Below are 72089 nucleotides of genomic sequence, written 5' to 3' on the forward strand. Positions count from 1 at the left end.
TTAGTATGATATTAAGGGTTTATGGTTTATGGTTAGGGTTTAGTAAGATATTAAGGGTTTAGTGTTTAGGTTATAGGATTAGGTATAATAATATATTATGCGATATGTGTATCGATTTGTAAAATATTAAGTGCTTTCTAATGTCGATTTGTTAGATATTTGTAGCATGTAATTGAAACCTGTGCGTGAGGAATTTACATTTTAGATACATGAGGTGGTCATTTGTGTGTTCAAATCATTGCTCATTTAGCGATTTCTATGAAAATAGATTCAAAGCGATGTACCTGTAATTAAATAGCTGTCACGTGAATCACTATCGTCAACAAGTATAAATCGCTATTGCATCAAACGTATAAATCATTCGTGCTTTAAACATACAAATCGTTGCTTCAAACGTACAAATCGATGTAGAAATCACACCCTTCAGAAGTACATATCGTTGTAACATTTGGGCTTTAACAATAAACATCATTGTACGATTTAGCAAACTTGATTTCAAATCTTGGTAACTTTATAAATCATAAATCGCTACTGCATTAAATGTATAAATCATTGTTGTTATAAATGTGTAAATCATAAATCATAACTCATAAATTGCCACAATGATTTGCCTTTGTTACGAAAATATGTGCCATTCATTTATAAAAAAAACATATACGATAAGTCGTTTCTTTTATTGACACGGTAAATAACAACTCGATACATAGTATAGTGCGATGCAACTGACGATCATGACAGATAACATGAAGAATGATGTGCATGTAGATTTAATTTTACATGGTTGGCAGGAAGAAATCCTTTTGCCTTATAAGTGCGCGTAGTTTTCATTCTCCTCCTCCTTCTTCCTTTGCTTTTCCTTCTCTTCGCCATCCTTCTTCTTCTTCTTCATCTTTAGTTCTTCATCGTCTTTCTTCGTTTTTTTTTCATATTCAATATCTGATGGATCAGGTTCCGCATAATAAATATCCAACAATTTGTTTATGTCTTTTTCATTCTCAATGTTCATTATATTTTGGTACTTTACATAACCCTCATATATATCAGATTGACTGATGATTTTTCCAAGAGTCATCCCCTCCAACGACGAAGGCTTTCTTGACTTAGAAATTGTAGTCATTGCTAACCTGCTGTAAACACCCCAAATTTTCACCCTCATCCAGTGTTTGTCTATTTCATAAGTCATTACAGATCATTGCATGTCATTGCATGTATTCTGCATAGCATTGCATGTCATTGCATAGCATTGCATGTCATTGCATCTCATTTTCGAGATCCAGCACTCCTATTTCAAAACAATCAATCCAGATTTGAATTTTAAAGCTTTATTTCAAAATCAATTTCAAAACCTGGGTTTTTATTCAATACTCTGTCATTTTCCAACCCCAGGACTTTATATTTCGAAATATTTTCTCAAGGAAACAATCTGAATTCATTTTAAATTCAAATTTTAATCGATTTCAAGTCACAGATGAGACCCATTGAGGTGGTGTCACTTCTAAATTCCTCTATTCATCAAATTTCTCAAAATTTTGAAAGTTTCAGTCCGATCAGGACTCTGTCTCAGAGTCCTGATCCGGTCAGGAGTCTGTTTTGAGGTCAGTTTTACTTCCATTTCAGTCTTTTTCGATTAATTTCAAAATTTAGGTAATTTTACAGAGTCCAGTTAGTTCAGGACTCTATTTTAGAGTTCGGTCGAGTTAGGAGTCTAACCCTGACTGTGTTTTCTGACTTATTTCATCGTTTCTTGATAAAATCTTTCAAAAATCTTTCATTTAGCTTTCTAAAATTTAAAATCTCAGAGTCCTAAGAGTTCAGGACTCTGACTCGGAGTTCCAGTTCGCTTGAGACCCTATTTTCAAAGATCTTGAATTTCAAATACTGATTTTAACCCCTTTTCAAAGCCATTTTCAGTGTTTATTTCAAAAATGTTCAAAATTCGATGTGGGCCCACTCAGTTGGCACCATATCCAGAGGAATTCTAACTCAGTTAGGACCTTATGCCATTTCGAAAATCCTAATTTTAAGTTTACTTTTGAAAATCTTTTGAAAACTCCTTCAATTTCAAGTTTTAAAATCGCTTTTTGAAAAACTCAAGTAGGGCCCACTCGGGGTGGCGCCATATTCGAGTAAGTCAGGGCTAGACTAGGGTTAGTTGATGTCTTGGTTAGTGTTAGAGGTTTAGAAGAGTCAAAACCATTTTGAAAAACTCATTTTTAAAGTTAGTTTTTAAAACTAGTGTTTTTAAAGGTTTTTAAAGGTGTTTTAAAAAGCCAAATGTAGAAAATTCCAAGTGGCATTACATTTGGGGATTTTTTAGGAAAGTCTAGGGGTTAATTAGGCATTAGTTTAGATAATTTAGGATAGGGGTAGTTAGGTCTTTTCACCAAAAAATCGCCCCCCCCCCTTTAGAGTCCAAAATTTTCAAAATTGTCAATTTTTAAACCTAATTTTTTTATTATAAATAGAGGCATAAGGGGGGTCGATTTTTCCAATCTCTCTCTTATTGGATTCTTGGAGCTTCTCTCTCCTCTCCAGCCCTTCCTCCATTGCTGCAACTCCAAGGTATGAACTTCTTCACTTTTCTTATTTTATTTAATGCTTTTTAATGCTTTAAACCTAGATTTAGGCTTGGACACCCCTCCTTATGGAAGATCAACCATGGTTTCACCTCAAGAACCATCAAGAACCAGCAAGAACAATCCAAGAAGGTGATCTAACCCTGTTTTGGATAATTTACAGAGATTTTAATCCATTAGAATTGATTTTAACATGATTCTTTGCATTATTAACCAATAAAATATATGATTTACCCTTTTTAATGGGTTAAATCTATGTTTTAAAGGTGATATCAAATTCCAGCCATTGATTCCCTGTTTTTAATTTATTTTCATGGTTTATTCATGTTTGTTTTACGTTCTATAGCATAGAAATAAGTTTTTTTTACTGTTTATGGTTTATTTTATTTATTTACATTAGTTAATGCATGGTTTTTCAAGTTTCTTAAATTTCTGTGTGTTCTAGGTTTAGAACAGTAAAGATGATGTTATTTCTGATTGAAGCACTCATTGTTTATTTCTGATTTTTTTATATGTGATGCATGCATGAGTTATTGAGTTACTGTAGAAAAATCAGAGGTTTTTAATCTCGGGAACCCTGTCAAAAAAATCAGACATCAAATCGGAGTTTTAAAGCTTTAAAATCGTGGTTAAAATCAAGAAGGTAACTTGCTGTTATGATATTTCTCTCATCTTATATCCGATTTTAGATCTGTAAAGTGCTATGGATTCACATTGAGTAGATCTGTCTGCTGTGAAATTTCCGGATTTTTTGATTACTGTTTAGTATTTTTCCCTTTTTATAGAATCTGTTTTTAAATTTAAAACTCGTTAGGGTTTACCAAAACCCTAATCAGACTTGTGTTAGTCATAAATCCCAAACCACAGATCCGATTTTAGATCTGTAAAAAGTGAGTATTGTTATTTTTCTGTCTACTGTTCACCACTAAAATTTCAAAGATTTTTGTTTATAATTGCTATTTATGTCTGTTTTTTCAATCTGGAATAGCTGTTTTAATCCCTGTTAAGAGTGATATATTTTAGCTCAGATTGCCGGAAGGGTTTCTCCCTAACCGAAGATAATTTTTCCGATCTGTAAATTGAAAAATCTCTGTTTTTCTTCCTAGTTAATCTCTGTAAAATTTCATAAATTTCCATGGAGATTTGACCCCTGGTTCAGGTCTTGGACTGAGGCTGGTTGGTGAATTAGGTCAAAAATAGCATATTTTTAGGGTTTAATGCAATTTTCGGATTAATTTAATGTCAAAAAATTATTTTTATAATTCCAATTCGATATTAGGGTTATAACAAGTGCAGGTACCAATTTTTATGGATTTTGGAATCCATTTGATGGCTGAATTGAGCAAATTGCAAAACCGGGTTCCTGAAAGATCCAAAAACACTGCTAAAATCACAGTTTTTGTGATATTGTTGGATTTTCGTGCATAGGCATATATTTTTAGGGTTTAATCATGTTCATAATCATATTAGGATGCTTTAGGTTTAATTTTGTGCTCATTTGATTTCATTTAGTGCATAAAACCTAAATGTTTACCAAAATCTCTTTCTAAAAACCCTGATTTCAAGGCCATAGTCTTGCTATCGGGGGCAATTTGGTAATTTGACCTAAATTTCGAAATCCCTAACCCTAATTTTCATATTTTTAAGCATGTCACATCATATTTAGCTTAGTTTATTACATTTAAATTTCAAAACTTGCATTTTATCAAAATATCTTTCTAAAAACCCTAATTTCAAGGCCATAGTCTTGTTATTAGGGGTATTTTGGTCATTTTGACCCCAATTTCGAAATTTCATATCTTATCTTCCTTATTTATTCAATTTTATTTCATACTTTATCATTTTGATTTAAGGGAATCATGGCAAAAAGGCTTATATCTAGCAAAATCCAACAATTTCCTGATATTGTTGGATAAATCTAGAAAAGCCAACATATTTTCATTAACCAAGTTTTCTAGTTTTGCAGGTACATTGAAGAATTTATGTATTTAAATTTCAATAGTGATGTAAATTGTAATTAAACTTTGGAATAAGAATTTACATTTCCTGCTTAGCTTAGGTTGCATTGCATATAGCTTATTTTTATAATTTTAATATGTGATGGATGATGATTCATGCATATTTTTACAAATTCACCATGGTCTACACGAATGGCACATGCACTAGCTTCTATGAAGTTTATAAACTTGGTGGAATTTGTATTTATGGCCATAGTCAGAATACGAATGATACTTAGATTTATGATCTTCACATTAGCCACATTCAGCCTACACTCTTAGGCTAACTTCAAAATGCACTGCATTTCTCAAAAATACAAAAGATATTTCTCAAATCCTCAAATCCATATTCATTCATTTCATGCATTTTCCAATTCCAATTCAAATTCCAATTCAAAGAAGTTCATTTTCTTAAAATCTCCTAAGTCTTATAGCAAAATCGATTTTCATAAAACCTCTAGATTCTTCAGAAATCGATTTTTACTTTTCTCAGAAGAACATTTCAAATCCCAATTTACGATTTTCCATGTGATATCTATTCTAAGTATTTCAGTTATTCAAAGCAAACATCATGTTTTCAAATGTGCATTTTCAGAAAATTCATAGCACATGCCTGATTCTATGTGCATTTAGAAATTAGAATATGATTTAGACAAGTTGAATAGAGTAGAGCATAAGATTGATCCTTGGTTCAATTACCCATGTTAAAGGTGGCAGGAACGGTTGAACCTCGTACCGACAGGCGAGTCCCATTCTACGGAATTTTCCCGCATTTTAAAACGGAGGCGAGTTATTTTCAAAAATCTTTTTCAAAGGTCAGTTTGATTTGCAAAAGTAAAATTTTGCGATGATAACACCTGCATAACATATAAATTTAACCGCATCAATGTATGTTACAACCGCCTCCCCAAATATATATTATTACAAATTATCACATTCGTTACACAATCACCAACATTACAAGTCATCGTAATGTTTGGCTTCATAAGTAAACATCGTAGTACGATTTAGCAAACTTAAGTACAAATCATGGTAACTTCATAAATCATAAATACACATGACTACTGCTTCAAACGTATAAATTGTTGCTGCATCGAACATACAAATCGCTCCTTCAAACGTACAAATCGTTGTAAAAATTGAACCCTTCATAAGTACATATCATTGTAAATCATAAATTGCGACTGCATTAAATGTATAAATCGTTGCTGCTTTAAATGTATAAATCATGAATCATAAATTGGCTAAATCGCTACTGCTTGAAACGTATAAATCGTTGCTGCATCAAACAAATCGCTATTGCATTAAATGTATAAATCATTGTTAAATTCAAACTTAGAAATCGTTGTAGAAATTTAGCCTTCATAAGTACATATCGTTGTAATGTTTTACTTTCATAAGAACAAACTGTGCTAACAATTTTTTGACGCCCAGAAGGTGGATAGGTACAAGTCGATTTGTTTTAGTATGAAAATAGGTGTTATTTAACATGAATAGTATAACCAGTTGTAAGATTTAGCATTCAAATTTACATAACGAAACCTTACACAAAACTCACCGAAATGACACAAGTTTTGTTAATCTGACAATGGAGGAGAAACACCTAGAAAGTAGATGCATTCGATGGTGGCAACAGTACTCCGACTACGATCTGACGATAGTAGATGATGAAAAAAGGTGCTCCGGTGGCAGTAGACAACGAAAAGGGATGCTCTGGCTACAGCAAACGATGACAAAGGGTGATCTCGCGGCAGCAGACGACGTCAAAGACTGCATCATCAAAGGGAGCTCCTGTTACAACAGATGGTGCATCATCAAAGGGTGAGACAGAACGTTTAGGGCGACATTACGAGGAGCTTCTGTTAAAGCAGAGGAGTTTACTCCTTAAGGTGGAAATGATGATGATTTGAACCATTTCTCTCTTCTGACGGGAGGACATGTTTGTCCTTTATTCAAAATGTCGTTTCATGACACTCATGACGGGAAAGAGTACTTAAGTCTTTGCAACGGAACTCTGATACTAAGTGATGTTGACACATACGGAAACGAGGCCCACGTGCTTACATACCAGAGAGAAAAAAAGAAAAGAAAGAAGCATGGGAATGGTGGTTATGGACGGTTCCACGGTGCGCGACATTGTGGAGAACGAAGAGGCGTTCAGGAAGGGCGTTGAGGAGGCGTTCGATAAGCTGGACGCGAACGGTGACGGCGTGCTGTCGCGGACGGAGCTACGCAAGGCCTTCGAGTCGCTGAGGGTGATCGAGACCCACTTCGGCATCGACGTGCAGACGCCGCCCGAGGAGCTGGCCGCCCTCTACAACTCCATCTTCGACAAGTTCGACTACGACCGCAGCGGCACCGTCGACCGCAAGGAGTTCCACGACGAGATGAGGCTCATCATGCTAGCCCTCGCCGACGGCCTCGGCAGATCCCCCATCCAGATGGCCATAGACGATGCCGACAGCCTCCTCCAGAAGGCCGTCGGTCTCGAGACCTCCAAGAACGGTGCCTCTCCATAGCTTTCACTCGGCAACGCCTCGCTAGTCTCTGTATTTTTCCTACAAAACAATCCACCAAGTGTTTGGGTCTAGAAATGATGCTTTGCTTGATTTAACGTGTTTCCCAATCGGAATTCTGCCCGTGTTTATGGGTTTGCTGGTTCATTCGGTTGCCATCTAGGACCCTATTATCCAATCGATATGGTTGCTGTTTCTCTGAAACTGTATTCTGGTTCATTGGATGAATCTTTAGTTCAGGAATTTGATTGAATTACGGGCAGTCGAAGATTGAACAAGGTATCCAAAAGATCATGAGGCATGTTTCGGAGGTGGTGTTTGAGATGAACTCATGGAAATGGATGTGGAAAAGAATCGAGTGGAATTATCTTGTTTAGGAGCTTTTCAAAAGGAAAAACCCATCCCAAGAAAGACGTGGAATTTTATACAAAACACGAAGTTGGATGGAATTGTATGGTGGGGATTCCCGTCCTATTTTCATGATTTCGCCAGGACCTTTTTCCCAAACAACAGATGTGGAATCGGGAAGCCTTGATTCCTCACAACTACTTCAATTTCCTCCAATTCGTCTACTATTCCTCCTCAGACCATCGCAGATGATTCACCAACTGTGAAATAGAAACTATAGACCAGCATGAATTAGGTATAAAAGGGATTTGATTCACCTGAAACCTCATTGCAAATGAATGTTCTGAAGTGTAGAGGCTGGAACGCGATCAAACAAGTCAAGAACAAGAATATCAACATTAAGGAAAGAAGTCTAATCGAAGGAGCAATGGACCAAATAGAAGCAGTCAATGTGTAAAGAGTGGGGAAGGAAACAATCAAAGTGCTACTTACCTCCCTTAAAATAAAGAGATTGATTCAAGATAGCATTTATTTTCATACAAAATATTAGGGGGCTCTGCGGCATCCTTCGCATTAAATAAAATGTCAAAAACTCCCTCAGAGACATGAAAAAACAGGGGTTTTCTATCAAAACTGGAGGATATGCAGGTTCTTAGATCTTGGAAAAGTTCATTTTTTCTACATTGAACAACTTTTTCAATAGGCTCTTTGCATTAAATACAACAATGTTTTACAGTTAACATATCTCCAAGGAGGGAACACATGAAACCGTTCAACCCGAGGAAGAAATTTATGAGGGAAGGAATAGCCAGATGCTCCATTTGAATATTCGTCCAATCATGTAAATTAGATAGAATAGACCATGAGAGAACATAAAGAATGGGTCCCTGCTATTTAGTTATTTGGGCTGAGTTCTCAATGTCAGTTGTTGAAGACGATGCTCTGCGCAACGATTGAGGAAATTTTGGAGGAAGAATCACAACAGGCCGGTTGCCAGTCATCTTTTCATAAGACATTCCCAAGGCATATCCTAATGCCCTGGCAACTGGAACTGCAACAGCATTCCCCACTTGGATATACCTGGAGAAACGCATCGAAGTTAAGAGAATATCAATTATACACACACAATAATAGATCAACAGCAACAATGAAACATATGACCAATCATAAACCAAAGCAAAAGTAATTACCAAGTGCTACAAGAACGAGAACAAGAATATTAGTTGCATTAGTAGCAGCATTTTATTTATCATAAGGGCCATTTGTTTCATGCCCTTTCCTACATAAGAGGCTCTCTTTCTTAAGGGCACAATTGGAACAGAGAAAGATGTAGGAAAAGTGATGCAAAATGAAAAATAAGTACCGATTTTCTAATCCTTTCAAATGAGAGATACTTTCTCTAAAAATTATACTTTTTGATGAGAAACATTCCTTCATGGGGTGATGGAGGAATGTTTCCTACCAAAAAAATTATTTTTACACTCCCCACTATCCATCTCACCACCACCACCACCCTCCTCCTCTCTCATTTTCTTATATTTTCTCTCTTTTTCGTATGTTCCACAAACAAGCAAAAAACTTTCTTTTAAGAACTCATAAAAAACTCATAGGCAAAACATTTTTTTCCTATGAAAGTTTTTCTCTCTTCTAAACGTGACCCAAGGGTGATGTAACAATCATCTCCACAAGAAATATGTTGTGGAACCTATATAATAAATGCAAAAGAATATCATTCCTATCAAAATGGTTCCAGACCTCCCCGTGGGAAGCAATTTTCCCTCCTGGGCATCCCTTTCAAGGGAAAGTGGCTTCCCTTGGGTGATGTGTAACAAAGGCCCCCATAAGCTTCTAAAGGAAAAGTGATGAGATATCTAAGTTGTGCCAAGGATTGTTGTCTCTTCTACCGGCAACATGTAACAAATACGAGCACCTAAAACATATATTGATCGAAATGAGTGTATCGGTTAGTGCTTTGTTTGTTTAACAGATGGGGATGACCTCGATCTTTCTTGTAAGTTTCTTTTCATATGCAAATGAAATCATATAAAACCACCAGTTAATGTTCGTTTCACAGTCTGAGAAACTGGAGAATAAACACCGAGTCGATTGAAAGTTGATCCTTAACCATTTCTTCTTTTCAACCCTTCCCACCAAGGCGAAAATAAGTGGTGCAAAAATGCTTCTCAGAGGACGTGCAATTCATTCTTCTAAAGAACAAACAATAAGAAATTGAATTCTAAGGACCAAAAACTATTCATCAACTATATTCAACACTAGTTGCCGATTTTTGTTCTCATTGCCATATATATTATCTTCAACAGAAATTAGACTTATTTACTAAGCCTCGTTCAACTTTATGCTGGCGCACTCTTCTCTGCAAATTCAGATTTCTCTTGCAACATCTAAGGTCTGAAAAAGATCGACGAGAATTGTTACTTACGTATATGTATACATGTTATATCACTAGCAGAATGGTTGTAATTTTACTATTTGAGGATAAAATAAGGGTTGCTATTTTAATATTTAAGGACATTCACTATTTCTTATACTAATTTGGCCCTCTCTAATCCAGGGTTCCTAAAGGGGCATGTATGTAATTTTTCTTATTCTTTTGTGATGGATTTATATGTCGTAGCCATCACGCTGTGTTGTATTCCATCTCAACTACTGCACTGAAAATTTATGTCGTACCCATCACGCTGTTGTATTCCATCTCGACTACACTGAAAATTCTGTGCCCTTCTAAACTCTCTATCTCGACTTGGTTTTATATGAGCATTTAAAATTCTCTCTTCCGACTTTGATTTTATATGAGCATTTATAATTCACTGTCACACCAAAGTAAATTAAAATTCTAAAAGAATGAAACACCAAAACAAACAGATTGTTATATCAAACTTATACTCATGGCTACTTTTAAGGTTGTCAAGCCGATACTCACCCATGTTGATTTTGATAGCACATGGATTCAAGATTTTAATGCAATGGATTTGATTAAGTGATCAGGTCAAACCCACAATATCAGAGCAGCACAAGGACCCAAGTCTGGTATAGAAATTTTAAAACGGTCCCCATTCCTGAACCTCGATGATCTGGAAATTTTTTGATGTAAAACATATAAAAACAAGGGCTTTACTATGTAACCGCACCTCAACGTCAAACCCGTGTCCAAACGCACCAGGATCCAGCCAAGGCCAGACCATTGATAGCCCTAACTATTTATAGAAGATGGGATTTACCTTTCTTTAATTGGCCCACAAAGCTTGTAGTAATCTGGAAATCCTTGCAATCTTGCATTCTCCCGTACTGACAATACTCTGTCTTGCTCTGGGTGCAAGATGGCCTAACAAAACATAAAATGCTTAAGGGACCAGAATGGATGTCCATAAGGCCATACTCAAACTAAAAGTATGAAAAGGAAAACCTGGTTGTGGGGTTCGGCTCTTGTTACCACAGTTGGAACAGTTTCATCCCACCACAGCCGTGCAAACGGTCTGCATCACAAGAAGTTGATGAGAGAAAATTCTTTGCACAAATATATTGCAACAATTATTTGAAGCTTACTTTGTAGACCGGCCTTTTACGAATGACATGGCATAATCTGGTACCTGTAGCAAGACAGTCGTTTCAAAGAAGAAATTTATTGGACGAGAAACTGCAAAAGTAGGAAAGGATATACCAATGGTTTTCCAGAAGGTAGGAACACTCTTTCGACGTTAGGATCCCACAGAACAATATTGTCGGGACCGACCAATACACCGGGAAGGTCTCTAAAGTTGGCACCCTGGAAAGTACAGAACACAGAAAATGAATGATCTTGAGAAAACAGTACATCATGCGCATGCTTCTTTCTACGGGTCCGCACCTTTCTCCTGGGAATCTCCTTCACGCGGAGATAATCATCCATATTTAGCTGAAGAGGTCGATGATCAAAGAGCATTCCCTTTGCGGGCATTCTTTTCCCAGTTGGTGTGCATCCGGTCAAATCTTTGAATGCCAAAATCAATAATAACAAGTCAAATGCATGCCTGTGAATATCCAAAATCAACAACAGTATTTTCAAATCTGTTCCTGCCAATACCAAACTGTTAACAGTTTACGTCATGCTGAAACTCAAGCATGTTTCTTGAAAACAGGCAACTATTCAGACTAAGCAATGCATCTTTTGGTCAATAGTCCAATCATGCAAATATCGAAAAGCTTTTCCTTTTAAAAAATTATAGAAAACTAGCATGATATTGCCAACCAGGAAATCCAATATCTTCCAAAACATGAGCAAGACAACAAATTTCAATTTATACACCAAATATTATTATTTGAAACAAGGACGCACCCTGTCTGCTCATCCTTATGTATCGTTGGAACTCTGTCTTTGGAGCTTTTCCATATGGCATTTCATCACGGGCTTCATCGTTACAAACCTGAATATTCCCAGATTAGATATATGAGCATCACTTGTATGGCCCACAAGGGCTGCACTCATCTGGTAGGGGGGACTTGTGAATGTCACCAAGTTGATGAGACGTCACAATTTTGAAACCGGGTGGCATCCCTTGCTGCAAAGTCTAAGCTGTGTGTACTCCCCGGTGGGCAGGGAGGACCTCTAGGGTTTTACCCACCGGAGGCCATCCAATGTGTGGTCGGTGATTGGGGGAATGTAATAAGAAATCAGTCATCTTAGGTGAAAAACAGAAACTTACCGCAGGCAAGTCAGAGATGGAGTCTCCAAGAAGAAGTGCCTTCTCCAATTTCCGAGGTTGATCTTCATCATATGCAACAACATTTTGCTAGAGATGTATTGCAATGACATTAACATGTTGGTGAGATTCTTACCAACAAAATTTGAAATCCAAGAGACTCTAAGATATATGGAGTATTAACTATGTAAAGCTCATAATACAAGCGCACGTGCATTACTGCATGCGCAAGGACACTGCTTGAGAGTGCTTGTTCATGTGTGCAATATTAAGTGGGCTCTTCGAGTTGAGTTGTATAAGTGTGTCATCATTGAAATATGCTTATTGAAACACCAGAAAAACAAATGGTCATGGGCCAGACATCGTATGGCCCATTATTCGGCAATCGAGGTGTTAGGGCTCAACTATTGCTTGCACAACTGTGAGAGCTTAATTCTATAAGAGAATTGAGTGAAGATGGAAACCTCAACAGATAACCAGGTGAGAAGCCCATAGACACACCAACACAAGGAAAAGCAAATTGGCACAGAAAGGTATCCACAAGTGCGCATACAAACAGTAACACATCTAGAGGAACGATATGACTCATGAGTGACAAAAAGTAGGAGACACTTGACATAGTAACAAAACTCCGCTATGCGCAATCATTATTTTAATATTTTTCAATAGTATCACAATAAAACACTTTTTTATATATTGTAATTTTGCTTAAAAAGTTCAAAAAATTTGTGCCGCCATATCCCATTTTTTAAAAAGAAAACTGAAACTCTTGTGGAACTAAAGTCGCATGACTGGTTTTTTTTTTATAGAATGATAATTCATTGATTCGACGATGAAAAACTCAGTCACGCAGATGATGAGAAATCATCCGGTTGATAAGCAGAAACAGAGTACATTGAAAGAGCGATGCAACCCACAGAAACAAAGTACAGAGAGAATTTAACATTGCACCAGAAACCTAGCATCACATAAAGAACAGAAAAATGTCTACTGCAACACAGTCCAACTGTGGCCCAGATAAACACGTGTCTGCTGCCAATCCAGGCGATCGACTCGGCAGGCCATTTCATGCATGACATGTTCGTAACCTCACCTCGCAGCATGTGGCATAGGTACTGGTACTGGCGCTTCTGAGTAGGAGTGTCAATGAATGGCCCGATCCTGAGCCATACTGATCTTATAATGTCAGGGCTTGGTTACAAAGAAAGGGGTCTGATTAACTATTCGGGTTGGACGCATCTGGTCTGACCCAAGTTATGATTAAGATCCACAACTTTTCCATGTAAAAAACTTAAAATTATTATTTTACCTGGTATTGACCAGTTCTGGTTTATGTAATTCTTATCAGATCCGAGTATGTTTCTTCATATGAAACTTTCGGTCAAACCTGAGTCCGAATCTGATACCCTGCATCACTTAGTCCCATTTAGCAGAGGTCTGGCCCGTTGAAACCCCTACTTCAGAGTGCTGCTACACACATAATGCATAGGTTATGTTGTATTTCTACATGAATATCTTTTTACTTTTTATACATGTTCTTTATATATTACTGGAGCCCTCGATTTGTGGCAACCAACTGCAAGCACCCAACACATATGCGACAGAGTTTAAAGGTCTACTTAAGAGGACAATATGTTGAGTTAATAAACATTGTCTTATATTTTTACATCAGCCAACGAATTAATGCCACACAATTACCACATCAGGACTTCGCACTTCCAAATTCAGCCAGATCAGTTTAATGCAAGTGTAGAATAACTGGACATACCTATTTGTTCTGTGCACAAGTGAAAATAGCATGGAAGATTTATCCTACCAGATGTTAATAGCCAATGAGGCAATCCTTTCCTAAACTTGTTTCCCAAGCAAGGTATGGGAAGTATGAATATTAGGCACAACAGCTTAAAGAAGACTAAAGCAAAAGCTAAAAAGAATCCATATATATATATATAGAGAGACACATACACACAGAGAGAGAGACTTGTGACAACGGTTTCATCCAAGTCAAACGCGTGCTTGAAAAAGTTTCATGAATTGATATATGTGCATGAGCGCGCGCGCGCACTCGCTGTCCATATTTAGGATGATCAAACAATCATACCTCGAATTCATTAGGAACAATTCCTCTAACGACCACATCATGGGTTGGTAGCGGGTAAGGAGGTAGCATCTGCAAAAGTACATTAAATAAAATTGAGAAGATGATTACAATTTGGTATCCCTTTGAAAATTAGAACAAATGCACTTGCCTCATTTGGATGAGCGCCCCATAAGAAAACACGCATACGAAATTGAGGAAGACCATAACAACCCGCAGCCATCATGCCAAGCCTTGCTTGGTAACCCGTAGAAACTAATCGAGCCAATGCATATCTTCCAAGAAAACCACCAGCAAACTTCATGATGTCCACAACATTCTCCATCAAAACATATTTCGGTTTCAGGCACTCCACAATATCCATGAAGACAACCATCTGGTGATTCTTCTCATCCTCTAATGGTGCTTTTGCATTTCTAAAACGATTGAATCCACTAATTCCTTGGCACGGTGGCCCTCCACAAATGACATCAACGTCACCCTAAAATGTAAGGAGTCGTAAAGAAAACATCAAAGAAATGGATTTGCCAGGTCTAGTCCAACAAGGGATTCAAAGATTTGAGATGGAAGCAACAAAAAAGCCATATAACCATGAAGAACGGAGGGTAAAGTAACGTCATCTTAATAAAGCTGATATATTAGAATACTTACTGGGAGAGGCAAGATGCTCTCTTTATACCCATTTGTTACAAAGTCTTTTATGCGCTCTTGACAATTACTGCATAACAAAACCAACTAGACGGTTCAACTAAATGGAAATGAAATGAATGAAACAACTACATGAAAAGTTTCATATATATGAATACCTTAGACCTTCAACGGATTCCCAAGTATCATCACTGGGACCATATCCTCTCCAACGTACCTGCGCATCCAGTAAAATTTTTTAGGAAACAAAGTAATTCACCTATAATGATATAATTATTACCGTTGCCTATGACACTAACTTTTCCAATCTACCTAATCAAATATTAGCATCATTATTTAGATTATAAGTTCACCAAAACTTCAGTATATTGGTTCAAATTAACAATCGGCGTATCATGTAAGCAAGAGTTAATAACTTCAGAAATTTGATTATCGGCTTGAACTCTGATCTTTTGAATGAGAGTTTCGTCCTCTGCCAAAGGGAATCTTTTAAAGCTGATTGAGTACATATAAAACAAGATTTCTTTTTGACATAATAAACAAGAGCTTCTGGCCAGCATTCAGTCAAGGAACTACAACTGTTATTTTCAGGTAAATGTGGTGGATAAGCTCATATTCTGGTGGTTCCAGGGTGAACGAATGCCAATGAGAAATTTGATCTGGAAAACCTGGTTGATGTTATTTATAATGTACTTCCCACTTGTAGGACTCATAAACAAGGCAACTGAGCTGATCTTGCCTTGTTCAAGATTAGCTTTTCCTCCATGACACATAATCGTAGCCCCATTATAAGCTCCAGTGAGTCGTGAGACAGCTCAGGGAGAGCAGAAATCAAGTCAGGACTCCTTTGAAAAATTATATCATTTAAAGAGGGGAAACGTAAAGGACTGAGCTCCCAATCAACACTTTCACGAGAAGCCCTGTAGCTTTAATTGCATATGATATGACAACCCAAAACTTATGATCATTAAGAATAATATAAGAAATATTCTTAGCATCAAATTTCTTATAGTAATTAGATAATCTAAAATTTGAAGGAAAGAACATTGAGTTCAACTCTTTTTTTATAACATCCAATACTATGAAGCGTGAGATATATTGTGGCAAAACGAATAACCGCCAGACGTAAAACTTTTTTATTCTTTGTAAACTTTCTCATCAAATTTAACATTAATACATGACTATAGATATAGTTTGTAATTTATTTATTTTTTTGCCTTTTTCACTGTATCTTTAAAAATTGATGTTTTTTCAATATCTTTTAACATCAGATTCAAGCAATGTGCCACATATGGTATTCAAAAACACATTTTTTCTACTGTTAACATATTCTCAGTTGCCACACAATTTGATGCATTATCTATAATGAATTGCACTATATTTCCTTCACCAACTTATTTAAACAACTTACACAAATTTGCAACAATTTTTTTCATCTCACAAATATCAACAAACTTCAAAAATATTGTCTCAGATGAGTTGTTTACAAGAAAATTAATTAAGGTGCTTCATTTTCCATCTATTCAACCATCTACCATAATGCTGCAACCAACTTTTGGTCATTCCTAATTGAGATCTTTTAAAATTTCATGAATACAATCTACTTCATCCTTCAAAATCCATGTTATGATCTCTTGGTAAGAAGGTAGTTTGAACCCTCATCCATAATTTGCAATAACTTCTACCACTCGACTAAAATATGGATTGTTGCAAAGATTATATGATAGGACATTGGAATAAAAAAAATATGTCAATGGCACGAAATATGTTTTTTTCTCTCATTCCTTTTGAAAGCATTGTTTATTATAGTTTGTTGTGCTTCTTTGTTCAAATAGAGGTTCATGGGACCAACTATGCTTGTTTTTGCAACACTACATGATTTACTGGCTTCTTTGTTCATATTATTATATGTTAATGATCCAAAATAAAAACTCCTTTCAATTTTGAACTTGTTTTTTTCCTCTTATTTTTGAACACTTAGATGATTCTGGAAAAACCTTTTCACATCAGGTGAAACCAATTTTCACAAGCTTACACCATGTTTTATACGAGCTAAGTGATGTTTCAACCTGTAGATGCCTCATGTAGTCTTTTTTATGACATTAATTACAAATTACATGTCCTACGAGTTTGGGATCTTTAGTGGAATTTGAAACTTTAGGTCCATGATCTCATCCTATATCTCTTTCCATTGTTCACTTGCAAAAATGCATACAAAAAAATATATATTAACAAAAAAAATTACAAAAAATCAGAATTAAAAAAAAAATCAAATAATGCTTTATATAAATCCAATGAATTCATATTCATATTCATATTCATATTTAATAAGAATCAACATATATTGCACATGAATTCCATTAAACATCCACCAGGAATTGCAAGTTAAAACAAATTATATAACTAAGAAACCGATTATATAACTGAGAAATTCATTATATAATTAAAAAACTAATTAAAACTTGGAAACAAATTATATAGCTGTGAAAAAAACAAAGAATCAACAAATTTACAATGAAGGGAGAAGAACATGTTTCTCTTTCTTCAAGAGTCCAAGGAAAGGAAAGAACATTGGTTTTGTGACCTACTACATGAACAACTTCAATTGTTAAAATGTATCAATGTATAAAATTTAATCAACAACAAGTTATCAGTGAACCATTTATGCACCTTTTTTAAATAGAAACAAAATTCATTGATGAGAAAATCAAATAATAATGAGATTCTAACATTCAAGTCTAAATTTGAGGACATTTCCAAGTGTTCCCAGTAAATACCCTCTATGGAAGAATCGCTTGCCACTAATTCTTTGAAAACAACAATGACATATGTCTCTTTCTAACCACATTCTCAGCCACCAGTACCTTCTATATCACTTTCAATGCGTCAAACCACCATAACCTCATTTGCAATCATTACTTATAGGCAAGTTGAAAGAAGAAAATCACCTAAGCACTTAAACATTCTTTATCAAATCAACCCATCACTTACAAAGACCATTAAAATGTAACAAGTGTAAGAAATAAAATCATGAAAGAAAAAAAAGAAACGAAAACCATCCCAACATAGAGAGGATTCTGATGAAAAATGAACCTTCTATTTAGTCAACACATAAAATTGATTAAATAGAAACAAAATAGACAAGAAAAAACGTGTAAAGTATATAAAAGATGAGAAGAAAGATTACCTTATAGACAATGGCAAGCAAAAGAGGAAAAATGTGAAACTTCTTCTTCTTCTTCTGCCTTTCTTTCGAGATAAGGAGACTAGAGATACGAGAGAGCTAAGAGAGACGAGAGAAAAGAAAGCCCTCAACCCTAATTAGGGTCAGGGACAAAACTAATTTAGCCCAAAATTTTAGTCAAATGGGGGGGGGGGGGGGGGTTGACACCCATTTGACCAAAACAAAAAAATGGCCACGCCTTAGGGCATTTACTCTTTTCTAGTGCCTCAAGGCACCAAGGCCCTTGCCTTTAGGCGAGGCTCATTTTTAACAACATTGAGTCCCATAAAGGGGAAAAAGCATTAAGTAATCTTAGACATTCATATCCCCTTGATGGCTTTAACCATTTTCTTGCAAGAAGTGTTGTCTTGCAAGATCCTTTTGAGTATGTATGTCTTTCATAAATAACCAAGTCTCATTTGACTTTCTAAATTTAGCAATATTAGAACATGTTTTAATATCAACATTATTCATTAATCATGCAAGAATCTTCACATGGTTTCGCTCTCAATCTTCTACTTTAGATTGATAGTCATAGATGTTATGTCACATGGGTGCGGGTGCGGCAAATAAATATATATATATATATATATATATATATATATATATATATATATATATATATATATATATTGAGAATAGGTGGTTTAAGTTTAAATCTTCTTAGATTGGAGGTTATTTGCAATTTTTATTTAATATTGGACTTAGATGTAATTTATTCTTTTGGCCTCTCTCTATTTAACATAGAGAGCAGCCCTAATGTGGATTAACGAGTTTTCTTGTGCAGCCGTCTCTCTCTCTCTCACTCTCTCTCTCTACCTAGGGTTCAATGTATCTAATCTTTCCTTCAACATGGTATCAGAGCCACCGATCGTGGGAGCGTGATCGTCGATCGTGATCAATCTTCGAATGATCTACACCATCAAAAAAAATTTATATCTTCAAGTCAGGTCAGCTGTTCTTATTCTGTGTAAGATCTGATAACAGATCTGGGATTGATGACCCAGATCTGTCATCAGATCTAAGGGAGCAGATGTTTTGTTCCTGCCGTGATTTTCTATTGTTTGGGAGAAGCCTTGCCGTGATTTCCTGCTGTGCAAACCCTTGAGCCCGTGAGTTCCACCTGCCATGATTTTGGGGTTTGGTAGCTGATAACAGATTTTAGGTGTTGCTATCTGTGATCGAGATGTGTTGCTGTCGTGATTTTTTTATCGTGTCCCTTGTTAGATGTCGTGAGATCTTGAAGAAATGAGCTTCCTTTTTGCTGTCGTGATTTACAGTATCTGTCAATATGGTTTCAGCAGCATCTGTCGTGATTTCAGCATCTGTCATGAAATTTTTTTTCATGCTGTAGTGATTTGTTTTCTTTTGCTGTGAAAGAGTTTCAATTGTGCTCATGTCGTGGAAACAGCAAGCGTGTTTCTCTGCTGTGTTCAAAAATATCTTGTTTATGTGAGTTTTTTTTTTACTGTTGTGGGATTCTGTGTCGAATATTGATGCTGGTCGTCGGTTCTAGCTGATGCGTGATTGTCACACATGCTATTTTATGTGCTGCTAGAAGCCTGTCAAAAATTTTTATCTCTGGTGTGGCTATTGGGTTTATAAAACCTGCTATTCAAGTGGGTAAATCTGATTTTTTTTATGGCTGAAATAGAATTAAATATTCAATATGGGTGAAACTTCGAAATGTGATTCCAAAATTAAACATATTGGAGAGTATAAGGCTTTTGCCAATCCCTTCTCGTATGGCTCTTCTGTAAGGTTGAATGAAACTAACTATGCCAGGTGGTCCAGAACTTTTATGATGTCGGTGTCTGGACATCGTAGAAAACATATTTTGTTGGAAGACGAACCCAATGAAAAGATTGGAAAATACGTTACTTGGGATGAAGATAATGACATAATTATGTCATGGATCATGAATAGTGTCGAAACCCATATTGCAGATGGTTTAATTTACTATAATACAGCCAAACAGATGTGGGACAATCTTCAAGATATGTATTCACAAGAGACTAATGTGAGTCGAATCCTGCAAGTCGAATAGGAGATATATAATTTACAGCAGGGAGATCAGACCTTGGCCCAATATTATGCATCTGTCAAAGCTGTGTTTGAAAGACTCAATGCTCACAGGCCTCTTTGTTGCTCGAAGCAAAAAGATCATCAAGAACAAACTATGGTTGCTCGGTTTCTTACAAGTCTCTCCTCAAAATTTTCTGTTGCAAAAGTTCAAATGTTGACTGGATCAGATGTACCTACTCTTGTTGAGGCATACAATCGTCTGAGTACACTTGCGATCTCTCTTCCACAATCTCAGCCTGTGACTCAGTCATCTGCTCTTGTTGTCTCATCTGGTTTCGGGCGTGGAAATATTCAGAATATCAGAGGACGAGGTCGTGGACGAGGTATGGGAGGCAGAGGAAAACTTCAATGTATATTCTGTGGAAAATCTGGACATTTAGAAGATCGTTGTTGGGATAAGCATGGTCGGCCAACCTCTTCTTCATCAAAGTCTTATGCTATTAAAGCAAATGTTACTACTCTCGAGGCAACACATGTACAGGATAATATCTTTGCAAGTGACAATAGTATCACCCACAGTCGTGCTGAATATGATAAACTGATAGCTCTTCGCCCCTTGAGTTCAACCCCTCCAGTAGCTGGTGTTGCCTACTCAACAGGAAATCATCTTCATCCGACTGACAGTAAGTGGATTATTGACTCTGGTGCATCCAGACACCTGTGTGGAAATACACTTGTTTTTTTCAGATCTAAAGGATATTACTGTTCATCGAGGAGTGTCATTAGCTTATTGGAATTCCTCCCCGATTGTTGGTCAGGGAAATATTTCTATATCATCCTTATTACAGTTGCAAAATGTTCTTCATGCTCCAAAATTTCCTCAAAGTTTACTCTCTGTTAGTTGTCTTATAAAAGAACAAAACTGTAGAGTAATATTTGATCCCATGGGTTGTCATTTTCAGGATTTGCTGACGGGGAAGAAGATTGGTGGAGGCTATGAAGAAAATGGAGTTTAATACATACATCATCCAATGGGTAATGTTCATGCTGCAGTGGAACATTCATTCAGTAATGTTCAGTGGCATCGTCGTCTTGGTCATCCTTCATTGTCAAAGCTTCGTTCGGTCTTTCCTCAGATTCCTTCCACCACATCATTTCAGTGTGAAGCATAGCAGTTGGGCAAGCATCATAGAAGTTCGTTCCCTTCGAGTCAGTCCAGTAATAAAGTCTTTGAACTTCTTCATGCAGATGTATGGGGTCCTAGTAAGATTCCTACTAGGACTCAGTGTCGATACTATCTAGTTATTGTTGATGACTTCTCTAAGTTGTCTTGGGTGTTTTTAATAAAAGATTGATCTGAAGTTCCAAGTATTATCAAATCTTTAATTCTTGAAATAAAAACTCAGTTTGAATCTATTGTCAAGATTGTTCACACTGATAATGCTCTTGAGTTTAAATCAAAAGTTCTGTTACAATTTTACCAAGATCATGGCATTCAACCTCAAACTTCATGTGCCTATTCATCTCAACAAAATGGGGTGGTTGAGCGAAAACATAGGCACTTGCTTGAGGTTGCCCAGACCATTATGATTCAATCTAATGTTCCTGCATTATACTGGGGTGATGCGATTACCACTGCTTGTTATCTGATCAACTGCATGCCTTCTTCTTCCGTGGGTGATCAAATTCCATTACATATCCTAAAACCCAATACCCCACTCTTCTCTTTCTCGCCCAAAATATTTGGATGTGTTTGTTTTGTACACAAACACCGTGATAAATTAGCTGCTCAAGCTACAAAATGCATATTTATTGGTTATCCCAAAAATCAAAAGGGATATCGATGTTATGATCCTATTTCTCGCCGAGAGTATGTCAGTGCGGATGTATCTTTCTTGGAATCCACTCCATATTACTCTAGTACTGGTTCCCCGCTGAAGGTTGATCCAGCTGAGTCTTTTTTGTTACCTATACCTCATTTTCCTTTGAAATTCGTGCCCTCATTACCGAACCAAATTTCATCCTCTTCTAGATTTCATAATCCTCTATTGGTATATGTGCGTAGAGCTCCACCTCCGCAAGTGCCTTCATCTTCTTCTTCCCCTGACGTAAGTTCTACTGACAATAGTGATCTTAATGATGATGATAACAGGCCTATTGCTCTACAAAAGGGGACACGACAATGTACCTTATATCCCATATCTCATTTTGTCTCCCATGCCAGAATTGGACATCAGATGAAGTCTTTTATTTCAGCCTTATCTGCTGAAACTATTCCTCTGAACTATCAGCATGCAGAGCTTGATAATCGCTGGAAGCTGGCTATGCAAGAAGAAATGGATGCTTTAGTATCTCAGCATACATGGGATCTAGTTGATTCCCCAGCAGATGCTGACATTGTTGGATGTAAATGGGTATATACAATAAAGTACAAATCTGATGGTTCTATTGAAAAGTACAAGGCCAGATTAGTAGCAAAAGGGTATACTCAAACATATGGTATTGATTTCTTTGAAACCTTTTCTCCTGTTGCACGGATGGGTACCATTCATCTTGTTCTCTCAGTAGTTGTTCAGCATGGTTGGAGCTTGTACCAATTAGATGTGAAAAATGCATTTCTATATGGGGATCTATCTGAGACCGTTTACATGCAACAACCTCTAGGATTCGAGGTTGAGGGGGAGTATCAAAAGGTGTGTAGATTCAGAAAGGTGATTTATGGCTTGAAACAAAGTCCTCGTGCATGGTTTCAAAAGTTGTTTGAAGTGATGTCACGCTTTGGCTTTAATAGGTCAGCAGCAGATCATACACTATTTATCAAGAAAACTAGCCCTCGTATAGTTGTTATGGTGGTATATGTGGATGACATCATTCTTACAGGAGATGATATGAAAGCTATTGAAGCCACAAAGGCTCATCTTCAAAAACATTTTGTTACAAAAGACCTTGGTTCACTCAGGTATTTTCTGGGTATAGAAGTTGCCAGGAGCCGTGAAGGGATGGTTTTGTCTCAACGGAAGTATGTTCTTGACTTGTTAAAGGAAACGGGAATGTTGGGAGCTAAACCAGCAAATATTCCCATGGACCATAAAGTTCAGTTGTTTGAAGAAGGGTCAAAACCAGCTGATAGCAAAAGCTATCGCTCCCTAGTAGGGAAGCTACTGTATATAACTGTGACCAGGCCGGATATTGCTTTAGTAGTAAGCAAAGTTAGCCAGTTTATGGACAAACCAACTGAGGTACACTGGAATGCAGCTATTATGATTCTCAAATATCTAAAATCTTCTCCTGGAAAAGGGTTATTGTTCAGGAAAGGTGGAACTCTGGAGATAGTGGCCTATTATGATGCTGACTATGCAGGATCTGTAGTGGATAGAAAATCTATCACAGGATTCTGTGTGTTTCTGGGAGACAACTGGATTTCTTGGAGAAGAAACAAAATGTGGTTTCTAGGTCAAGTGTAGAATCAGAATATCGGGCTATGGCTCAAACAGTTGCTGAATTGATGTGGGTCCGTACTGTTCTTCATGATCTTCAGGTGAAGGTTTCCTCTCCTATGACCATGATGTGTGATAACAAGGCTGCAACATATACAACGAACAATCATGTCTTTCATGAGAGAACAAAGCACATTGAGGTTGATTGCCACTATGTAAGAGATATGGTTCAAGCTGGACATATCACTACCAAATATCTAAAGTCGGAAGATCAAGTTGCAGATATGTTTACAAAACCCCTTGCTAGACCAAATTTCTCAAAATGTTGTGACAAGCTGAGCATGATTGATATTTATGCTCCAGATTGAGGGGGAGTGTTGAGAATAGGTGGTTTAAGTTTAAATCTTCTTAGTTTGGAAGTTATTTGCAATTTTTATTTAATATTGGACTTAGATGTAATTTATTCTTTTGGCCTCTCTCTATTTAACATAGAGAGCAGCCCTAATGTGGATTAACGAGTTTTTTTGTGCAAGTCTCTCTCTCTCTCTCTACCTAGGGTTCGGTGTATCTAATCTTTCCTTCAACAATATATATATAATTTTTAAGTTTTATCAATTAAAAAAATATGTTTTAATGAGCCATTTGCAGTTTCACAGTCTGAATTAGTTCATACTTACACATGCATGGCTTAATATTTGAGACAAGCATATGACTATTGGCAGGATTCCGAAATTGAAAATATCAGTGCAGGAAGGAGAGTTGTTTCGACTCCCCACCTGAGCCAACACATACTGAACATCCGAAAGCCCACATATCGACAAGGAAACCAACAACGACAGAACGTTGCAGTGTGGCTTGCCAAACCGCATGTCCAAGCCCTCTGGCAAGATGCACAAGGAACCTTGCAGTTGAGCCGTTAGCACCGAGTAGGGACACAATTCTGTTGCGTCAAAGGGCAAGCAAACACAGAGACCCAAAAAAGCACAAGTTGTGCGCACAGAGACCCTGACATTCTAAGAGGGAGAGAGGGAAGACAGAGAGGAGAGGAGGAGAGCAAAGGGAGTCAGAGAGGAGTGGAGGAGAGCAAAGGGAGTCGAGAGCATAACTGGAGCGGTCGGCGGCAGCATTGGCGTCGACGAAGAGCAGACAGAGTCAAAGAGGAGATGAATGGAGGATTAGGGCAAAAATTGCCCTAATCCCCTCCGCAGCCCATTTCATCAGGCAAAAAAAAAATTAAAAAATTTGGACCAAAATGACCCTAGGTGCGTTGACCACACCAAGGGTTGGGTTGATCGCACCGGGTGCCGCACCCGCATGCGCACCCACGGCGCATCGACACGGGTGCAGCACCTGGTTGGTCGAATCCATGTGACAAAGCATAGATGGCTTTAACATTATCATCTATTTAAAGAGTTTTTTTATCTCCATCAAGTTTGTTGGGTTTTAGTTGTGACTCGAGAATAGTGCCCATCACATAACTACAAAGTTTTTTTATTCTTTGAAATTGTTTTTCATGGCAAAGGCCCACATCATGTAGTTTGTACCATTAAGTTTGAAGAAGAGATTTATCTTAGAATCTTTCTCTCTATTTTAAGATAAAAAAGAAGAGAAAAAGAATAGACAAAGAGAGAAGAAGAAAACAAAAGCACATCCACCACAATCTTCACAAGCATACGATCCTTGATCACCACAAACAACTTGATCTAAGGTCCTTCGACACTAATACCATGTAATGAAAAAGGCGGAAAGAAAAAATACAATGTGCACAAGCACAAATATAAATCTTCCAAAAGAACGATACAAAGGCACTACAAAACCACAAAGTACATACATGTCTTAAAAGAACCAAAATACAAACAAAGATTTTAAAATATAACTATTATTGGATAACAAATGCTTAGGATAAGAATATCACAGGGAAACCCCATATATATATATATATATATATATATATATATATATATATATATATATATATATATATATATATATATAGGCCTTGTGGAAAGTGTACGGCTATATTTATAGTCGTTGGAAGCTATCCCAAAAAGATAGCCCTTACACGGATACAAAATAAATAACAAAAAAATACAGTGTGACCGCTATATATGAATACATTTTAACAACTTCATGTTAGAAGAATCGTTATTGTCTTTCCTTACTTGATGTAAAAGGTACTATATGTCTTTTAAACATGGGTTTTCTTGTAAATTGGTTGTGGCCCTTATATAATGAATAAGAAACGGAATATGGCACGATTAGGCCCTCTCTCTCTCTCTCATCTTGCACACATGTTCACCCCTCTATCACAGCACATGGATGAGGACCATATACCATAATCTTAAAATTGTATCAGAGCAGGAAAGTAAAACGCTAACCTGGGTGTCAAAGGAGCATTCAGCTGCAACTAACGTCACCACCCAAAGTAGTGACTGCAAAGCAAGAGAGCTCAATGATGTTTGGGTCTGGTAGCATCTTGGGAGGGATGAGCTCGAAGGATTTTACAAAAAAGAATCAGGTCAGCTGTAGTTGTATTAGATGAATATTTGAGTTTTTAAATTCTTAACTGTTGTCAGCCCTCTAGTGTTTTCTTCTGGTGCAAAGGAGATGGCCAATATCTATGGTTAAGATGGGGCGTGTAAAGTTATGCTAAAAAGTGAGAGCAGATGCATTATTACCTGCTAGTGGTGTTTGCCCTAATTTTGGGCTATCTAAGTTTTGTATGCTGAAGTTTTGGTGTGGCATAGGACTGGCATCAACCCTACAATGGGACTGATTGTGAGTAACAGCATATATTAGGTATCCAAAGTTCATTGGCTGCTATTAAGGTACTGCTTCTGTCGTGATGGCTGATTCTTGGGAGAAAGGTAATGCGTGTGTGGAGAAAGAAGATACTAATAGCATGAATATGGTAATACCAAGCTCATATGAGGGATTTCAGATTAGTAATCTGAAATTTGATGGAAAAAATTATGTAAAGTAGCCTCAGTCTGTTGGACTTGTTATTTTAGCTATAGGAAAGTGGGAATATATCAATGATGATATAAAGAAACCAAAGGAGAACGTTTCTATGTACTCAAGTTGGAGGAAGGAAAATGCTTTAGCGATCTCTTTCATTCTTCAATCCATGTCTCCCAAAATTGCAAAGACATTCATGTATTTAAACACGGCAAAGGAAGTATGGGAAACAATAGTCGAGGCTTACTCAAAGAAAAAAAAGCATTGCAAAGGAGTATTAAATTCTTGATAAAATAAGGAGATGTCAAGGTAATCGAGCTATTAATGAGTATTACGCAGAATTAAAGGGTTTATGGGATGAGCTTTAATAGTTCACTGAATAGAATGTCAAACATGTACAAAGAGAAGGAAAGAAGAAGAAAAAAGAAAAAAAAATTATTTGTTGTGGGGCACCACTCCAGAATATGAGAATGTGAAATCTAACAATCTTAGTAGAGAAGACCCTCATTGGGAACTACTTACTCTCTACTCTTTAGGGAGGAAGATAGAAGAATGATCGAGAAAGGAAATGACATTAGTGTGGAGAGGTCAGCTCTTATGGGAGGTACTCATACTCAAGGAGCTACATATGAAAGAGGTTGAAGGAGAGACATGGCTCCTCGTGGTAGAAGAAGTGGATACGGAGGAGTAGATGAAAAGGACAAGCTAAGGTGCTCTCATTGCAGAAAGACCCATCACACCAAAGAAAATTGTTGGGGCTTAGTTGGGAGACCTAGCTTCAATAGAAACAAGACATTCTATACTTCCAACTCAAAGTAAAAGCAAGAGAAGGGAGATGGAGAATCATGGGCCAGCTTAAAGAAGAGGATAGAAGAGCTTGAAGCTAAAGTTGAAGAGAAGCCCACCTCCTCTTCAGTGAAAACAATTGATCATCGTTCACATACCACTAAGGGTAATCCTTATTTGTCTCATACATTATCTAGGGGATGTATTATTGATCCAAGGGCCACGGATCATATGGTAGGAAGAAGAGAGGTTTTCTCTAAATGCATCCCTTCAAGTTCCGATGACCCTGCTGGGCTTGAAGATGGATCTTTAACACCTATTCTTGGAAAAAGAAGTGTTAAAAACAGTGTTGTTCCCTCTATCATTTGTACATGTACCAAGCTTCCCCGTAAATTTACTTTGTTTAAGCCCTTTGACTAGAAGCCTGAATTGCTCCATAAACGTCTTTCCTAATTATTGTGTACTACAGGACCTGGAGACGGGGATGACCTTTGGGCATGGTAGTGAGAAGAGAGGACTCTATGTTTTGGATGGACTATTAGCTATGATGTCTACTAATAGTGCTATTTTGTATCTAGTTCATAGTATCTTGAACAGCTTTCTTTACTGTAATGACTTAATTGCAAATGAACAGCAAAGTAGCAATCCAAAATGTTGTTACTTTTGCAAGCTAATCAATTAAAACTAGAGATTATATGCAATTTCACATTTCACAAATCAAAGAACCATTTTCTCACATATGTATGAATTTGCAAGACAAATAAAAAACCATTGCATAGGAATGAATGAGGCATTTGCATATTGCTTCAAAAGTTATGTCACATGGATACTCCATTTTGGCTCCCACTTTGTAGCTCTTGTACACTAGTCATATTGAAAACTTCACAAAATGGTCATATCCCCATATCCACAGCCGTACTATTGTGACAGAAAAAATGAAGTATTGCAAGATCACCAGCAAAAGACAGAAGCCTTTGAAAAACATACATGTTTGCCAGCAATTATGCATTCTTGCACTCCTTGCTCAACTAATTTCCTTTCCAAACCCAAGGATAGTGCGGTGGCACAAAAGTACCGAGCACCCATCTAAATAGAGCTACAATTACAAGCAAACTATAAAACCTCTCAATGGCAAAGTGTAACAAAATTTGGAAGGAATGTTGTAAATCAAAGATCTATTATGTCACAAAAAAAAAACTTACCTTAAACTTAAGTCCATGTTTTCCACTTTCAGTAGGATCTCCATAGCAAATACCAACAAGTTTTGCTACCTCAAACTCGCCTGGGGAAAGTTTTTCATCAATCTCAACATCTTCCAAATCTTCGATCTCATTTATGACTGAGGCAGTCATTTGCGACTTGGTAGTCCCCAACAAATGGTACTGGTCACAAAGCTTTTCCCATTCCTTAATCAGCATCAAGAAATCTTTTGCTGACTCATTCCTCACCTGAAATAAGACTATAAGTACAGATACACACACTACGCATGCTCATGCACAAAAACATAAACAAAGCACCAAAAAGGTTATAAAAATATAAATGAGAATTATTCATAGAAAATAGTAAACAGCAACTTATTACCTTAATACTTAATACCAAACAATGCCACAGATACTGGTGTTGGTAGGTGGGCTATGGCTTGCATGACATTTGTTTTCCAAAAGAATGAGGCAAGGGTTGTGTATATAGTAGATGCATATGCATAACTGAATACTGCAAATAGAGACCTCCACTAAAATATAAAGACTCAAGTATACAAAATAATCATGAAAACATACAAGAGATCTTATACAGTATACAAAGTGTCTGTGTAAGGCAGCACCTAGAAACATCCTGAGGTACCAGCATTGACGTATGTCCACTATGCATTTTGAAGAACCCATATTTCACAGATATTAATTTTGACCAGCAACCATAAACTAGATTTTTGTCTTCATAACTTGAATGAAAGAAAAACCCTTTTTTAATGATAATATTTAAAGTGGCTATACTAAAAATACATAATATCTATAATACTTCCATTTTGTCTATATACTTTGCTTTTAAATATTAAGATGAACTGGAAAAGACCTATATCTCTGTGTGTATGTGATTATATGCACTCAAGATTGTTGATATAAAGCAGTAAAGCATGAATATCATCTTAAGTGCAAACTCTTGTCTCACGAATTCTTCAGCCTCCTATAATGCTCCAACAACCAGAAAAACTAATGAAAGAAGAAGAGATAATGCCAGAGCGGAGTTTGATACACTATACTACACCAGACATAAGAAAAAAGGGCAGAAGGAGAAGGAAAAGAAGTAGAAGAGAAATGAGAGGGGTTACTTTACTCACTATGCCCCCATTCCATATATTTAATTGGCTTTTACAATTTAGTACAAAATGTGGATAGATATGTCCCTCTTAAAAAGGTGTCATATACAAGTATCAAGACCAAAAAAGTCAAACAATCAAAAAGACCAGTTTCCCACATATGGACATCAAGGAGAACCACCTTCAACATCTTGAATAACAGTTCTAATTTCTAAATCATTAAGGACATAGTGATGACAGTGTCTAACACAAGTCTGACTTTGGCCATGAAGTATCAAAGTGTGTCTGAATGAAGTGTCCCATGAACATAGGATCCACAGATTAAATGAAGTGTCCATGTGACAGAGATAAAGACCTATAAATTTTTATGTGAATTTTTCATTTGTTTAACTCTATTTTGTACATATCAAAGCAAATGCAAAAGTGATACTTTGTTTGTAATAAAAAATGGTATAGCGAGGGAAAAGAAAGAACAAAAACACAAACACGGATATTTGCTTGTTAGCTTTAAAAGAGAACTACCATCGAGCCTACAGGTTGAGAGATTTATAACAAAATATTGATATTTCAAAAAAAAATACCCAACTTATCAACAAGCACCACCAACCAAAAGATCATTCAAAATATATCCACTAAAGACGAATGGAGTCTGAAATATAAAATTTTATATTCAGTGTTAAAAACCAATTGAAAGAGATTTAGACTCATTTTCAAATGGAAAAAGCATAACAAGGACTTTCTCAAGGAATATGAAGATAAGTGGCATTTCTCAAGATCTTCAAGCAAAAGAAATATAGATTATTTTCAGTAATATGCAGGATAGAGTATAAAAGAGAAAGGTGGGAAGGAAGAAAATGATTATAGGGAAAAGAATAATTATTCCAATTTTGCATTGGTAATTACTGAGAATGGTTATTACATTGAGAAAATAGTTTTCAATATAATGTTCTTGTTGAAATTTCATTGTGTTCCCAAGGTTGTTTGATGGCTTATGCTTTATTTACAATGTTATATGGTGTTACATACTTGCTTTATTCAATATTTTATTTTTAGAATGACTTAATCTTAGACCCTTGCAGTATTATGATAAGCTTTTTATAACAATAGTTTCATTATTGATGTTATGTATTATTTGTTAGTTGTAACATATCCATTCTATTCGGTTTTTTCATAATTAGACTTATTTGGTAATGTAGTTATTGTGTAAATGTGTTTCTCCCCCATCTCCCACCCCATTCCCCTAGTGATCAATTGAAATGAAAAACTCAACAAAGACATTCCCCTTTTGAGCTTTCTATTTCAATTTTGAAAGCGTTCTTTTTCTTATAACACAATATACTTGAATTTTAGACCAATTCAGTATGCCCTACAATATGTTGTTTACAACAAAATATAAATAAAGAGTTCCCACTTAGCATTACAATGGCTAACTTGAAAGGTTTGAGAACTATCACTTAAGTTGGAGAGAGAGGGATTTCCCTATTGCAAAAACAAAAGGAAAAAGTCCAAAAGAATAAAATGAGGCTTTCGCCTCTAATAGCCATGCCAAACAAAGACGCATGCCTCAAGATCAGATGTTGGCTCAAGAGTATGCACCTAGAAGGGGATTCGAGCCACCCTTATTTCTTAAGGCAGTGAATGTGCAAGTCACATTGTGATGCATGCTTCAAGCTTTAAACTGTAGTTTCCAACAACAAAGCAAGAAACCTTTTATCATGTCAAATGCCACAAGTGTAAATACAAGCATACCCGTGTCTCTGGATGATTTAATTGAAGGCTTTCACAAGCATATTCATTAAGATCTAGTGCCCACCTCTACAAGAAAAATCAAATAAACTAATTTAGTTAATAAAAAAGTTAAATAAGGTACCAAACAAAACCACACTTCAACATTTACATGAAAACACTAAATTACCGTGACAAGGTTCATGCCAGATAGTCGAGCTCCAAGACAAAGTCCAGTTGACATTCCTCCACAACCAGAATATAAGTCTAACAAAGCTAGCTCAGACTTTGCAGTCATGGAATCAACTGATGCTTCATCAGAATTCGACTTAGCTTCAACATTAGCAGAATCCTCACAAGATATTGTTGAACATGAGCCACTGTTCAAACCTGAATTCTCTGGAAAGAAAATAATGCAAACATTGGATGTGAAAATAGCATACCCAATATGATGTATCATGCACATCTTAAGACAAAATGGCAATAAAATTGAACCTTAAGAATTATAGAAAAGAAGAAAGCAAATTAAGTTTTGCAAGGATGAGATCTTTACCAGGTAATATTTTTGAAAATGTAGAATATGGTAAGGAATAAGACATATCATAATAAAAGTCACATTGAGGACTCTTCCACTCTTGAAAATCCACCTGTGAACAGTTTTAGGAAAAAGGAAAAACCAAGGCTAATGGATTACTAAAAGACCAACAAAATAACAAAAAAGAACTGAAAACAAAGATGTGAGGGCAGCAAATGCAAACAAATTCAGAAGGTGCTACTTTTTCCATTACTTCTAATTAATAAACTCACATTTGGGGCCACTTGTACAATTTTGACTTTGGATACAATGCAGTCAAGCAAATTTTCATCTTTGATTTCAGAAAAGAAAACTCTTTTCTTATCAATAAGATTTGTGTGGTCTTTTATAACCTGAAAAAAGAGAAACACAAAAAGTTTAGGCATACAAGTAAGATAAACAAAAGAGAATATATCAGAACCCTAGAACTGTAAATAGTCTCACGGTATCCTGAGCTCTATAAAACCATTGGGCAGTGAAATATTGATCCCCGTCCATTGCTTCAAAGAACTCAATTATTCTTCCAATAAAGTCAAGCTCATTATCGTATCCCTGTGAAGAAAAATAGATAAGCAACATGATTTTTGTCAATAAAAAAGATTTCTGGCACTAATTGGATATTCGCTTCAACCTCAAAATGACAGATAGATCAATGAATGATAGATGAAGAAAACAAGTTCACTTTAGAAATGTTGATTGCCCAAGAAGAAGACAAAACAGAGGCAAAACAAATAATAATGAAACAATTACTAGCTTAGAACATTAAACATAGCTCTATGTTACCTAGACAGTTATGTCACATACATGCGGGTGTGGATGTGGCACTTTAAAAAAACTTGGGTGTGGGGGTGCAGAGAGGGTATATGTATAATTTTTAACAATTTTAAGTTAACACTAATGAAATATTGATTTAACAAGAAGCCTAGGTTTAGCCTTTGCACCAATAAGGGGAGGAGAAGGAAGAAGAAGAAGAAAGAGAGTTGGAGGCGGAGAAGGAATAGGAATAGGAAGAAAGAGATGAGCAGGTGGTGAAGGAAGAAGAAGAAAGACAAGAGAAGGAGGAGAATGAAGAAGAAGAAAGAAAGGAGGAAGGGGGAAGAACAAAGATAGACATACCTATTTCACCTCATTGTCGTCATTGTTAGAAGAGGAGAGTAGTCAAGGAGAGGGAGGAGTCAGGATTGGGACCCACCTTGGTTTTTTTTAATTGGATCAAAATAGACTTGATTAAAGTTGACCAAGTCCATCTTGGACAAATATAACCATGAGTGCAGGTTGACCGCACCCAGAGCAGCAAATTTTAATATTTGCCAGGATGAGTGTCACACTAATGCAGCATCAATGCAAGTGCGGCAGTCTTTTTAACGAGTATCTGTGACATAGCTAGACACTGATACGAGTTTCAATGTTGGACATGATTACGAAGTATCAGATATATTGAACTTTGAAAAATTAGATATGCAGCACAACCACACAAACACACATGCATGCATAAGTATTAAATGCAAAAAAGCAAGTTACAAACCTTATTTTATAGACAAAAAGAGATGAAAGAGAGAGGGATAAAGTGTGAGAAGAGAACAGGTGGAAGGAGGTAAAATCAGATAATAACAAACAAAGAAGGTTATCATTTCTCAATTAGAGACTGAGAAATCTGCTTGTCATAACATTAAGTGATGCATGAGATAGAAAGAGAGAGGAATCCATGCAGAAATCGAAAAGAAAAATAAAAAACATTGTATCATAAAAAATGAAGAAATATGCCAATTGTAAAACTCTTTAAGTTCAAGTGGAAAATTGCTAATCCCTTTTAGGAAATAAAGCTCAAAGGTGATTCAGCGCTAAAGGCCATTGTTGTGCATTATATTACCAATACCAGAGAAAAAAATGTAATTTATAAAGTATAGCAGACACTTATTTTTGAAATGCCCATAGACCACAGATGAAGTGTTGAACACATGACATGACATGTCTAACATGCCCTATGGTGTTTGACAATTTAGAAGATACTCCCCTGGCCTAGTGGTAGGAAGACATCCTAAAAAATAAGAGTTAGGGTTCGATGATTGGTAGGGGAAGAATAGAGAAGTTAGAAGATAATCGTTTTCAAGTCATGCCAAAAAGTGGTCGGTGTGAATGTCAACTAGACACAAATATGCCATACCTCTAGGAGTGAACAGGTAACATAGATTACAAGTATTCACAAAAGGGGAAAAATTGAATTTCCTTAAGTTCTCTTACTTCTATGACAGATACACGACATGCATGCTAATTTTATGAAACTAAGTACCCAGGCACGTGTAGTACATATTGTGCACAATTACATGTTGCAGATCAAGACTAACTATCAAAAGAAAATGCAAATGAATTACCTCACTAACAAACTATTAAAAACAATAACAATAAAGTAAAATCTTCAACTTCATAAAAGGAACAAACAAAGTAGACAACGTGTTTACCATGTCATTCACAAGTTCTTCTATCTATGAAGCATCTTGTATCTTACCAATTCAGCGATATGTTATGAGTTATGACAATTCCACCATTGTACATGTAAATTTTTTCTAGTTTTTAGGTTTACAAATTTATTATTTAGTAATTATGAAAGACTAAGTTGAACTCATACATTAGACATTGGGCAACTAAAGTTCCATCATGCAAGCAGCTACCATGCTGCTAGATTTACTAAACATAACTGAAGCAGGCCATCGTTTATGGTAACATCTAGACACATTACCAACACAAACTACAATAGTACTGCAACCTATCATTTCATTAGTGTTATACTAAAATTTTCAGAAAGAAATTGACCATTTTGTTTAATGTATAATTTAGTATTATATAACTGTTAGGTGAGACCAGATTGACAGTTGTAATACAGATACAGCTATAAATACAAGGGAGCAGCCTTTTTTGTGATGTTTCAAAACGATATCAACTAGTATATAAAAGCATACCGTGTGGAGTATATAAAGGGATACAATATGGAGTGAAATGGGGTATCCATATGAGATAGGTCAACAGCTTCATATTAAAGGATTTCATGCATCATCACGCCAATCATCTAAGTACTATTTATCTAGATAAATAGCATAGCATAGGAAATTTTCATGGCACTACAAACTTTAGCTCTGCAACAAGTCCTACTTTTCTAGATATGTGGCTGGATCCAAATGCACATAGGTAATACAAGTGTCTGCAGACACTATATAGCTCCATTTTTTGATCTTTTTTCCTTAGATCAAACGGCTGTATAGGTACTTTTATCGACAAAGTGATGGAGATCAACTCTTCAGGATTTCTATGTCTATAAAGCTTTGTAAATTGAACTTTTATTAGCCTAAGAGATCAAGGGATCATATTCTATCTTGAATTAGGTCAACCGATGAAATTACTTTGCATGTACAAGAAGGAAAAGTTGGAAGAACCTTAGTGATAGAGAAACTCAGGAATGATGATACAAGTGAATCTCAAAGAAACATCTTTAAGGTATCAAGTAGGGTTTGACTTGACGGTGAATAAAACCTAAGGAGTCAAACTACACAAGTCGGATGCATTTATGATTGTGCATTGTTTTGTTTTTTGTTATAAACTCAATGTAAGGCAACTATTGGGTGTGCTTGGTTCTCTTCAGGACCATGTCAGAAGAATCCTTGGGGGTACCATCTTAGGCTCTTTCCACTCCCTAGGAAACCCCTGGTCCCTTAAACAATAAATGAATGCAGTAGGTTCATGTATACGTGCTTTGTTTCAGTGATGATCTCCTTGATAATACTTTCACACGCACACCCACCTTACTCCATTGTTGTATTACATGTTAAAACAGGAGATTTTCATGTTTTATAACTGTTTATCAGCAGTTGCATGAATATGAACAGAATATCTTTGGAACTGACAATAATGGTCCAACACTCATTTGCTCAATTGAGCTGCCTTAACTGAAATTCAGGTTTCAGTCACAGGTGCTACTTTCTCATCTCCTTTATTCAATCAACCGCCATATGCCTCAAATTTATGGAGGAACTACAAATATTTCACCACATAGGTTCACTTATGGAGCTCAGAAGAATGACACTTTTAGTGTCCTACCTCCCAATGGAACCAATACAGCTATGAGTAGCTCAATATGTTTCCCAATGGGCACTATAAGAAGAATAAAAAAGTAACACGGTGATAAGTGGGAAATTTGATCATGTTTTTATGTGAAGTTTATCGTGTCAATAGTCTTCATAATTACATCCACTCATAGGACATATGAACTGGGAAATTGTTTGGAAACCTTTTTGTAAAGTATTGACTATCTATAAAAAAATTGTGTGTGTGTGTGTGTGTGTGTGTGTGTGTGTGTGTGTGTGTGGTGGTGTGTGTGTGTGTGTGTGTGTGTGTGTGGGGGGGGGGGGGGGGGGGGGTATGCACGTAATTGTCATTTTCAAATAAGACACTTATATAGAGGACTCCAATTGTCACGGTCTTACTTTTTTCAATAAGCCAATGTGGCACGACGGTCCATCATTACCGTCAAAAGCCTTTCTATCGCTGTCACTGGCATAGAATGCATCGCAAACCCGCAACGCTGGCCAGCCTAACCGCCAAAGGCCGTGTACCAACACCTTTCCGTGTGCTGAATCATTTTCATTGGCACTATGCACCACTCCATGCGCAACTGCCTAGCGGAAGCTGATCAAGTGCACTTCCAAAATGTGTATTCTATGTAATCCATGCCGCTTAGTGCATAACCGTCTCATACAAGCTATCACTTTCAAAAGAAGCACAAACTTTGCCTTAGCCTTGCGTGTCATAGAATGTATTGTGACTCCATGCACACGACACAGCAAAACCTCGCCATCGAAAGAATAAAACCTTGTGGCCCCCAGTCTGAAGACCAGTTGATGATTGAACATCATAGCGAAGAGCACTACCCAAACTCATTCATCGGCGCCTAGGCATTTACTCCCCTAGCCCCGAGTCACCATACTCGGTTGGAACCACCTAAAGTGATTCCTGAAGGAATTAGCCCTAACTCGCACGCACCCTCGTGCATCCAACCGCTATGCATGGGACATTGCAAGTCAAGAGGTCCTTAACTAAATCTCCAAAGGCAGCATCCTCTGGTCCGTTGTCACTATATAACCAAACAACGCTCCACGTCTGTGCCGCCACACAACGATACACTAACGACAATATTGATGTCTATCGCATGTCGTGCTACCACCGCACATCACCGATCAAGCAAATGCATGCCTCACAATCCTACAAGCAATGCATTTTTCACTCAGTAGAGCTCTGCATTGCACATGCCTCATTCCGAAAGATTGGCTCAAAACATTCTCCCTCACCCAAAACCATTGTCGTCCTCGACAATGCCAGTGCAGGTAAGAGCACAATCTTCACTGATATGCCAATTTTCCTTTGAACTTATCTATGGTTTACTATTTTTCTTTAGCCTACTCAACTTGTTCTGGATTACACCGACCATCGTCGCAACCTTTAACACGCCAAGTCTCATACCTTTAATGCATCTTCGATCACTTAGACAACATTCATATGCTTTATCAACATCAAGCATTCTCTTCTCGTGAGACCCTAGTGCAGTCTCAAATACAAACAGGTCATCCTCACCCGCACGACAAACTTGTCATCTTAATGCTCATGACTGGAGTACCTTCCAACCCCAACAAGGGCAAGTCCAAGCCCTTCGTGGTCCTCACAAAGAAAGATGACCATCAATGTGTGTCGCAGGGATATCAACTCTCTTAAGCACTAACTTGTGATTTTTCAATGGTCCAAACTAGTCCTCAAGTAGGGGACACTTGCTTACGTATCACCCCAATGCGGTCCTTCAAAGTGTCTTCTTGAGCACTCGTCTTCGTAAGGGCACTTTGCCCCAAAGGTGCACTCCCCTCCCGAAGCCAGCATGTTGTACTCTCTCTCAGAGTCAGCAAAACGTTCCCACAGGAGCCAATGAATAACAATTTTTTCTACACGCGCAATCTATTGAAGATCTACCAACTCAAGGGACCAAAACAATGAGAATCCTGCTCAACATGAGCACACTCCGCTAACCTACAATCTTGAAAAAAAATCTAGAAATTTAATTGAGTTTCTCGTACCCAAATGTGCAAATCCATCCAGCTGAATCCAACATATTTTTTCTACATACACAAGGCAAACACCATGCTCCAGCGGTGAGCCTAACACACAACTAGTAGAAATCTTTGGCTTATCTGTGTTCCCTTGCCCAACTGAACAACAACCTTATACTTTTGCTTATCATCAACAAGATGTCTCATACCATCCTGCCAACATCTTGCTTATGTGTTTGGTCAACCACATTTCAGTTGCGCAAAATTTTCTAACCAAAATAAACCATCTTTGTCCTCTTCAGTGTCACACACAATGAAGAACAAGGTCTTCGCGAATCTTTCTGCTTTGATGTCAATTTATCACAAGCTTACTTTTTTCAATAAGCCAGTACGACGTGAATGTCCTTCCTTACTGTCACAAGTCTTTGTATCGATTTGTCACGAGCACAGAATGCTTCACAAACCCGCGATGCACCAAAGTTGGCCAACCTCGTACCAACACTTTTTCACGTGCTGAATCATTTTTATTAGTCATGCACACCACCCCATGCACAGCTACCTAGTGGAAGTTGCTCAAGCGCATTTTCAAAATGTGTATTTTATGTAAATCATACCACTTAATGTATAGCCGTCTCATATCAGCTATCACTTTTGAAAGAAGCACAAACTTTGCCTTAGCCTTACGTGCCATAGAGCATATTGCAACTCCATACGCACGATACAACAAAACCTCGCCACCAAAAAAACAAGACCTTGCGACCCCCGATCCAAAGACCAGTTGATGATTAAACATCGTAGCGAAGAGCACCACAGAGACGCATTCGCTGACGCCGAGGCATTCACTCGCCTAGCCCCGAGTCACCATACTTGGTTTGAACCACCTAAGGTAATTCCTAGAAGAATTAGCCATAACCCGCACGCACCCCATGTGTCCAACCGCTACAGATAAGATATAAAAAGTCAAAAGGTCCTTAACCAAAGACAACATCCTCTGATCTGCTGACACCAAATTTTTAAAGACAACAACCTTTGATCCGCTGGCATTACTTAACCAAACAACACTCCATGTCTATACCGCCACACAACAATGCACTAACGATGATACCAATGCCTATCGCATGTTGTGCTACCACCACATGTCACCAATCAAGCGAACGCATGCCACATGTTCCTACACTCAATACATTTTTCACTCAATAAAACTCAGCACTGCACATGCCCCATTTCGAAAGATCGGCCCGAGACATTAATATCCTATCACATTTTGTTCTTGTTCTAATGTTTTAGAAAACTTTCTTTTAGTTTTAGATATGCCTACCATTTTTCGCTGCTCATTATGAATGAAAATTAAAACTCAAGTTCAAGCAAGTTCAATGTTTATACAACCAAAGTTGTTCTTTATAGAGTTTGATAACATTTCAAATTTAGTTCATCTTGTATTTAATGCAGATAATTTCCATGATTCCACGAATAATATGTATTCACATGCTCCATTAACGTCAGACAATTAGATGCAGCTGATTAAGCCCATCAATATTTCATGAAAAGATATCCAGAGAGAAAGCTATCATTATGGTTTCATTTATTTTTCTCACATTCATTTAAACTTAGTTTATTATTTCAATTTCCATATTACTGTATGCCAGTGGCGGAGACATGGGTGAGCGGTCGCCCACCCCAGAATTAGTGGCGGAGACACATAGTGGCCAGGGTAGGCAGGCACGTGCCCACCCTGACCTAAAAAAATCCCTGATATGGGGGGTTCATGGCAAGTAGTGCCCACCCTGACCAAACTACCTGACCCATTTTATCCTCTCTCTCTCTCTCTCAGGGCACAATTATGCAAAAAGTCCATTATTTTCTCGCTATCCATTCTCAATGAAACCCCTTTTTCGCCTTCTGATTTTCAAAATTTCTGGTTGTTGATGCATAATTTTGATTCTTCTACGGTTTTCCTTTTCTCATTCTGCATAGATCAGTTCTTATCGCAGTTGCAGAATCAACAACTTGAGTTAATTTGTTAGGGTTATGGTTTCCTTGTGATGGTTGTGATAAAAATTATCCTGAAAATAGAAAAAAGGACTTTAAGGGTTCCTGTGAAATGTGTCTCTTGTGACATGATACCGATTTAAGAACCCGATAGAGCACAAGGATGAAATTGTAAGGAAACTGCAAGAAAGGAAGCATAAATGTGGAATGAGTGGAGATGGAGAGAATGTTGCTCCAGCTCTGAAGAATGCAAATATTGGAATTGCCATTGCTGATGCTACTAATGCAGCTAGGAGTGCATCTAACATTTTCCCTATAGAACCTGGGCCAGTTTTGAATCAGCACAATGCATGATGTTTGTTAGAGTTTAGATTTTTTATTAGTTTATTTTTAAATAGCATAAATATTTAATTTAGGTTTTAAAGTTTTTTCTGTTTTTTTAATAAGCATTAGCCATTATATGAATACTTTATTTTGGTTGGAATATTAGATTTTTTTCAATGATTTTTTTAGGAATTAGGGTGTTTATTTGGATATTTTCAAATGGTGTAAATGTTTATGGTTTTTGAGTTTTTCGTGTTCTTTTCTCTTTTCAATTATCATTAAACATGATTTCATTAATGAATGCTTGATTTTGGTTATCAGTTGTATTTTTGTGTTATTTTGGTTTTTCATATGACGTGAATATTTAAGTAGGTATTTTTGTCAATCTTTTTTTTCAATCAACATTAAACAAGATTCCATGAATGCAAGCTTGGTTTTGGTTAGAATTTTAGGGTTTTTTTTCAATTAGCTTATTTATAAATGATGCTTATTAGGATTTAGGGTTTTGACTTGGTTTCTTACCATGTGTTTGTGCCCACCCTAGTTTAGGTTCCTAGCTCCGCCACTGCTGTATGCAGAGGTCTGCTTCTTCATAATCCATCTATGTTGTTAGTCTAGCAGGCCATAGGCAATGAGTAGTGTGTGCACAAGCTTGACATAATGAGAACAAGTTAGCAGAGTTTGTCATTCTTGCCCTAAATTAGCAATCTTGTTCACTCTCAAAATAGCAAACGTACCTTTACAAAAACATCATCGTAGAGGTTGATGACGACTCCCTCAACCTCGCACTGAGAATAATGGTGCCTGGCATGGAAAATTCTCTCATCCTCATTGCTACTGCATACATTTTGAGAAACAGAAGAAGAAAGCTCAGATGGAGTACATATGATCAAGACAGATAAAGGCATGCATACAAGTTTAGATAGGTGAATTTGTCCATATAACTCATTCTTACCTTCCTTGTTTCAATTTTTGGCCCCTCCCTGAATTCTGTACAGTGAAAAAAAATATGAAACTCAACAAGGGAGGAACAGAACGAAAGGAGAAATGAACACCAGAAGATTCAAATCACCTTGACGGTGTATCTTTGGGGCCATCTCCGATGAGCCTCCTCCACGGGGATCGGATCCCCAATCAAGTAGCCTCCAGAAGGTCCAGCCTTCTTGTTCTTCTGCTTCTTTGGACTAGAGTCCTTCTGCTCCACCCTCTGCATCTTAGCAGGATGCTCAGCCTCCGCTTCCTCCTCCTCCACCTCCACCTCCACCTCCACCTCCACCTCCACCTCCACTGGATCAGCCACCGTCAGCACACGCTCTGCATCTCTGCGCCGCTTGCGTGCTGATGACAACGAAGACAACGACTCCTGTGGGGGCTTCTCTGCAGAAGCCGAGCCGCAATGGCGGCTAACATAGACTCCGCGCGGCATCCTCCGCTAGGTTGACAGAGAGAGCGAAAAATCCGGCCGGCGGGTGAGCGGAAGTGGAGAGTGTCGCAGGACAAATTGTAGATGAGGGGAAAGAGATAGCGCCAAGAAAATGGGAAAAGGAAAAGGAGAAATAGAGGGGGTGGCATTCGAAATGGGAAAAACGGGCGGGAAAACGAAATTTGAGGAGCGCAAATTTTGGAGTCCACCGCATCGGGTCTCCATGGCTTTTGAACCTTGAGTTGGGTCCAGGCTCAAGGGTCGAACAAAGTCCGCTTCCCTCCCCAATGCCTTCCAGTTCCAGTCCTCCGCTTAGGGTCAGGGATGTAAAACTGTTCGGATCTGGGTCGGATGTGGCCAATATCAGATCCAATTAATCGGTGTTGGCTAAAAGGACGGATTCAGATTTGGATTCGGATGTGGATAGTGAAAAGCTCATACCAAATCCAGTTTTATACACCTAATCAGATTAGGATATCCTTCAGATTTAATAGCAAAAAATCCAAACAATATCCATGTTCAATTATAACGGGATATAGTTTTGGCTTACCAAAACTGACTAGGTTAAGTCGGATTCAATCGGATATCAGATAAAATCCATTTCATTGACATCCCCGGTTATTCAAATCCACAGCCCTAGTTCGGCCTAAACTGGTTGGGCTGCAAGGGGTTGATGAGTTGCCCGGCCATCTTATGGGCAGACCCAAGCGCATATCTGGCCGACCATCCATGGATCAGTTACACTCACTAGCCATGGGATGAGTTGACAAGCCATGGGCCAGTCAATGGACCCATGGCTAGTGAGTGTAACTGGGTTGAGTATACCTGACATCCTGTACCGATTATACCTGACCCGACCCAATCTTAATAGACCCATGGGTTCAGGTCTGATCCAAAAATAGACTCGTAATGAAAATAGGTCAGGTCTTGTTGTTATAAACGAAGACACGAACCCGTTTGGACCTGACACACTTTTTACACCCGATCCAAAAATATTAAAACCAAACCAACTCAAACCTGACCAGCTTACTTACCGGAACCGGTTTTATTCTTGAACCAACCCGAATACGAACCTGTTTCATAACCAAACCCGAACTAATTATTTACCCAAAAGTTCATTGTATACTTGATTGGACTCGAACCAAAGTTCCAAAACAGTTGAAACTGATCCACTGTTAGATCCTTGGATTTTAGAAATTACACTGGAAAAGGAAACCTTTGTCAATTGAGATTCCCCAAAAGCTTGCTGTCTCATTCGTTTCCCCAAAAATGATTTGCCTTCTATTTCATATAGAGACCTGAGCTGTAAGACGAACCAATAAAAACCTGAACCAATCATACCCAAACCCTTTAACCTACATGGATCTGTTTTTAGGTAGACCCGAATCAAAATGGATATGGCCTGTGTCTAATTCTTACACCTGATTAAAAAATGGGTCCATTGAAGACCGACCTGATCATATTCGAACTCGTTAACCTATATGGATCTACAATTTTCAGTCCTATCTGAACCTGAAACCAACCCGTTTACACCCCTACCCATGGCGCAAGGTGCCTAGTGGTGGGATGGTTTGCAGCAAGGAGGATAACAGGATCAATGAGCTCTTATTAGCAAAATAAGAATAAAGCTAAAAGTTTCTCCCATTATTTTGTGTTTTTTTAAATGGATGCTATTCTATTTATTTTTAACAAAATGTTAAATATGCATTTGGATTTCTTATAAATAGTTCTTTGCTATTTATATCTATTTTAAATAGCATGTTTACATGTTTGTTTAACAAGTTTTTATAAAATATATATAAACAGAAAACACGTCCTTTTTAGAAAACGTCAGGACCTATTTTTTCTTTGAGATATTTCAAAAACACGCCTAAACTTTGGGTGATAATAAAAAACACCTAAGATTTCTATATTGACAAAAATGCACCTATACTTTGTGTTGTGTTGTCGTTTAATTGATATTATCACCGGCACTTTAGGTGCAAGTTTGAAAAAAAAATTATTGATTTGTAGGCAAATTAATAATTTTATCCTATTCGCAACGAGTCGAGCTAGCTCGGGATCGCTCGGGCTTGACCCGTTTAAGCTCGGCTCGAACTAGTTGAAAAAATAAAATGAGTCAAGCTTGAATAGAAACCCAGGCTCGATGTAGATAAACAAGATGAGCTTAATCAAGTCATTCAGCACAATTAAGCTCGAAAAGATCAATAAGGCTTGCATAAGATAGTATATAATATTTGCAAAATAAAACCTTAAAGTTGTTGCCTCTCCAGTGGTTAGGGTGTTGCTCCAAGCTCGAGCCAGGCTTGAACACATGCATTTTGAAGCTAGCCCAATTCTAACAGCCCAGGCTCAGCTCGTGTGCATCCCTACTTGAGATAATGACAACAACAACTATGCCTTCATCCCAAAACAATTGGGGTCGGCGATATGAACCGAAAAAGAAAATCATTCTGGGTCTTCCACATGAATCCTTCTCCTCCAATCATTTCTATTCAATGCCATGTCCTCGGTGAGGTTCAAAGCATTCATATCCTTTCCTATCATCTCCATCCAAGTTTTCTTAGGCCTATCCCGACCTCTTTTAACTAATATATTTTCTCATTTCTCCATCCTTCTAACCGGAGCATCATTAGGCCTTCGCCGAATATGTCCAAACCACCGTAAATGATTCTCTCTCATCTCATTTTCAATGGGTGCAACGCCTACCTTCTTATGTATCTCATTGTTCCAAATCTTATCTTTTATTGTATTTCCACACATCTATCTAAGCATACGCATCTCAGCTACACTCATTTTTTGAATATGATGTCTCTTGGCAGCCCAACATACTGTATCATATAGTAAAGTCGGCTTAATAGTCGTCATATAAAACTTTCCCTTCAACCGCAATGGCATTCTACGATCGCACAACACTCCAGTTGCACTTTTCCATTTCATCCACCCAACCTTTATCCTATGATTTACATCTTCATCAATTTCTCTATACTTTTGAATGATAGATTCCAAATATATGAAACAGTCATACATCGATATTTCTTGCTCACAAAGCTTCACTATACTCCCATCAGTACTTTGTTGCGTACTAAACCGACATTCCATATATTTTGTCTTACTCTTACTCAACTTAAAACCTCTTGCTTCTAGTGTCTGTCTCCATAATTCTAACGTAGCATTAACTCAAACTCTAGACTCATCAATCAAAACAATATGATCAGCCAACAACATACACCACAACACATTTCTTGAATTGATCTCGTAAGCTCATCCATCACTATAGCAAATAGGAAAGGGCTTAAAGCAAATCCTTGATGTAACCCAACCGTTATAGGAAAATTAGTTGTCACCCCTCAACAAGTGCATACATTGGTTACTACTCCTTTGTACATATCTTTAATTATACTAATGTACTTGAGATAAACACCTTTCTTCATCATTGTCCACCAGAGAACGTCCCTAGGTACTTTATTGTATGTCTTCTCCAAATCAATAAAAACCATATGCAAATCTTTGTTTCTCTCTCTATATCTCTCACTAAGTTCTCTAAGAAGATGTATATCTTCCATAGTTGATCTTCCAGGCATAAAACCAAATTTATTCTCCGATATTATGACAACCTTCCTCAACCTAGACTCAATCACCGTCTCCCAAAGTTTTATAGTATGACTCATGAGTTTTATACCACGATAGTTTGTGCAATCTTGTATATCACCCTTATGCTTATATATAGGCACCAAAGTACTCTTCCTCCACGCATTAGGCATCTTATTTGTCTGCCAAATCTTGCTAAAAAGATTTGTTAACCATTCTAAACCTTTCTCTCCCAAGCATTTCCAAGCCTCGATAGGTATACCATCTGGGCCAACTGCCCTTCTTGATTTCATTTTCTTCAAAGCCTCTATATTTTCTTTCATTTGAATCATGTGCATGAAGTCATGATTCATCTTATAAAAAGGAATGGACAAGTCTCTAAGATCCTGAGCATGACTTCCATTAAATAGCTTATCAAAAGATCTTGAGATAATGACAACCCACTTTAAATTAACAAAAGTGTGTTTTTAAATTAACGAGGCAAAAATGAGGGCAAGGGGTAAGCCTGCATAGTTTTACGCTAGACAATGATCTTTAGCACGGCAAGTAGAACCAACGAGGTTAGGTCTCTGATCCTGAGGGTGGTTTATCCATGTAAATATAAAAAAAAAAATAACCGAGCAAAAAGTTTGGTGTATTTTTAATATATCAAAAATTTATTTGTTGTTTTTTTATCATTAAAACTTTTGTTGTGGTTTTAAATTTTGTTTTTCTTACTAATATATATATATATATATATATATATATATATATATATATATATATATATATATATATGTATGTATATATATTTCATTCCACTGTTATAATAACCACCACTGCCACAGCCATCACTTCTTCTTAACCACATCCACCACCGTGACCATAACTATCACTATTTTTTTTACCATCATCATCGCGACTATCATCACCACCCATTCTTCACTACCACTACCACCACTAAGGTGCCGTTTGGATGACACCCAAAACCAGGTTGAAAACATGGTTTTGGGTGTCAAACCAGGTTTTGCACCCAAAACCTACTTTACTGGCTAAAACAAACCCAGTTTTGCAAAACAACACCTCCTCCCTCCTTTTTTCCAACTTGGTTTGTCGTCACCCTCTCTACTCCTGCCATTTCTGCCCAGTCACTGCCCAGAAAATGGCCTGGCTAGAACCACCCAACAAGGGCGGTACTCGTTTCGCCATTTTGCAGCTGGTGGCCTATCAAAAACGACAAGAAACTTTTTTTTTCAAATCCATGTCCATCTACCACTGGCCAACTATCAGTCGGGAAATGGCCAGTATTGTGTCACCCTCTCCGAGAGACACCATCCCAACCATTTTTCATCCGGTGACACCATCCCAGCGAGAAAATCACTATGATGATTTTGCTCTTGTCCGGTGACACCATCTTGGCTAGTGGTTGACAGAAAAAAGACTGATCTTATTTTTTTTAACTGTTTAATTACCAAAAACCTGAAATTGTTTTTTGGGCACCCAAACTGGTTATAAACATTGACAAGTTTTCAAGCAAACCTTGGTTTTCTTAAAAAAAAAATGAAAGGTTTGGTTTCGTCGTCCAAACTTGGCCTCTCTACTACTTACTACTTATCTCCCTTCTTTATTTTACTTTAAATAGTTTGTGATCCAAACATTCACTTAATTATCAATACAAAGGTAAGACTTTTCTTTATAAAATATGTTTTATTTATGTTTATAAACAATAAATAAAAATACATCCCAATGGAGCATGTAAAAATAAGATGACAAAACATATATATATATAACAAGTTATTTAAAATAAATATCAATAAAACTGTAAGTGCATCCAAATGATACCAAAACATCAAGATGCAAAGAACACCATAAGAAAAATGCCAATTAGCGACGGATATTAGCGACGGATTTTTTTTGTCGCAACTTTGCGACGGATGTAGAGACAAAAACTTATCCGTCGCTAAGATTTATAATATTGGCAGATATAGCGACGGAAAACCTTTCGTCGCTACGTAGTGGCAGCCCGTTTTTGTCGCAACACACACGATGATTAGCGACGAATTGGGCGATGGATGGTTTTTCGTCGCTACATAGCTACGATGTTAGCGACGAAAATATTCCATCGCTAAGCGGTCATATAAATTTACGATGAAGTTACGACAGAATTAAGCCATCGCCAAATCCGTTGCTAATTTTTGCATAAATCCCTAATCAGAGCCCCTTTTCCCCTTTCATGTTTCGTCTCTCCCGCCCGCCCGATGCCATCCTCCGCCGCCCGGCGCACTCCCCGGCTCGCCGGCCGCCGCCTGGCCCATCGCCCCCAGTCCACCGCCTGTCGCCCCCCATTCCGCCCAGCCCGTCTTCCTCCGTTTCGCCACCCGACGCACTCCCCCGGCCTACCGGCCACCGCCCGTTGCTCCCCGGTCTGCCGCTCGGTCCGTCGCCCCCCCTCTCGCCGCAGGTAAATCCCAGTTTTTTTTTTACCTGTGGTAGGGGGGGCGTCTGTCTTGCATTTTGTTTTTTCCGGCAGAGGGTCGACCCCCCTGCCTCAATGTTTAATTATTCGGGCAGGGGGTCAACTCCCCTGCCTCGTTGCCATTTTTTTTTTCGGCAGGGGGGGCAACCCCTACATGGTTTTTTTTTTTCCAACAGGGGGTCGGCCCCGTGCCTCATTTTTTTATTCGGGCAGGGGGTCGCCCCCTGCCTCTTTTTTTTTCCAGCAGGGGGGCGACCTCTGCCTCATTTGTTTTTTTCGGCAGGGGTCGCCCCCAAGCCTCTTTTTTTTATTCGAGCAGGGGGTCTCCCCCCTGTTATTTTTTTATTCGGGCAGGGGGTCGTGGTCGCCTCCCTGTCATTTTTTTATTCGGGCAGGGGGTCGCCCCCCTGCTTTTTCGGCAAGGGGGGGGACCTTGCCTCATTTTTTTTTTCGGCAGAGAGTGACTTCATTTTAATACAGTGTCTCTTGCAGATTTCTCAATGAAATCCACTTATGCCCCGCCACCCGTATTAAGTAAGTGACAAAAACAATGCAAATCGGGTAAATACCCGTGGTGAGTAAGTGATGCAAGTGCATCACATGTTATTTAATTTATTGGATGCAACACTTTACTGTTCATACACTCACTTAGTTGTTGATATGTAGGACTGCTTTGTTGAAGTTTGGAGATCATGCTGAACATGATTTTAATGTATGAGAATAGAAGTGTTTTTATTTTTGGAGTACGGATTTCATGCTAGGCATGGTAGTAGTTAGCGAGATATTGAAGTGTGTTTGCTGCAGGTACATGTTTGACATTTTTTTGATCTGAATGATTTCCATGTATTACAATATTTAATGTGATTATATCCATGCTTGCATGTAGTTGCTTTCAATTTAATTATGACTTCCGTGTGAAATTATATAATGAAAGTATGCTTCAAATTAATGTATCGTGTTATGAATAGTTTGCACATGAAAATATTAAGATATCAATGCATGCATCATAATTCTTGTGATTGTATGACATCATATATTGTATGATAAATTTGATATTTTCTTCATCATAGCATTCTGATGGTTCTCTTTTAACTGGTTAGGATACTATTTGTAACATCGTACGACAAAATGACTGCAAATCGTGAATGAATGTGTTATAGGATAGTTGACAATGTGTTATCGCATGAATATATGAATGGTGTTGAAAGTTTTATAGAATTTGCAACGGCAAGTGTTAGTATAGTGGATCTCACAGGTCAGATTAGGTGTCCCTGCAAGATTTATAAGAATAATCAATTTATAGAACCTCATGGCGTTAGACATCAACTATACAGGAAGGGTGTTGTGAGTGATTATCAGAATTGGATGTTTCATGAAGAAGAATTTAGAAACAATTTTGATGCATGAGTGAATATGGTGCACTATAATTCATATATGGATTTGATATTTGATGCCGCAGGAATAGAACTCGGTTCTGCTATGGGTCCTAGTGATGTAAGAATTGCAGTAGATGAAGAATCACCAAACGATGCAGGTAGTAGATTTTATGATTTACTTAGAGATGCTGATGAGCTACTTTGGAACGGTTGCGAGAGTCACACTATCTTGTCTGCAATTCTTCAACTAATGAATTTGAAGTCTAAGTATAATTTGAGTCAATCATGTTTTGACTGTTTGTGCATGATTCTGAAGAATATGTTGCCCAAAGATGAGAAATTGCTACAAAATTTTTATCATGCGAAAGTTATGGTCAACGTTCTAGGTATGAGGTATAAAAAGATAGATGCTTGTTCAAATCACTGCATGTTGTATTTTAAGAATCAAGAAAACAACATATCATGCCCGTCATGTGGGCATCCTCGATTCAAGCCAAAGACAAGAGGCAATGGTAGCACGAGATCAAAAGAAGTTTCATACAAGTCGCTCCGCTACTTTCCTATCACACCTAGATTGCAACGATTGTATATATCTTCAAGGACAACTAAACATATGAGATGACATGCAAATAAAGTTCAACATGATGAAGACAAGATGACACATCCTGTTGACGTGGAAGCTTGGAAGTACTTTGATCGTACTCATCAGAACTTCGCAATGGAAGTGAAAAATGTTAGACTGAGTCTATGTATAGATGAATTTAATCCATTTGGGGGTAGATCAACTCCATACTCATGTTGGTCAGTATTTGTAACTCCATACAATCTTCCACCAAACTTGTGTATGAAGCGTCCAAATCTTTTCTTGTCTCTATTGATCCCTGGTCTGACCTCACCTGCCAAAATCTTGATGTATATTTAAAACCATTGATTGATGAACTAAATGTACTGTGGGATGACAGTGTTACCACGTATGATGCCCAAAAAAAATAAAATTTCAATATAAAGACAGTTGTTCTATGGACAATCAATGACTTCCCTGCATATGGTATGTCATCCGATTGGAGCATACATTGGAGGTTGGCATGTCCGTATTGCATGAAGGATACAAAAACTTTTAGATTGACACATGGAAAGAAGCCTTGCTGGTCTGAGTTTCATCGTCGATTTCTACCCAGCGACCATCTGTTACGACGACAAAGGAATGCGTTTCGAGCAGGTACAACTGAAATGGAAGGTCTACCCACAAGATTGTCTGGCATAGAGATTTTAAGAAGATTGCGATACTTTCCAGATGTATTCACAGATGCTCGTAGTCTGACGTCCTTCCTTGGATTTGGAAAGGATCACAATTGGACAAAGAAATCTATTTTTGAGAACTACCATATTCGCCGACCCTATTGATATGACATAATTTGGATGTGATGCATATGAAGAAAAATGTGTTTGATAATGTGTTCAATACAGTAATGAATCACATATAAAGTTTTTTTACTGCCTTAGAACACATATGAGCATGATAGAATCACGTATGAAGTTTTTTTACTGTCTTAGAACACATATGAGCATGATAGAATCACATACAAAGTTTTTTTACTGCCTTAGAACACATATTAGCATGATAAAATCACGTATGAAGTTTTTTTACTGCATATAATTTTTTTTACTACCTTAGTACACATATGAGCATGTTAGAATCACGTATGAAGTTTTTTTATTACTTTATAACACATATGAGCATGATAGAATCACGTATAAAGTTTTTTTACTGCCTTAGTACGCATATGAGCATGATAGAATCACGTATGAAGTTTTTTTATTGCTTTATAACACATATGAGCATGATAGAATCACGTATAAAGTTTTTTTACAGCCTTAGAACACATATGACCATGATAGAATCACATATAAAGTTTTTTTACTGCCTTAGAGCACATATGAGCATGATAGAATCACATATAAAGTTTTTTTACTGCCTTATAACACATATAAGCATGATAGAACCACATATACAGTTTTTTTACTGCCTTACAACACATATAAGCATAGTAGAATCACATATACAATTTTTTTACTGCCTTAGAGCACATATGAGCATGATAAAATCACATATACAGTTTTTTGTTTGCCTTAGAACACATATGAGCATGGTAGAATCACATATACAGCTTTTTGACTCCCTTACACTACAAGAAAACACGTTGTTAGCGACGGACGGTAGCGACATAATCTTTCTGTCGCTAGTTAGCGACAGAATCTTTCTGTCGCTAGTTAGCAACGGATTAACAAGCGAAATACATCCGTCGCTATACTCTATGAAACATACGAAACTAGCAACGGATTATAGTCCATCGCCCAGTCCGTCGCTATTTAGCAACGGATTTTGCGACATACTATTTTGTTGTTACGGCCGCATGATTTGTCGACGACTCTTGCGACAAACGTTAGTCCATCGCTAAGTAGCAACGGTCTTGGCGACGGTGTATCGTCCGTTGCGGGTTTCGTAAATTTGATTTACGTGGGCTTAGCGATAGATTAAATTCGTCGCTAAGCCGTCGCTAAATTTCGCACAACCCTAATCCCAGACAGCTTTTCCTTTTCTTCTTTCGCTGCTCCCGCCGTTCGCCGGTCCCACTCCCGCCGTTCGCCGGTCCCATCGTCCACCGGTCCCACCGTTCGCAGGCCCCGCCGCCCGAAGAAAGGTAAAGGACCCCCCCCCCCCCCCAGCGTTTTTCGGCAGGGGGTCGACCCCCTGCCGGAAAGTCAGGGGGTTAACCCCCTGCCCAAAAATGTGGGGGTTAACCCATTGCGTTTTCCGTCAGAGGGTTAACCCCCTGTGTTTCCGGCAGGGGGTCGACCCCGTGCCGGAACAGCAGGGGGTTAACCCCCTGTTGGAAAACGCAATGGGTTAACCCCCGCGTTTTCGGGCAGGGGGTTAACCCTCTGCCGGAACAGCAGGGGGTTAACTCTCTGCGTTTTCCGGCAAAGGGTTAACCCTCTACCGTTTCCGGCAGAGGACCCCTGCCCCCTGCCTTTCCAGCAGGGGGTTGATCCGGGCAGAGGGTCGACTCGGGCAAGGGGTTTAACCACCTGCCGTAACAGGCAGGGGGTCAAGCCTTTCGTGCTAAGGCAGAGGGGCGACCCCCTGCTGTTCCGGCAGGGGGTCGACTCACTGGCGGAAAGGCTGGGGGTCGACCCCCTACCCAAACAGAGGGTTAGTTAACTCCCTTCGTTCCGGAAGGGGGTTAACCCCCTATGTTCCGTAAGGGGGTCGACCCCCTGCCGGAACAGCAGGAGAGTCAACCCCTTGCCAGAAAAGTTTTTTTTTTGGTGACTTCATTTTAAAACAGTATTTTTTTGTGCAGATTTTTCAACGGAACCAACTCGTGCTCAACCACCTGTGGTAAGTATGTGTCAAAAACAATGCAAATCGGGTAAATACCCGTGGTGAGTAAGTGATGCAAGCGTATCCCATGTTATTTAATTTATTAGATGTAACGCTTTATTGTTCACACACTCACTTAGTTGTTGATATTTAGGGTTGCTTCGTTGGAGTTCGGAGATCATGTTGAGCATGATTTTAATGTATGAATATTGAAGTGTTTTATTTTTGGAGTACGGAGTTCATGCTAGGCATGATAGTAGTTAGTGAGATATTGAAGTGTGTTTGCTGCAGGTACATGTTTGCCATTTGTTTGATATTAATGATTGTGATGTATTGTAATGTTTGATGTAATTGTATCCATGCTTGCATGTAGTTACTTTTAATTTGATTATGACTTCCATGTGAAATTGTATAATGAAAGTATGTTTCAAATGATTGTATTGTGTCATAAATAGTTTGCACATGAAAATATTAAGTTATCAATGCATGCATCAAAATTCTTGTTATTGTAAGACATCATATATTGCATGATAAATTTGATATGTTTTTCATCGTAGCATTCTGATTGTTCTCTTTTAATTGGTTAGGCTATTATTCGTAACATCATAAGAAAATGACTATAAACCGTGAATGAATGTACCGTAGGATAGTGGACAATGAGTTATCACATGAATATATGGATGATGTTCACAGTTTTATTGAATTTGCAACGACAAGTGTCAGTACAGTGGATCCCACAGGTCAGATTAGGTGTCTCTACAAGATTTGTAAGAATAATTGATTTATAGAACCTCATAGCGTTAAACATCACCTATACAGGAAGGGTTTTGTGAGTGATTATCAGAATTGGATGTTTCATGGAGAAGAATTTAGAAACGATTTTGATGCACGGGTGAATGTGGTGCACGATAATCCATATACGAATTTGATATTTGATGCCGCAGGAACAGAACTGGGTTCTGCTATGAGTTCTAGTGATATAAGAACTGTCGTAGATGAAGAATCACTAAACGATGCAGCTAGTAGATTTTATGATTTACTTAGAGATGCTGATGAGCCACTTTGGAACGGTTGTGAGAGTCACACTATCTTGTCTGCAGTTCTTCAACTAATGAATTTGAAGTCCGAGTATAATTTGAGTCAATCATGTTTTGACCGTTTGTGCATGATTGTGAAGAGTATGTTGCCCAAAGATGAGAAATTGCCACAAAATTTCTATCGTGCGAAAGTTATGGTCAACGCTCTAGGTATGGGTTACAAAAAGATTGATATTTATCCAAATCACTACATGTTGTATTTCAAGGAGCATGAAAACAACATATCATGCCCGTCATGTGGGCATCCTTGGTTCAAGCCAAATACAAGAGGCAATGGTAGCACGAGATCAAAAGAAGTTTCATACAAGTCGCTCCGCTACTTTCCTATCACACCTAGATTGCAACGATTGTATATGTCTTCAAGGACAGCTAAGTTCGACACGATGAAAACAAGATCACACATCCTGTTGACGCTGAAGCTTGGAAGCACTTTAATCGTACTCTTCAGAACTTCGCAATGGAAGTGCGAAATGTTAGACTCGGTCTATGTACAAATGAATTTAATCCTTTTGGGGGTAGATCAACTCCATACTCATGCTGGCTAGTATTTGTAACTCCATACAACCTTCCACCAAGCTTGTGTATGAAACGTCCAAATCTTTTCTTGTCTTTGTTGATCCCTGGTCCGACCTCACCTGGCCAAAATCTTGATGTATATTTAAAACCATTGATTGATGAACTAAATATACTGTGGGATGACAGTGTTACCACGTATGATGCCCACAAAAAACAAAATTTCAACATGAAGGCCGTTGTTTTATGGACAATCAGTGACTTCCCTGCATATGGTATGCTATCTGGTTGGAGCACACATGGGAGGTTGGCTTGTCCGTACTGCATGGACGATTCCAAAGCTTTTAGATTGAGGCATGGAAGGAAGCCTTGCTGGTTTGAGTGCCATCGTCGATTTCTACCCAGCGACCATCCATTCAGACGACAAAAGAATGCGTTTAAAGCGGGCACAACTGAAACGGAAGGTTCATCCTCAAGATTGTCTGGCATAGAGATTCTAAGAAGATTGCGATATTTTCCAGATGTATTAACAGATGCCCGATGTCCTACACCCTTCCGTGGATTTGGGAAGGATCACAATTGGATGAAGAAATCTATTTTTTGGGAACTACCGTATTGGCCGACCCTATTTATACGACATAATTTGGATGTGATGCATGTGGAGAAAAATGTGTTTGATAATGTGTTCAATACATTAATGAATGTTAAAGGAAAAACGAAGGATAATCCGAAGGCCCGTATGGATTTAAAATTAATATGTAAAAAACCAGAATTGAAACTCAAAGAGTATAATGGCAAAGTACGTGCTTGGACCTGATCAAATAAAACATGTATGTCAATGGTTGAGACAACTGACATTTTCAGATGTATATGTCTCTATCATTGCTCGGGTTGTGAAGATTGACGATGGACAGTTATATGGGTTGAAGAGCCATGATTGTCATATCTTTATGCAACGATTGATACCCCTAGCATTCCATGATATGTTAGACAAACCTATATGGGGGGTATTGTCTGAGTTGAGCGGATTTTTTAGAACATTGTGCGCATCGGAGGTCGTAGTATCAGATGTAAAGAATCTCGAGGACTCTGTCATCACCACTGTTTGTCTGTTAGAAAAGATATTTCCGCCAGCATTTTTTGATGTTATGGAACATTTGATCATACATCTGCCATATGAACTAAGGGTTGGTGGCCCTGTGCAATATCGATGGATATACCCATTTGAAAGGTATATGTTTTTTTATATTTGTCTCTTTAATGACAAATATTTAAAATTTGAAATGTATATTCTTGTCAGATGCATGTTCGACCTAAAAAAAAGCTTCGTAATAAAGCAAGAGTAGAGGGCTTTATTTATGAGGCGTACACTTTAGAAGAGATTTCAAATTTCTCATCTATGTACTTCGAACCTCATATTCCAACACGTTACACATGTCCGCCCCGTAACGATGATGGAGAACAAGTAACTGCAGCTGACAAGCTGTCGATATTTCAACCACTTGGGCATGCATTTGGTAGTTGCCGATCAAGGCTATTGACAGATCGAGAGCAAGACGCAGCACACATCTATAGTCTTTTTAATTGCTCAGCGATCGACCCATATATTGAGTAAGTATATGTAGATGCAACACAATTATAAATCCTTTTATGTTCTATATGTGGATACATGGCTCGGTAATATAAGTATTTGTGGTTTGCATACGATTTGATCTGGAGTTGCAAAGAGAAGTTTCACATCTCACTGATGCAGAAGTACAAAAAGAACGTAAAACTAAGTTTGTGGAGTGGTTGAAACAGTTGGTAAAGAAGCTAACATAAATTTTGTACTTATAAACCACACTAAGTTACTTAATTGATCGTGATCACAATCATTGTTTATGTCTGTGCGTAGGTCCGCCATGGTGATGTTAAAGATAAAGGAATATGTGATTTAGAAAATGGTCTGACCAAAGTTGTGCAATGCTACAACGAGTACATCGTAAATGGTTATCGATTCCATACAAAAGATCACGGTATAAACAAATCAACGATAAATAGTGGCGTGTGTGTCAAGGGTAGCAGCTACGGTGAAAATGAACATAATTACTACGGTGTTATAGAGGAAATAATAAAGTTGACTTACTTAGGCATAAATAACAGGGTAACTTTATTCAAGTGTCATTGGTTTGATCCAACTGCAACAAGACTCGACAAAGCTTCAAGCATTGTGGAGGTGAATCATAAATCCAGGTTTGGCACATATGAACCATTCATATTAGCCTCGCAAGCTCAACAAGTTTATTATATTTCATATCCGAGTATAAAAAAGTGAGATAGAAATGAATGCTGGACAGTTTGCAAGGTGAAGTCCAAATTATACCCCGAGTATGATAAGTTACATGAAGATGAGTTAGCTGAAGACAACGATTACTATCAATCAGATGATGTCTATGACTTCACTTATGGTCACGATGTTGCGCAAGATATGCATGTCATATCTCCATTGGCCGCTGAAACATTCATAGAGGAATGTGATCCAAATGATGTACCAAGTGGATGGGCAAACAATGAAGAAGAAGAAAAAGAAAGTCAAACTAGTGACGAGGAAGAATTCTCAAGCTAGTGAGCAAAATCTTGTACTACAAATCTCTATTTAAATGCATTGCAGTACTTGATGTGAATGATTTGAATTATTTGAATGTATTGTAATACTTAATGCAAATGAATGAGTTGTATTGCAATACTTGGTGTGATTGATTAAAAATTTTATTTGAATGTATTGTAATACTTGATACGAATGATTCAAATGCATTGCAATATTTGATGTGAATGATTTTAATTATTTGAATGTATTGTAATACTTGATGCGAATGCATGAGTTGTATTGCAACACTTGATGTGAATGATTAAAAATTTTATTTGAATGTATTGTAATACTTGATACGAATTATTTGAATGCATTGTAATACTTGATGTGAATGATTTGAATTATTTGAATGTATTGTAATACTTGATACGAATGATTCGAATGCATTGCAATACTTGATGTGAATGATTTGAATTATTTGAATGTATTGTAATACTTGATACGAATGATTCGAATGCATTGCAATACTTGATGTGAATGATTTAAATTATTTGAATGTATTGTAATTTATGCAATGAATGATTTGAATTATTGCAATACTTGATATGAATGATTTGAATTATTTGAATGCATTGTAATACTTGATGCGAATGATTTGAATGCATTGCAATGCTTGATGTGAATGACTTGAATGCATTGCAATACCTGATATGAATGATTTGAATTATTGTAATACTTGATGCGAATGACTTGAATGTATTGTAATACTTGATGTGAATTATTTGAATGTATTGTATGACATATGTTATTTGTTAGAATATAGTTTGTGGAGGTTACAGTGGTCGCTCATCCAGTAGTAGCCAGACCCAACCTTCATCTTCACGGGCTCCTGTGATAGGTATATTGATTAACTAATTGGATGCTTGATTAGTTCAAATGCGCATTCTGAGAACTTCTAACGTATTTTTTTACAGATGATGTTTCGCCTATACACGACCCACCTACATCAGTTGATCACACAAGTCAGGAGCCAACACAGGAAGCAGGGTCTTCTCAGTCTAGCACAAGAAGACTCATTCGAATAGTGTATATCGATAATCAACCGTAAGTATTTCGTTTTCAATTATTGCATATCTTATAAATATTTTATATTGATATTTACTGTGTAACAATTCATGTGCAGCACGAGGTTTGAGCCACAAGAAGTAGTACGGGAGATTAGGAATTCACTTCTTCAACATCTACCAGGACCGGTTGCTCAATGGAAAGAGTACCCAAATGAGGTGTTAGACAGATTGTGGTCCTCATTCACGGTATACAGTTGTTCCTCATAGTTAATGTGTTTCATATTTAATTTTTTTAAGTAATGTCTACTAACTTTCTGAAAATATTTGTAGGCTTCGAATCGCTTCGCAACTACGGTAGAAGAAAATGATGCAAGGAAGGTGTGGCAGAAGGTGGCTGCCAATCGATTTGCAGACATGCTGCACACTATGAAGACTGCAACAAAAAAAACATCTGGCGTAGTAGATGATCAACTACAGTGGAAGGGCCATGGTCGTATTACTATCAGGAGAGATTACTGGAATGAAATGTGCGATAAGTGGGTGAGAGATGCATTTAGAAATCGCTCTGCGAAGGCTGCACAAAATTGAGCGAAAATGCCCGAAGCCCATCTACACACAGTTGGATTTAAGACATTTGTGAGCCACCTGAAGAAAATGGTAACTCATCAATATATAATATTAATTTTATAAGTATTGTTGCAAACTTGTGTACTAAATCTTTTGTCCTTTAACTTCGCAGGAAGCAGAAAAAGGAGGCATTGTACCATATAAGGATGTGTTTGTTGAAACACATAAACGGAAGACCATGGGAGTCTTCGTATCAGAGAAGGCGAGAACGACAACGGTATGTATTTATTCTATTAATAATCATTGCAATATGCAAGTTATCATAATGTTATCATTAATTATTAATGCATACTTTAAACATTATTTTGTAGGAGGCATATGATCAACAGATGGTAGAGCGATATGGCGATGACGCTACTCAGCATCCATCATTTGATCCTGCAGCATGGGTGACTGCAGCAGATGAACCCAAAAAAGGTCGCGTGTTCGGGTTTGGGAGTAATCTGAACACTTCACCAGTTATTGCTTCTTCCAGTTACGGCTCACAGGCTACTTTCGTCGACATAAGCTCCAAGCAGCAACCTATTCTTTCCGGTGATGATGTACGCCAGATCATTAAGAACACAATGAATGACTACTTCCATGACACCGTCGCCTCCTTTCTTCGAGATGAGATCACCAGTATTGTGCTGAATAGAGGATCTTCGATTGCAGGTCCCTCTCAGGTATAATCACATATTCAGTTTTTTGACTGCCTTAGCACACATATGAGCATGATAGAATCACATATATAACTTTTTGCTTGCCTTAGAGCACATATGAGCATGATAGAATCACATATAGAGTTTTTTTATTGCCTTAGAGCACATATGAGCATGCTATAATCACATATAGAGTTTTTTTATTGCCTTAGAACACATATGAGCATGCTAGAATCACATATAAAGTTTTTTTCCTGCCTTAGAGCACATACGAGCATGCTATAATCACATATTCATTTTTTTGACTGCCTAAGAACACATATGAGCATGATAGAATCACATATAAAGTTTTTTTGACTGCATTAGAACACATTTGAGCATACTATAATCACATATTCATTTTTTTGACTGCGTAAGAACACATATGAGCATGTTATAATCACATATTCAATTTTTTGACTACCTTAAAATCACATATAAAGTTTTTTTCCTGCCTTAGAGCACATATGAGCATGCTATAATCACATATTCAGTTTTTTGATTGCCTAAGAACACATATGAGCATGATAGAATCAAATATAAAGTTTTTTTGACTGCCTTAGAACACATATGAGCATGCTATAATCACATATTCAGTTTTTTGACTGCCTAAGAACACATATGAGCATGTTATAATCACATATTCAGTTTTTTGACTACCTTAAAACACATATGAGCATGTTATAATCACATATTCAGTTTTTTGACTACCTTAAAACACATATGAGCATGCCAAAATCACATATAGAGTTTTTTTACTGCCTTAGAACATATATCATTTATGATAGAATCACATATAATTTTTTTTGCTTTGCCTGCCTTAGAGCACATATGAGCATGCTATAATCACATATTCAATTTTTTGACTGCCTTAACACACATACGAGCATGATCGAATCACATATATAGCTTTTTGCCTGCCTTAAAGCACATCTGAGCATTATAGAATCACATATAGAGTTTTTCTAGCTGCCTTAGAACACATATGAACATGTTATAATCACATATTCAATTTTTCGACTGTCTTAGCACACATATGAGCATGATAGAATCACATATATAACTTTTTGCCTGCCTTAGAGCACATATGAGCATGATAGAATCACATATAGAGTTTTTTTATTGCCTTAGAACACACATGAGCACATGATAAAATCACATATAGTGTGTAATTTATTTCATTATATTTTGTTTATCAATACTGACTGTTCTTTTCTTGTGTAGGCTGCTAGCGATAATCAGCGTAGCGGAGCTGAAGGGACAGATAAAGGCAATGAACAAGAAGACGCACAAAATCTTGGCGATGATTAGAGAACTGTGTTGAAGAAGTTTTATTTTTTTTATGTTTCCTAATTGTAATTATTGAATTGTAAATAATTAAACTTGTTAATTTTAAGGTGGAACGATTAATTGTTGTAGATTCCTTTTATATGGAATTTTTTAGTGTAGTTTGTTTTTTATTTACAGGAAATATAAATTGTACATGAAATATAAATTGTACCGTTCTCTGTATTTAATTTTCAAATAAATTTTTTTTTATTTTTTTTCGCTTTTTGTGACGGATTAGCGACGGAAACATCCATCGGTATGTATATAAATCTAGCGATGTCTTAGCGACGGACGTAAATCCGTCGCCAAGCCGAGGTCGTCGTTTAGTACTGGCGGATTGGCGACAGAATAAAGCGCTCGTTAGTCCGTCGCAATTAGAGACGGATCTGGCGACAGATTTATTCTGTCGCCAGTTAGCGTTGAAAAATTCGCGCCGTAAGCATACCGTTGCCTCGTCGTTGCTAATCCGTCGCTACGCCTGTTAGCGACGGAATAGCGATAGAATGTGGTCATCGCTAATCTACTGCTTTGTTGTGGTGTTAGAGCACATATGAGCATGGTAGAATCATATATACAGTTTTTTTACTGCCTTAGAATACATATGAGCATGATAGAATCACATATAAAGTTTTTTTGCTGCCTTAGAACACATATGAGCATGGTAAAATCACATATACAACTTTTTGACTGTCTTAGAGCACATATGAGCATGATATAATCACATATACAAATTTTTTACTGCCTTTAAACACATATGGGCACGATAGAATCACATATAAAGTTTTTTTACTGCTTTATAACACATATGAGCATGATAGAATCATGTATAAAGTTTTTTTACTGCCTTAGAACACATATGAGCATGATAGAATCACATATAGAGTATAATTTATTTCAGTATATTTTGTTTATCAATACTGATATTTCTTTTCTCGTGTAGGTTGCTGGCGATAATCAGCGTAGTGGAGATGAAGAGACAGATCGAGACACTGAACAAGATGACGCACAAAATCTTGACGATGATTAGATTTATGTGTTGAATTTGTTCTACCTTCTTTTTGTTTAAAAAATGTAAATGTTGAATTGTAAATAATTAGAACTTGCGATTTTTATAGTGGATCGATTAATTGTTTTAGTTTCATTTTATATGTATTTTGATGTGTACTTTGTTTTTTATTCACAGAAAATATAAATTGTACAAGAAATATAAATTGTATCACGAGAATTTTTTTCTCAATATTTAATTTTTAAATATTTTTTAATATTTTTTTATTTTTTTGCGATGGATTAGCGATGGATATATCCGTCACTAATTACCATAGGTGTTGAATTTTGTGACGGATTAACGACGACTAGAAATCCGTCTCAAAACCAAACCTCCGCAGAGTAACGACGACCTTGCGATGGATTTTGGCATTCGTTAATCCATCGCAAGTTAGCGACGGAACATGCGACAAATATATTTCGTCGCCAATTAGCATCGAAAAATTCGTAATGGAAGCTATCCGTCGCTAAACAGTTTAGCGACGAATTAGTGTCAGATTAGCGACGGATTTAGGTCGTGGCTAATCCACAAATTTCTTGTAGTGGAAGGTGCTTTTAAATAAAAATGCAAGAAGTCGTCTCTTTCATGTGAAGTAATTTTCACATTCACCTGTTTTAAACAAGCGTGTCCTTGTACCCAAGGGTTAGGGTAGTTGGAACGAGACTCGACTGTTAGACGGGCAGTGGGTGTTTGATTTTTGCCGGCGTTATTCTCTTTGCATAAGCCCAAGCCGGTGGCTTCCCAGGGTCAAGGGGTGCGCCAGGTTTTACACCTCTCTAGCGTGGTTTTCAAGTTCCTATATGAAAAAACAAAACAAGCAAGTCCTTAGTTATTGAGCACACAATGCCAAACTAGACAAAGGGACTAAGCATTGGATGATATATATTTGAGGAACTATTGACTAAAAATTTTTTTTGTTTGTTGGAAAAAACCCACCATTATGAGTTGGACATCCAAGATATGGGTTGAGAGGCCTTACATTGGCTGTGACCCTGTTTGACAGTCACAGTGTTAAGGTTCCCCTCCCTATCCACCAGAGAAGTCTTTCCATCACTCCAACAGCTTATGGCACAAGACTTGCGCTGTATCAAACTTTTGGCATCCTTCTGATTGAATGCCTTAAATGCCTTTGTGTGCATTTAAGTAGGAACATATGTCAGATGCATCAACTTCAAACTTCATACGCACATGATCAGTATCAGTATTGTATCATACATATTTTTTTTTATGATACATTGACCAATCGTGGTATCGGCTCTTAAGTTGATACGACACTGCATATAGTATCGATAGGTTATGATTACCAAGTCGTTTCAACGGGCCTGCGAGACAGTGGTGTATCGTACTGTATCATATAACACATAATATATGATAAAAAATAAATATCTTATAATGATAAGTAACATTTTTGTTAGTTGTTACAGATTGTTTGGAATGTTTTAGTAGTGTATACGTATATTTAATTGATCATAATGCTTAAATTTGATTTTTTTTTCTATTGCATTCTATGGTTTTTCTAAATTTCTTATTTTTTATGTTCTTTTGATTTTCTGTAAATTTTTAAGTGCTTTTTTCTTCGTATCTTTTGATACAGTATGATACACCCATATCCCTGGCCCTTCCTATACGGGTTGCAATACACTTTTTGGCCTTGAAGACTCTGCTCATCTGATAGGAGCCACTCGTAGACATCCCCAAAGTTGAAAGGATGTCACACATTTAAAACCCAGAGATGCACGTTCATTGCCATGAGGCTGAAGCTGAGTGTACCCCTTGGTGGGCAAATTAAGAGACCCTAGGGTCTTATACTGTGAACTAGGTGAGCAAGGTGGGTTTTCCTTGGTTAACCCCAAAAAAGATTTTTTTTTCTTGAAAATGTACATGCCATGTGGTATCCCTGAGAATCCGACCGGATCTCGGTAAAAAACCAACTCCAAATCCGTATTCAATTGTACAAAAATGAATCGGACCCGATATAATACTCAACTGCAATAAACAAAGTCAAGCACGCGTACTCTAAGAAATGGGAAGCAGCAAGGTCTGTTAATGGTGGGAATTGGTGCCTTGGTTGTAATGACTTTCCTTGATTGTGTCTTGATATGATTCGATTTGCAGTTGGAACCTTCTTATTGCATAACTCTCTTGAATGAGGGAATTCCTTCTGCGCGTCTTATTCATTTGGTAACTCCTTCTTTTGCCCAGCTTCTAAATATGGGCCAACCCCTCTGAACAAGCCAATGCCTAGCATATAGGGGTGGCAATAGTGTCGGGTTGGCGGGTTGGGTCGGAGGGTTGGCGGGTCAGCATACCTCAACATGAACCCGACCCGTTTATTAAACCGGTCGGCTGTGGCAAACACGAACCCGACCCATTTATTAAACGGGTAACCCCACACGACACGGTTAACCCGTTTAATAAACGGGTCGGGTCGGGTAAACAGGTTGGTGGGTCAGGTTCAGGTAAACGGGTTGGCGAGTGGGTTGGCGGGTCGGGTTCGAGTAAACGGGTTGGCGGGCGGGTCGGGTTTGGGTAAACGGTTTGGCCCGCCTGCCTAACCCGTTTATTAAACGGGTCAGCCGGGTTGGCATACCCCTAATTAACATGAACCCGACCCGTTTAATAAACGGGTTAGGCGGGTCGACCCGTTTATGATACAAACCCATTTAATTCAAACCCGAACCCGGCTAAGAAGCGGGTTGGCAGGTCGTGTCAGATTTTGCCACCCCTACTAGCATAGGCCCTGGGGACAGGGGTCCTAGCCTCGGAGTTTTACACAGCCGGCACAATGACCGTAGGTATGGCAGGTTGAGCCAGCATGTCCAGGTCTTGGTGCCGGGTGCCATTTCTTTGGGTTATTAATTAAAAAAAAGTTCAACTGTATCATATCAAACGGGGCCTACTGACTTTGACCTTGTAATTAGGGATGCGTAGAATATGGAACTTCAATGTCTTTCAACTTGAGTAGCCAAGTTTTGCCCCATATCATCCAAGCGGGGCCTTCTGCTTATTCTCTCCTACTTACTACTTATCTTTCTTCTTTATTTTACTTTAAATAGTTTGTGATCCAAACATTCACTTAATTATCATACAATATATAGCCGGTGTAGTCAGCGGGGTGGTTGTGAGGGTGCTGAGATAAAGGCATCGGATCAAACCCCACCGGCGCATGGATGTGTCCATAGCTTTGAGAGGTGGGTTATGTAAGGCAGGGTGGTCGTGGCCTCCCACCCCAGGTTTTAGTCACTTCGGTGAGAGGTTCCTCGTCATCAAAATTTTATATATTGTAGTAGCAGAAGGGTCATTACTAATAATTATATACGGTGAGGACTCTGTTAGATTTTTTTTCTTCTTAAGGACCCTCCTAGATTCAAATGATGCCAGATTTTATGATAGGTTACTAGTTATGACCCTTCTGCTTCTTGGGATCGATCTCATCACCTTCCCTTTAGTATTAAGATTGTGCTTTCAACTGAGCTGAGTTATGATCTATGCATAGTGTTTGCTTTCCTCTTGTCTCTTATTTTATTAGTAACTATATTTATGACTATGGTATTTGTTTTTTTTTATAATCAAGCTGGGGTTAGCCCGACCCCTACCAGGTCATTGAATTAAAAGAGGTTTTCAAAATCACTCATTCGGTAGTGGGTGCCAATCAGGGGGTGGATACCACCCTTATCTAATCTTGTAAGATCTCTAACCAAAAACTCAGATTTACATTGATCTAAAAATAACTATCACTCTATCAAGGCCATACAACATGTCCATAAGATGGGTGGGGATGCCCAAGTTGGACCCCCTCCCTTCTAGGGCCCGGCCTAGACCGCCAGCCAGGTCAACTTTCCTTGTCTCTAATATCACGCTTCCAGTTATATTGGAGATTTCTAAAATCTTTTCTCAAGCCCCACCATTCTCTGTTTTGCATGTTTCCCTGCAAGGTAAGACATCCCCCACTGCTATCCATGCAAACCCATCACATATTCCATATGCCAAATATACTTATATTTGCTATGAATGCTTACTTTAACCCGTCCCTGGGTGATCCATTTAGAGGCTATCGCGTGGGTTGAATTTTCAAGGATTTGCAGAACCCATCCCTCTATATATGATGTCATTGGCCTTTTGTGGAAGGGTTTTTGCCTTAGCCTAAAAAATTGATTCATTTCTCTCTTTTTATATCTTCCATACCACCACTTGGAAGGTTATGTCCCAACTTTCTTTTACTCTCTTATCCTTGACTTTCCTACCTATCTACTTATCTAACAAGTCCTTCACACTCTCTGCATTTTTCCATTTCATCCCAAAGAAAGTGGCCACTCTCCTCAACACCTGTTTAACCCACGGGCAATGTATGAATAGGTGGTCTCCATCCTCCTCTTCCTTTTTATCAAATTCACACCCGCTCAAAAATTGAAATCTTAGCCTTTTCAGGATTATGTGAGAAATCTATTTTTAAGGCAAATCGGAGAGTGATAGACGGGAGGGTGGTGTATGTTCTCCCTCAAGATTCACTAAATCCCACGTCTGTGTTTGGGGGTCTGAATGAGCACCACGTATACAAGCACGTGGGGCTCGATTCCCGTGTATGTTGACATCACTTAGCATTGGAGTCTGGTGTGGTTGCAAAGACTTAAGTACCCTTTCTTGCTATTCTTCTCATAAAACGACGATTTGAGAAAATGACAAAAATGCCCTTTATTCAAAAAAAACAAACAAACAAACGGTTCAATAAAAAGACAAACATGTCCTCCATCCAGAAAGTCGAGGATGATGTTGACTCTTCAAAGTCTACACAGCGAAACAAACCTTAATCATTTCGCCGATGGTGATCCGGACAAACAATGGTAAGCCGACGATCCGATGGTGAGCCGACGATCCGATGATCATCCGACGAAACGAACCTGAGCCATCAAAAATGTCTGTTTGAACTTTTCATCGTCATCTTCTTCTTCTTCCTTTTTCAGAAAACACTGTAAAACCCTCTCTTTCTAGAGAAGAAATCAAGGGAGGCAAAGGGTATCAAAAGAAAATTTGCCTCTGATCGCAGTCGTCGGAGGACAAAGAGTGCATTAGAATTGGTTGGCAAGAAAAGGTCTAAGAAACAACCAACCTGTACGAAAAAACAACAAAGCCCTTCACATGAACAGGTATGTAAGACATTATATTGCTTCTCATTACATGAAGCTTGTCAATATCTAACTCGTGTAATGTCCAACATGCAGCAATACCCAAAAGACGTAATACCCAACGTGCTAACCTTCATTCCTCCTGACCAAATTTCTGGCAACGATAGCTTCAATTTTACAAGTCTTTTGGTATATAATCAATGTTGGGATGATGTTTGCATTTCTTGTAAAACTTAAGGCAATGTCAAATATTTTCTGTTTCATGACAGGCTCTGATGAATTCGAAAGAGAAAACTGGGACACAAGAATCTCGTTTGGGCTATTAATTAAGTTGTCATGCCTCTTTGCATGACCCGATTTTCACATTGTCGGATTTGTTAAAAGTTTAGGGTTTACAGCAGAGCTCGTTTACTGAGAAATTGTTGGGTTTCTCTTCTTATTCGGACCGCAACAGAACTCCTAGGCCGTCCACTGATCTTGCCGAGGATGTCTTTCGTATTCCTGATTCAACTTGATGAGTTGTGGAGCTTGATTTAGAGTTTTTGCCCTTACAGGAGGGGTCTGGGGGCTCCCCCCTGATGCTTGTATAATTTTTTTATTTTCTTTCTCTCTTTTAACTATCAAAAAAGAGCAATAAAGCGTTTTGCGTAATCGTGAAGCTCATGTTTCCTTCGGTTGTTTCTTGCTCGAGGTTTTCATAACATCTCTTCCCACAAATTTTCTTTTTCTGTTTCTTTCCCGCGATTTTTTCAATGACTCCTCTACAACAATTTTTAGTGTTGTTGGGTCTCCAACGAGCTCTACAACGATTTATAGTGTTGCTCGGTCTTTCAACAACAATTTTTAGTATTGTTGGGCCTTCCTACAATGATTTGTAGTATTTTTGGGTCTCCAATGAGCCCAATAATGATTTATAGTGTTATCCGGCCTTTCAACAACGATTTGTAGTATTGTCGGGCATTTCTAAAACGATTTGTAGTGTTTTTGGGTCTCCAACAAGCCCCAGAGCTATTTATAGTGTTATCCGGTCTTTCAACAACGATTTATAGTGTCTTCTGCAAATCACTATAGCGATTTGTAGTGTTATTTAGTAAGCAAATAGCTGTAAATCGCTACCTGGATTAGGACCAACTTGTTAGGGCCATATCTCCCTAACCAGAGGTCATATTCCAAATCCGTAAAAACTGATGTCTTTGTTATTGAGTCTAGTTTATTCCTGTAAAATTTTAGTGATTTTTATAGTCATTTCATTCTCCATTTTAACTAAAAATCAGACCCCTATTATTCTATGGTGTGCAACCCAAAAACACTACAAATCACTATAGTGATTTGTGGAAACACTACAAATCATTGTTGGAAGACCAAATAACACTATAAATCGTTGTGGGGCTTGTTGGAGACCCGAAAACACTACAAATCGTTGTAGGAATGCCCGACAATACTATAATTCGTTGTTGAAAGGTCAGATAACACTATAAACCGTTGTTGAGCTTGTTGATGACCCCAAAACACTACAAATCGCTATAGGAAGGCCCGACAATACTACAAATCGCTGTTGAAAGACCGAATGACACTATAAATCTTTGTGAGGCTTGTTGAAGACCCGAAAACACTATAAATCGCTGTAGGAAGGCCCGACAATACTACAAATCATTATTGGAAGGCCAGATAACGCTATAAATCATTGTGGGGATTGTTGGAGACCTTAAAGCACTACAAATCGTTGTAGGAAGGCTCGATAATACTACAAATCATTGTTGAAAGGCCAGATAAAACTATAAATCATTATGGGGCTCGTTGAAGACCCGAAAGCACTACAAATCACTGTAGGAAGGCCCAACAATACTATAAATCGTTGTTGGAAGATCGAACAACACTATAAATCGTTATGGGGCTCGTTGGAGAACCAACAACACTAACAATCGTTGTACATGAGTCATTGAAAAAATCATGGGAAAGAAACAGAAAAAGAAAAATAGAAAAATCTTGGGAAGGGGTGTTACGAAAACCTCGAGCAAGAAATACCCGAAGGAAACATGAGCCCCACGATTAAACAAAACGCTTTATTGCTCTTTTTTGATAGTTGAAAGAGGGAAAGAAAATAAAAAAATTATACAAGACCCCAAAAAAATTTGGTCCTGGAGGCGCTTCCCCCCGAGCCACCCACCCTGGACCCCCGCCCGCTGACCGCGCAGCGGGACCCATGCCGGGGGGGAGCCCCCGGACCCCCTTCCTGTAAGGGCAAAAATTCTAAATCAGGCTCCACAACTCAGCAAGTTGAATGATGTTATCCACGCTGGAAGGAGCCCCCAAACCCTCCTTATGTAAGGCCAAAAACTCTGAATCAAGCTCCACAACTCATCAAGTTGAATGATGCTACCCACGCTGAGAGGAGCCCTCAGACCCCTCTTCTTTAAGGGTAAAAACTCTGAATCATGCTCCACAACTCTTCAAGTTGAATGATGCTATCCACGATGGGAGGAGCCCCCAGACCCCTCTTCTGTAAGGGCAAAAACTCTGAATCAAGCCCCACAACTCATCAACTTGAATGATGCTACCCACACTGGGAGGAGCCCTCAGACCCCTATTCTGTAAGGGTAAAAACTCTAAATCAGACTCCACAACAGTCAATGTGCAGGTCAGTTGGTGCTTGATAGAGCAATGTAGGATCTTTTGTTGGATGTGCACATAAGCAGAAGGGAAGGGAGAGAGAGAGAGAGTGAGAGGGTTGATGTTCATGGCCTCCTCCATGGGAGATTTCTTTCTCAGATAATCCTGCAGTGCAGAGACTGGGTCTTAAATAATCATCTTCGGGGCACTTAAGTCTTTACAACCACTCCTTTTCTAGAATCGTCATTTTTTTTGGTACCAATGGAGGAGAGGGTACTTAAGTCTTTGCAATCGCATCAAACTCCAACGCTAATTAATGCTGACAAACATGGGGATACGAGACACACATGATTAAATACGTGGTGTTTTTTGGGACCCCCGAGCATGAGATGCCGTGTTCGGGGGTGGGGGGGGGGGGGGTAACATATAACCTGCTTCGGTGATAGACGCTCTTGGCAGAGTTTTTTTATGCCAAACCTTTTTTAGGGTATTATCCATTTGCTATTTCCTCCTATTTATGTTCTATGCGCTCTTTATTGAAAACCCCTTCTTAGCCTTCCATAGGACAACATCCTTCCTCTCCGGGCACCATTTATGCTCCTCTGCCTCTCTCATGATTTGGGGGTGGCAAATGGGCTCTAGTATCTGCAAGTTTTGGTTGTTCATGTCTACCACTTGTTCAACGATAATGTTATGGATGTTCAACATATGTACGTTACAAATAATAAGTTTTAAACGTTTAAACAGGATTATGAGTTTAACTTTTTTTAAAATGTTTTAGATAATTGTTAACTTTTGTAGTTTCTTTCAATGGTGTTGTAATTCGAACAATGTAAAAGTTGAAAGAAGCCAAATTGAATGCACGTAAAAAATTAGTCCATGAAATTGAAGAACTTTGACAGCTTCGTGAAGTAATTATGAGGTCAATCATGCATCCACATCTCATAAAGCAATAGTTGCGAGATTACAAAATTTGATCATAAACAATTATGTTAACTTTTATTACAATAATGAGTGATCATAATGTTATGTATTTAATTTGAGCAAATTGTTTCATAGACATTGTGATGTATGATTTAGTATGTTTTTTGGAGTTTTGATAAAGTGAAATGAAGAAAATAGAACCGTATGAACATATGGGAATTTAACACATGAAAATGGATGATGAGCCATTGTGTCTTCCCATTTGATTATGCACACATTGTAAAATATTTTGCTTGAAGTTTTTTGTTTCAATCATAGGATTTCCCATTTTTTGGTTTGGCACACAATGAAGTGACCAAGCTCATCTTTTGGGCTCCATCAGGTCGACCCCTAAATATCTAACTCGTGTAATGTCCAACATGCAGCAATACCCAAAAGACGTAATACCTAACGTGCTAACCTTCATTCCTCCCGATCAGATTTCTGGCAACGATAGCTTCAGTTTTACAAGTCTTTTGGTATGTAATCAATGTTGGGATGATGTTTGCATTTCTTGTAAAACTTAAGGCAATGTCTTATATTTTCTGTTTCATGACAGGCTCTGATGAATTCAAAAGAGAAAACTGGGACACATGAATCTCGTTTGGGCTATTAATTAAGTTGTCATGCCTCTTTGCATGACCCAATTTTCACATTGTCGGATTTGTTAAAAGTTTAGGGTTTACAGCAGAGCTCGTTTACTGAGAAATTGTTGGGTTTCCCTTCTTATTCGGACCGCAGCAGAACTCCTAGGCCGTCCACTGATCTTGCCGTGGATGTCTTTTGTATTCCTGATTCAACTTGATGAGTTGTGGAGCTTGATTTAGAGTTTTTGCCCTTACAGGAGGGGGTCCGGGGGCTCCCCTCTGATGCTTGTATACTTTTTTTATTTTCTTTCCCTCTTTTAACTATAGAAAAAGAGCAATAAAGCGTTTTGTGTAATCGTGGGGCTCATGTTTCCTTCGGTTGTTTCTTGCTCGAGGTTTTCGTAACACCTCTTCCCACAAATTTTCTATTTTTCTTTTTCTGTTTCTTTCCCGCGATTTTTTCAATGACTCCTCTACAACAATTTTTAGTGTTGTTGGGTCTTCAACGAGCTCCACAACGATTTATAGTGTTGCTCGGTCTTCCAACAATGATTTTTAGTATTGTTGGGCCTTCCTACAATGATTTGTAGTATTTTTGGGTCTCCAATGAGCCCAACAATGATTTATAGTGTTATCCGGCCTTTCAACAACGATTTGTAGTATTGTCGGGCATTCCTAAAACGATTTGTAGTGTTTTTGGGTCTCCAACAAGCCCCAGAGCTATTTATAGTGTTATCCGGTCTTTCAACAATGATTTGTAGTGTCTTCTGCAAATCACTATAGCGATTTGTAGTGTTATTTAGTAAGCAAATAACTGTAAATCGCTACCCGGATTAGGACCAACTTGTTAGGGTCATATCTCCCTAACCAGAGGTCATATTCCAAATCCGTAAAAAATGATGTCTTTGTTATTGAGTCTAGTTTATTCCTGTAAAATTTTAGTGATTTTTATGGTAATTTCATTCTCCATTTTAACTAAAAATCAGACCCCTATTATTCTATGGTGTGCAACCCAAAAACACTACAAATCACTATAGTGATTTGTGGAAACACTACAAATCATTGTTGGAAGACCAAATAACACTATAAATCGTTGTGGGGCTTGTTGGAGACCCGAAAACACTACAAATCGTTGTAGGAATGCCCGACAATACTATAATTCGTTGTTGAAAGGTCAGATAACACTATAAACCGTTGTTGAGCTTGTTGATGACCCCAAAACACTACAAATCGCTATAGGAAGGCCCGACAATACTACAAATCGCTGTTGAAAGACCGAATGACACTATAAATCTTTGTGAGGCTTGTTGAAGACCCAAAAACACTATAAA

The 72089-nt window shown here is 37.9% G+C and overlaps 2 protein-coding genes across 2 annotated transcripts; one reads left to right on the plus strand and one right to left on the minus strand.

Annotated features, from left to right (window-relative positions):
* The first annotated feature begins 6669 nt into the window (after positions 1-6669).
* On the plus strand, positions 6670-7167 carry LOC149816555 (uncharacterized). Its single transcript, XM_089987862.1, has one exon. The coding sequence runs from the start codon at positions 6670-6672 to the stop codon at positions 7090-7092; it is 423 nt and encodes a 140-aa protein (XP_089843988.1). The 3' UTR covers positions 7093-7167.
* Positions 7168-8146: 979 nt separating this feature from the next.
* LOC149816556 (DNA (cytosine-5)-methyltransferase CMT3-like) lies at positions 8147-41744 on the minus strand. Its single transcript, XM_089986919.1, has 21 exons — positions 41391-41744; positions 41274-41308; positions 41056-41155; positions 32367-32474; positions 32156-32275; positions 31902-31995; positions 31539-31747; positions 31373-31438; positions 28512-28757; positions 15039-15097; positions 14884-14950; positions 14384-14713; positions 14236-14304; positions 12138-12224; positions 11771-11858; positions 11303-11508; positions 11117-11221; positions 11002-11045; positions 10862-10931; positions 10677-10780; positions 8147-8517 (listed from the first exon to the last, which is right to left on the minus strand). Exons 1-21 carry the CDS (start codon positions 41742-41744, stop codon positions 8328-8330), a joined length of 2751 nt encoding a protein of 916 aa, XP_089843045.1. The 3' UTR covers positions 8147-8327.
* Positions 41745-72089: the final 30345 nt, after the last annotated feature.

The sequence above is a fragment of the Nuphar pumila genome, chromosome 14 (assembly GCF_984573655.1).
Source record: "Nuphar pumila chromosome 14, dmNupPumi1.hap1.1, whole genome shotgun sequence".
Classification (NCBI taxonomy): domain Eukaryota; kingdom Viridiplantae; phylum Streptophyta; class Magnoliopsida; order Nymphaeales; family Nymphaeaceae; genus Nuphar; species Nuphar pumila.

Coding starts and splice junctions, on each gene's coding strand:
- LOC149816556 (XM_089986919.1), bottom strand. CDS start 41,744: ATGCCGCGCGGAGTCTATGTTAGCCGCCATTGCGGCTCGGCTTCTGCA. Junction 32,276..32,366: donor TTTATAGAGCTCAGGATACC/GTGAGACTATTT, acceptor CTCTTTTTTCAG/GTTATAAAAGACCACACAAA. Junction 11,046..11,116: donor TACCTTCTGGAAAACCATTG/GTATATCCTTTC, acceptor GTCTTGCTACAG/GTACCAGATTATGCCATGTC.
- LOC149816555 (XM_089987862.1), top strand. CDS start 6,670: ATGGGAATGGTGGTTATGGACGGTTCCACGGTGCGCGACATTGTGGAG.